Here is a 71,537-nt window from a genome sequence, read left to right as displayed (position 1 = left end):
AGGTAATAAGTATAGTTGACTTTACTTGATGGCAATATATAATTATATATCCACTTTAGTTAAGATTAACAAGGTCACCACCACTAATTGAAGGGTCGTATTCGCGTGTCCAGCCATGCACGTGACTACACATGGGAAGTTTAGTTTATAGGTCACATTAATTAATTATGAACGTAGTGTATTACACTACTTTATGCATGTTTTCACAAACTTTATTGCAAATTGAGGAGACAAACATCCCATATGCTAGTTCAATGAGATACATATACAATTGGACCATCAGCATGCATGTAGATTATTGATGTAGATAATATTGTTGCACTTGAGGTTGAGTTACATCTAACAACGTATAATTAATGGGCTACTATATTTGAGTTTTGCTATCATATGTTAAAGTAGTGGATATAATTGCAAACAACGTATGATAAAAATAATATCTTAATATGAAAAATATATATGTAATGTGATAATAATTAAATATATATATATATATATAATAATGAAAGCTAAATTATTGATAATAAGGCTTACCTAAAAAAATTAATTCGATACCAATGATAATAGACAAATTAAATTGAGTGAGCATGTGTCCCCACATCATATATATATATATAGAGGTCCCTATCCTTACATGTTATTGATTTTTAATTTTTTTTTAAATTTACTAATATATTATAATTTTATTCTTATAATTTCTTTTTTTAAATTTTTTTTATAACAATTTAATATAAGAAAAGTCTCTCTCCATTGAAAAGGTTATCATAAATAGTTAATTTTCGGAAGAAAAAAAATAATCTCTCCATATATTATATATATATATATACACGCGCGCACATATATATATATATATATATATATATATATATATTCCTATAAGTTATTAATTTTTAATCATTTTAAATTTACTAATGTAGTATAATTTTATTCTCATAATTTATTTTGTTAACTTTTTTTTATAAAAAATTAATATAAGAAAAGTCTCTCCTCATTGAAAAGGTTATCTTACATAGTTGGTTTTCCAAAAAAAAAGAAAAAAGAAAGTAAAGTACATATGCACGCTTAGTAAAATATTATGAAAATTCAAGATTCAAACTATATAGTGAGTGAAAGTCTGACTAGCTAAAGTACATTATTGATCCTTGACCAATTTTAATTACAGTCTCTATCTAGATAGTACATGTAATAAATTGAAAATTTCCATTATAACAACACCTTTTTCTTACATCTATTACTAATTAAATTATTTTTCTGGTAAAAAGTGAAAGAAATGTTTTAATTATTTCTTTCTTATGGATTCTCACGTGTATTCTTTCTTCAAAACAATTTTTATTTGAGGGTACTATTGAACATCAAGGGTGGATATCTTTCAAGAATTCAAACATTAATTTATCAAATTACGAAAAATTGGTTGATACATTTTATACAATAAAACAACTTTGACAAGCTTCCAATTTTTCTTGTATTTTTTTTTTATATAAATTATATGGCTTTTTTTATTTGTTTACAAGTATTATATTACTTTTTAAAGGATGTTTCAGCCTTTTAGTAAAAACATACGAACTTCTAAGATATGTGTTGAATAATCGTTTGTCCTAGCACCTATACTCGTGTAGCTAGGTTAAAAATTACAACCTTGCTTTGATATCAAATCAATGTAAAAAGTGAACACACATGTGTATATATATATTTGTATAAATTATCCAATAATAGCTTGCATAAGAAGCCTGCGAACATCTATGGTTTTAGCTTGCTAGCTAGGGACATGCATGTTAGGAAAGAGGTCAATTATTTGCATAGTACCAATTAAAGAATTATATCAAACTTCGAGGTTCATGGTGGCTATATATCTCTAGGTAGCTAGCAGTAACAACTATTGCTGAAATCTGTTCTTCAATTTGGTGTGAAAAATAATTTTGAGGGGTAAATTAAGAACATGCACATAAAAAAGAAAAAAGAAATAAATAAAAAACTATGTAGCAAATGAATAATGAAATGGTTACATGCATAGACAACATCATTTTGCATCATCATGGTTCTCACATGGCTACCCTTTTGGATTTTGAGTAACCAACCAACCCAATATCTCATGAACACTTTCCTTGTCCCCTTATCTGAGCCTTAATTCCTTTATATATATATATAGTTTTCAAGATCTTTGCGTGCCTATATATATAATCTCTTTTTTTCTCATAAAGAAAAAATAAGCTTCCCCTCCAAATATATCGATCATGACCAACTAACCAACCAACATCATGATCACCATTTAGACCCTATGTATGCATATCATGGCTCTATCTGTTTGAAAGAAACTCTATAGCCTCTAACATGATACCCCCATTGAGATGGCCTATGCTCACTCTCCAAGGGAACAACTCTCAGAAAACAACCTGCGTGTATTATTTCTCTTTCACTATACATTAATTGCAGCTCTTATATGTGTGTCTAACATGGTTAAAACTACGTGGATATATATATAGTATTATGAAGAGCTAGTTTTTTATGATTAGTTCAACAAACTGCCTTTTTTTGTTTCTCAAGTTGGCTTGACATGTCCCTTAACATGTCAGCCTCATTGGTATATAATAAAGAGAAGAAGAAAAGTAAAACATTTATCACATTTTTTTATTCATGAGTATTTTGTAATACTAAAAATGGATATTTTCTTCCTCCAATTGTGTTTAATTAAAAAAAATTAAATATATATAATAAATACAAGTTCATAAAAAATTACTTTTACATGTGTCTAAGAGAAATATATTAAATTAAAGAAGATGAATATCTATATATATTTTCTTTTTTGACAAACACTTTATCAATTGATCAGGATATTAATCTTTCATCAAAATAGTATTTTCTTTTATAAAAATGAGAGAATTACTAAATGATTTATATTTATCTTATTTTTATAAATTGATATGAGTGTGCAAGATCAAATATTTTTTTTAGAAGTATAAAAATTAGTTTAATAATTAACCAGTAATTTTTATATATAATTTTATATAGAAAACTTTTTAATAACATTATAAATCTGTTTGTACCAATTTCGATTTCTACAAATCAAAAGAATAATAATTTAATTTTTGAATCATTCCATATAACGTGATCAAGACTTATTTCTCTTACTATACAAATAATATCCTTATAGACCCAGCTAGCAGTCTAGTTAGGTATGATGAAAGTAAATAAAAATGACTAGTTTGTATTTGCTCCATTAAAGTGGCAGTAAACAAAGCCCGAGAAGCTTATCCCTCTTGTTCCCCACATACGACCACAGCAACTGTTCCTGTGTGCCACCACTGCCTATATATCTTTCGTGCAAATGTTATATATATTCATAGGTGTAGTGTAGGTTAATTCTTATTTGGGCTCAGTTGGCTATGCATCGATCATTCTCTGCCCACTTTAAGGTCGACACTTGAAGGGACCACTGCCGTTTTCAGCTCCCATTCTGATACCACTTAGCCATACAACTAATATTTATGTCTGAATTTATTACATGCAACTTTTCTTGTGAATTTTTCATAAAAATTTGCAAAAAACGTTATTCTTATTATATGTTTTTTGCGAATTTTCTTGAAAAAAATTTGTCGGAAAATTTCTTACAAAAAAAATTTGTAGGAAAGTTTCTTGCAAAAAAAAATTCGCAAGAAAGTTTCCTGTGAATTTTTTCACAATAAAATTTGCAGAAATATTTTTTACGAAAAATTTAAAGAAATTACTAATGCTCACAATGAATTCATCCGAAACAATTATTTTCACGTCTCCAACATGTGATATATAATCTTTTAAATTTTAAGATTGTAGATTATAAGTCTAACACTCAACTATACAAATCAACTTGTAAGGTATGTGTTGCCCCAATTTATATACTTTTTAATTGTTTTATTTTCAATCGATATGAGACTCAAAGTTTTTTTAAAATATTAAACTTATAAATTTAAATATTTTTTTTTTGATTTTTTTGGGGATTAAAATTGACAGAAAAATCTACAGGAAAAATTACTTGCAAAATTTTTCTACCATTTAGTAAACATTACTTGCGAATTTATTTTTGCAAGATAATCTACAAGAAACAAAATAAAATTTTTATAATATTTTCTGCAAATTTTTATCATGGAAAAAAATTTCTATGATCATTAAAATTGTTGCAAAATTTGCAAAAATTTCTTATAGATTATTTTTCATAAAAAAATTTGTAAGAAATATCTGTAAATTATTTTTTGCAAATAAATTCGTAAAAAAATTTATGAAATTATTATTACAAGAAAATTTGCAAAAAATTTCTGCGAATATTTTTTTGCAATAAAATTCGCAGGAAAACAACATTCTTCTAGTAATGGTTGCAAAGGCTACGTGATATATATTCAAATTGAAACACAGCATAACATGCATTTTTTGTTGGAATATAATTAAGGTTTCATATATTAGAATAAGAGACAATAAGATGAATTTAAGTTTACAAACACATAAATATCTCATTTGACGTAGAACGTATCTTTTAAGTAGTAATAACCGGTCTAAACTAATATGATGAAGTTGATAGGTAAATAATTAATTTTATGTTCTCCAGTTGTGAGTTAATGAACATGATTGAGCTTTAAACTAATATGATGGAGTTGATAAATAAAAAATTCTATATTCCTCTATTGTGAGTTAATAAACTTGATTGAACTTTATAATTCTCATCATTCAATATACTTGTAAATTAACTTTACATGCAAAGGGGATTAAACACAATCAAATATCTTATTACCTACATATCTGTTATATATATATATATAATCAAATATGATGAGTATTTTCATAAAAAAAGATATATGAATAAAAGAGAAAATGAGGTAGAAACGGGTGAGAAGAAAGAGAAAATGTGTACATATGATAGTTATGATGAGCATTTTCATAGACATATACATATAAGTTCATAGTAGTTAGAATAATATATTTAACCATGATATTCATTGAAGTTGAAGTTGTTTAATATAATATGTTTTTATTTTTATATATACTAAAGGGAAAAAAAATACTAAGTGCTTTTACATATTTATCATAAAAATAAAAATAAAATAATAAAAGTTAAAAGAAAAAACATCTTCTATCAATAATCCGTGAAAAAATTTGATGTGTAAAGAAGTTTTCTTTGTTGTTAAGTAGTTAAAGTACATTTCTTTTAGTGGTAATGGCATTATGTCCTTATGGTTCTTTAAAGAGTATAATTGTCCAAAAAAAAATTTTAATAAATGAGACTTCCCTTTAATTATATATTATTGTAGATAATTTAAGGAATTCTTCTGTCTTAATAATACAACCGTAAAAGTTTATGATCAAGTCTGGCAATTTATCCATTTCATAGTAAACTCAAATATTTTTATTTTCAAAGTAACAACTTTTTCTCCCCATTTTATATCCTAAAAATTGGGAAACACGTATTAGAATTTCTAAAAGCAAGTTCCCAATTCTTTTCAAATACCCTTATATGTATATACAACATTTCTTATATGCAATAGTTTCGTGGTAGAAAAAGTATGTTAAGCAATGGACGATATTACATATTCCCAATGAATTAAAATTTGAAAATGGAAAAGACACATTAGGTCCACTACTAAACAACCCCAAATTAATAAAACATACAACAAGGAGACCAGATCCAATTCAATCGACAAGTGTTTTTTCTTCTTCTTTCTTTCATAATTTTACCCCCGCGATTCCATGTGTACTCTATTTAATTATTATGCATTAATCTCATCCACTCTGCAACCAGGTTTTCTAATTAATTCTTCTTTTATAAATTATGTACTAAAGTAGCAAAGATGACACTAATAAAATGTTTCACCTTAATTAAAATTAAAACGTAAAATCTCAACTGATTAACGTCGTATGAGTGAGTATCCATTATCTAAATATGTTCTTGGCTACAAAATTTTCGGAATCTAATACTAAAAGTGACCCAGGTTGATAAAATAAATAAATAAATAAATAACAACAGTTATAGAAGAAAAAAAACTTATGACTTTATACATATTATTTCAATTTTCTACTATTAGGTGGATCCTATTTTAAGCTTCTTAATTTTAGGAATTAAAGACAACGCTATATATATATTTTAGAAGAGTAAAATGTTAATTTAGTATTATACTAATTCGTAGTTAATAAGATATTGATTTCAAGGGCATTTGCCTGTATTTGTAGTTCGATTACAGGAGAAAAGGGAATGCAAGTCCCTGAACTCTACCCTTTTTATTTGTTCTTTTTTGTTCACATCTCACAAGGTCACTTAACACATAACAATTTTTTTTTATGCAACGTAATACAATAGTTAGATATAAAGTGAGAATACGAAAAGTGAAATTGCAAACAGATACAAGAGTAATAACTAATAAGAGAAATATAAAATTTAACCGTGTTTAAGTTAATTTTCCCATCATTTACACTCAACTAAATACGGACTAGGGAAGAGATTTTAAAGAACTTTGTAATTCATTATTTATTTAGGGCCATCCACATTCATTTATAATCCTAATTCCTAAGGCCCGGAGACAGAACTAAATCCAAGATGAAAAAAGTGTTCAGTGATTTGGGCTAAGGGCCCAAAATTTCTGTCAATTGCCTTGTATCTGTTGTCGGTATCGGCCTGGTAAGTTAATGGCTTAGATGCCCTTTCATGGGCCTGGATTCATATAACGCGCAGTCCAGCAGAGAAAGTCAAGGAAAAAGTTTCTTGGCCGGTGATAAACACACCTCCATTTTTATATAAATACACCCCCTTTTTTTTTAAATATATGAAATCCCTAGACTACCCTTATTTGTACCTCTCTTCTTCTTCCGCGCACCTCTCTTTTTTTTCCTCCTTCGCACGCGCACCTCTCTTCTTCTTTCTCCTCCGCGCACCTCCCTTCTTGTTTCTCCTTCGCGCACCTTCCTTCTTCTCTTCTTCGTCACGTTCTTCTCCAAACCATTAGAACTTGTTTTCAGCTTCTAAACTTCCACACTTCGAATACAAATCCATCAAAGCACTTTCAATGCATAAATCCGACTGCATTCCCAATTTCCATAGCAAGCCATGAATTTTACTACCTTCCAATAACGCTTGTAAACCAGAACAAGCCATGAGTGCACTCAAATATGTCAAAGAATTAGGACTCACCCACCCGCAACGCATTTGATGGAACAATCTCAAACCATCCTCATAAAACTCATTTTGCGCGAGGCCAGAAATCACTGTCGTCCAAGTCACAACATTCCTCTCAAGCATCTCATAAAAAACCTGCCTACCTTGACTAAAACACCCACATTTAAAATACGATGTCACAAGAGCGTTGCCCACTGTAATTTCCCTCTCAAAGCCACCAACAAACACCAAACCATGAATCATTTTGGTCACATCAGAGAATTCCAGTCCATCACAAGCTGACAACATTGTAGTCAGTGTTGCTTTGTCAAATCGACAACACACTGCCTTTGACCCACCCATTTGCTTAAAGAACCTAAAACCCGCGTCAAAATCCCTTCTCCTTAAAAACCCAGAAATCATCGTGTTCCATGACACGATATCTTTAACAGGCATATGATCAAAAAATAATGAGAAGAAAGTTCTAATGAGAGATAAAAAAATATAATAATTGTACTAAAAACAAGTTCTAATGGTTTGGAGAAGAAAGTGACGAAGAAGAGAAGAAGGGAGGTGCGCGGAGGAGAAAAAAGAAGAGAGGCGTGCGGAGGAGAAAGAAGAAGAGAGGTGCGCGTGCGGAAGAGAAACAAGAAGAGAGGTGTGCGTGCGAAGGAGGAAAAAAAAGAGAGGTGCGCGGAAGAGGAAGAAGAAGAGAGGTGCTCGGAGGAAAAAAAAAAAGAAGAGAGGTGCAAATAAGGATAGTTTAGGGATTTCATATATTTAAAAAAAAAAGGAGGTGTGTTTATCACCAGCCAAGTTTCTTTGGGTTAATTGTGCCTTTTTCCATCATCTTTTAAAATTTTGTCATGTATCTTTCAAATTTACACACATTTTATTATCAACTTTAAAAATTCTTATATTTGTGATTCTGGTAGTTGATCATTTTATGTCGTCAATTTTTCATCAACATGAATATTTATTATTGATATAATACATTATGATATGTTATCATCAATAATCAACGAAATATGTAAAAAAAAAAAAAGAATTGAAATAACTTTCTCCACACAAAATTCTTTCCTATATATAAGAGCGATCAAAACTTTTTATATTATCTCCAATTTACCTAGAAATGAATTTTCTTGAATTAATAATAACATAAAATATGCATCATGAAAATATTTTGTATCATAGCATTCCCGTTATACTAAAGATTTTTCTGTATTAAGTAAACACTATTTAATTTATCAAATAACGTTGCATGTTCTGATCAGCATGAGAACCTGTTGAAATCTTTAATTAGCCATTTATTTTTTGTTAAGCTTTTTCAGTAGATGAAAATTGCAAACATTGGTTTTTCTATCTGCCATGTGTATAGGGTCCAATAAATTTGTCCAAGACTTTTTTACCATTCCAAGGGTTACAACTAGATGCTTTTTACTCTTAAAAAGAACCACGTATACAGGATATACACTTTATATGTTAAGCTTATTGGCAATTCATGTTATTGCTATTAACTAACACACATAATTAACCAGTATTACACATATAAATAAAACAAGGGACCAAAAAAAAAAGATAGACAGACCTATAGAAAGGAAAAGAATATGCTAATGAAAACTGGTATGCAAATTTGGCCCATTATGAAAAGGAGAAATATCATAGATGTATTTTCAAAAAGGAAATGGACTACATAATAATGTTTAGGGATAACATTAATGGTATCTGAAAGAATATTGTATAGGAGTAGCCTAGATCACACCTAAACAAAGATGGTCCTAATCAATTGCCATTGCTAATAAGGTTTTTTTTTATATTTTAAATTATATATATATATATATGATATGCATGTAGTTAGGGCATTTTCATCCATATTGAAATAGAAAAGATAATTAATGCTTAATTTCTCAGTTCTGACATATCTAGAACTTAGATTAATTCTCTGATTGACATGTACCAGCAACCAACAATTACTCTGTTGCTTCTCAGAAAAGGGTCTGGGCAATAATTAAAATGGTTGGTAGGCCATAATCTTCCCCCACGATTCACATTTAAATATTTTGAGAGAAAAAATAAAGTTGAAATATTTTTGCTCAAATTATAAAAAATATGTATGCATATGATTTGTACATCATCAAAAGCAAGGAATGAGGAGAAAATCCTATTCACGAGGATGTCCATTTAAGAATTTATAAAAACGTCATAATTTGTACGGTGAAACTAATTAAACCAATGTTTTTCTTTTTCTTTTTCATATCTGGCATTAAGCTTATTTAAATAAGAGAAAATTTTAATGCGACTACGTCTTGTTTTGTTTTGTTTTAAATTCAAAACATCTCTCAGCCAAAAATAAATTAATTTTTATATACTAAAATTTATTTAAGAAATTAATATCTCTTTTTATAATATTTTTTTTTTTTTTGTAAACACAAGTTTGGATATCGAACCTGTCCAAATATAAAATATGCATAATGATTATTATTTTTTATTTAATTTTCCATTATTTTTTCTTTATATAACGAGGCAAATGAATGAAATGATAAATTAAAAAATAATAATAAAACAAAATACTGTTGAATCTTAATTGGATTATAAATCTAACTTAATTTTACAAATGGACTTATAAGATTGAAAAATATTTAGTTGGTTATGATATTTGAGTTTTTTTTAATATATCATCTCTTCTTAATTAATTTTATAAAATCGGATTATAAAGTTAAAATTATTATTTATTTAAATTTTTTCAATATTTCTCTTCATGTCAAGTAATATTAAGTTTGATGTATAAATAAATAATAGATAAATCTTATATAATTTTGGATAAATACAAATTTTTCCAACATTGAATGTCTTGAATTTAACTTGGAATGAAAAAAACCTAGTCGACACAGACATAGGATACCTCTGTAAAAATAATTAACTAAATTTTTTAATAAAAACTAATTATAAATAAAATTAATAAATATATATTTTTTATTAATAACATGATTATTAAAAAATGTTAAAAATTAAATCCTTATGTGAATGAGTGTGACACTTTGTAAATATTCCTCAACTTGGCTCGGATAGATTCCCTTTTTAATGGCCCAAAATCGCTCCCGCTTTCTCAGTCTGTCCATGTCCAGCCGAAATTAAAAACCTTTCAGTCTGTATGCATTTTACATTTCAAAGACATCTCACCATCATAAAATAACTTATGTACAAGTTCAAGGAAAATTCTTCCTCTTTTTTTTTTTTTTTTTTGTAGAATAGTAAAATATGGTTTATATTGAATGAAAAATCAGGCAATGTTACTCATATTACAAGTTTTTTTTTAATATACTTTAACTTAATGAATTTATTGAAATGGATTCAAATAATGATTCCTTTAATATTAAACCATTATCAAACAAAGAGATTAATTAAAATTATTCTAACTTAACTAATTATCTCAAGATTGAGTTTTAAGTATGCAGCCAAGCAAATGCTTGATTACAAGAGTTTGAGACTCTTATATAATGATGATATATGATTCAATCAAGATTATTTTAATAGAAAATATTTGTGATTTTGTACAAAATACAAAGGAATATTTTCTTTACCGAGATCCATTTCTGTATTCTAAAACATAACATCATAGTAACTTATATGTAATTTTTCAATTAATATTGGTTTATTTGAAAATTTAGAGAGAAGAATTAATATGAAGTTGTAAATTAATAAATATTACTACGATAAATGAAAGGTCGCAAGTGATTTTCTTGACTTATTTAGCGAGTACTACGTACTCTTACAATGTCAACATCAATGTTCATCATCTTCAAGCAAATTTTGTTTTATCCTCTTCTCTCATGAAAGTACAAGTGCAGCACAGTTTTTACACTAATAATTTTAGAATTACTTGCATGCATATTTAAAGACATGGGGATAATCAATATCTTTCACCTTTAAAGTATCGAAAAACAAATTTGTATATATAACATTTGTTGATGTCTAGTAGCAAGTCTTTCTCAACTAACTTTTATTTTATGCGTTAGTTGATTCCTAAAATTGTTATGATTGTGGTTTTATCTTGCACTCTCTTGTATTTTATATATATATATATATATATATATATTATTTATTTCTCTTGTATGTAATATAAATACAAAATTGATGAATGTGCAAGATTAATAACAAGGGTGAAGGTTACAAAGAGTGTTAAAATAATATAAAAGTTATTGTGTGACTTATAACTTATTACTTGAAGACTGATGCTATTTTTTTCATATATGTAAGTCTTAAGACTAAATCATGTAAAATTTGGTTTTTTTTTTTCTTTTTCTTATCTTTATATCTGCATTCTATGAACATATTCTTGTATCTGTGTGCATATGTGTGGAGCAATATTTGTTTGTTTTTATATGTTTTAATCTTTTTGATTAGATGTTAGAAACATTAGGACCAACAACTTTGTTTAATTTGAGCAATGATAGTCCAAATGAATGCATGGATGTATCATATCCCACGTGTATATAGCCGACCTAGGTAGTTTCCTGGGCTAGCTAACTGGCACACTCATATATAATTTTCATTTTCTTATAAGCCATGCATGGTTGCACAATTAATAAAAGGATGGTTAAAACAAATATTTGATGTATATAGATGCTAGCTACGGATCGATTAATCTTTTAATACCCAAAAAGAGATAAAGTTAAAATAAAAAAATAAAAACAAAACACAACATGGCTATGGTAACTAGTGGAGTAGAAATTAAAATCGATTGAAAGCTTCTTTTTCATTGGCTCTGTTACATGCATGAATGTAAAAGATTGAAGTTGAGGAATAGGGATGGTGATCAAAATAAAAATAGTAACACCCGAGTGTGTGAGAGAGTATATATGTTAGGACCCTCAATTCAAGTAACTTTCTTTGGAGGACACGTGGCTCCATAAAAATAATGGGTGGAAGACAGGTGGATTTTGAGACTTTCACTGTTTACTTTTTCTTTTTTCTTCTTCACTTTTCTCAAGTACAAAATTTTCACTTTTATGTGCTTTTCCTTCTCAACTTTTTTTTTTTTTTTATTTATAAGAAAAGCACTATTAGTCAATACTTTTTTTTAATCTTCAAAGATTGTTTACTAATCAAATCGTATAATTAACGTTTCTTTATATATATATATATATATATATATATATATATACACGATTTCTTATATTAATTTCAGATTTTTTTCCTTTCATTCTATATTTAGTTCTTTTAATTAAACTTATGAAATGTACTGATAATTCAATTTCTGAGAGATTAGATATAATTAAGTATTATGGTAAGTGATCTGCATTTTAAGTATGACAAAAATTTAAATTCAAAAACCGTAGACATGCTAAAAAAAGATGGAAATTAAGTTAAAAGATTTAAATTTATATAAATTCAAAACATTAATCAAAGATAGAAATACTAAATAAGCAAAAAAAAAAGTTTACTTATTATAAGTTACTGAAAAATAATCCCTCAAAATATTATAATTTTGAGGAGAATTTAAAGGAATAATTTTGACTCCTCCAATTTTATCTAATATTTTGAATAAAAAAAACATTTTATAAAAATCTATCATCTATCCTTCTTTTTTCTCCAACTAAAAAGTTATTATTTATTATAATTATTTATTATAAAAATAATATTTTAAATAAATTATCAATAAATAAATAAGATAATTTTATACTACAAAATAAATTATTTATTATAAATTTAAAATATTATTTATATATTAAAAATATTTATTTAATATTTATACAATTTTAAATATAATTTATATATCCAAATATAATATTTATTTATATTTAATTTATTATAAATTTTAATTATATAATATATATATATATATATATTAAAATATTAGTTATAAATTACAACTCAAATTCTAAGTACATGTTTGAATTCGCGCCAATAATTCACGTTTTAACAATTTGACACAAAAATAAGATATGATAGCTTCTTATTTTTATGTTTTTTTACACGTGTTGAGTCCAGTAAACGTGATTCCAAACACACGCTAAGCTGTTTCAAATTTTCAGGATTTTAAAAAATAATATTAAAATAATTAACAAAATACTAAAGTAATAGAAAGCAACTTTGAAGAAGTAAAACAGAGTTTTTGTTCCTTTCTTTTCCGGAATCTGATTCTATAAAAAGTAGATGTAGGTTACCCTTTTCTCTGATATCTTTACCACAGTACAGTCCTATTCTTAACTGTAGCATTTTCTTACTTTATATAATTATATCATTTATATGTTATTTCAAATATATTAATTTCTTGAACTTTCTTTGTTCTCTCCCTGCATGTTCTATGGGCTCGTTTTTTGTCATGTAACACAGATTTTCACGAGGGCTTGGCAGAGTCTTTCTTCGGTTTCATTTCTTTTGTTTTGTCTCCTTTCACATTCTTGCTAGCAAGGCCAATAAAACAACATAGTAAGTATATGGCTCATTCACATTGACACTCTTTCCTTTTCATCTTATCTCATTATTTTGGAGGGTCTCAAACAATGTATACTTTAACCACCACATTTGTAGGTTGCATTTGCACTATTTCTTGCAGTGAGTGAGGCAATGGGGAGAGCCACCAGGTGGGTGAAGAGCTTGTTTGGCATTAAAAGAGAGAAAGAGCACAAACAAAACTCAAAGTGTGTTGAGTCCAAAAGCATGGAATGTGCTAATAATTCAAGAGTTTTGTGTCACAATCCAGGTACTATACCCCCCAACATTTCCCAAGCAGAGGCTGCATGGTTGCAATCTTACTGCTCTGAAAAGGAACAGAACAAGCACGCCATTGCAGTTGCCGCCGCCACGGCAGCTGCTGCAGATGCTGCTGTGGCCGCTGCACATGCTGCGGTGGCCGTTGTTAGGCTCACCAGTCAAGGAAGGGGTGGCACCATGTTTGGTGTTGGACCTGAGATGTGGGCTGCCATCAAGATTCAGACTGTGTTTAGAGGATACCTGGTGAGTTTGTAATTTTTCTTTTTTATGTCCCAAAAATTTATATGCTTTTAGCTTCAATTGTAAGGGTTTTATTCATTTGATTTGGAATGTTGTTCTATTGCTTTTGGTTTTTGGTGCAATGTGGAGTGTGTAATTTTAAAATTGACATGAGTTTTGAATAGGCAAGGAAGGCACTGAGGGCATTAAAGGGATTGGTGAAGTTGCAGGCACTTGTCAGAGGGTATTTAGTGAGGAAGCAAGCAACAGCAACCCTGCATAGTATGCAGGCTCTTGTTAGAGCTCAAGCTACAATTCGGTCCCACAAATCTCGCAGGCTCATGAGCACAGAGAATGAAGCATATAGATCTCAGAGCCGAGCAAGAAAATCCATGGTATTGGCACAAATAACGGATTGTTGCAACATTTCTAAGCTAATTGCTATTTTTCTTTTTATCTATAGGAGTTATAATGATAACAACAGGATTCAAACTTTCAGAACATATGCATATTATTCTAATTCTTTACTACTAGGCCGGCCGTGATGGTTCCTAACCTAATTGTTATGATTATTCTAAGCTAATTGCTATTTTGAAATCATTGCAGGAAAGGTTTGATGATACTAGGAGTGAGTATGCAGTTCCCATACACAGTAGAAGGGTATCATCATCTTTTGATGCCACAAACAACAATAGTGTTGATGGGAGCCCCAAAATAGTGGAAGTGGACACTGGCAGGCCTAAGTCAAGGTCTAGAAGGACAATATCAGATTTTGGTGATGAACCATCATTTCAGGGCCTTTCCTCTCCCTTCCCAATTTCATACAGAACGACCCCAACACGTTTGTCCACACCATACCAAAGGAATTTTCAGGACTCTGAATGGGGGTTAACAGGAGAAGAGTGTAGGTTCTCCACAGCACAAAGCACTCCACGCTTCAGACATTCTTGTAGTTGTGCACCTATGACACCAAAGAGTGTGTGCACTGATAACTTGTTCCCCGGGCAATATTTTGGGAATTTTCCAAACTACATGGCTAGTACCAAGTCTTTTAAGGCCAAATTGAGGTCTCATAGTGCTCCAAAGCAAAGACCAGAACCAGGTCCAAGGAAGAGGCTCTCACTCAATGAAATGATGGAGTCTAGGAGTAGCTTGAGTGGGGTTAGAATGGAGAGGTCTTGCTCACAGGTTCAAGAAGTCATTAATTTCAAGAATGCTGTGATGAGTAAGCTTCATAAATCCTCAGAATCTGTTAGGGAAACAGATAGAAACTACTTCCACCAGAGGAGGTGGTAACTGACTAGTGAACTTAGGACAGATTCATAAAGATATCTACCTCTCTTTGCTTTTTACACTGTTAATAAACTCTATTTCTTCCCCCCAAGATTGGCAATTTGCAGATACATCGTTTGGTCTTTCTCATGGAATTTTCTTATATAGTTACTATAATCAAAATATCAAATGCAAGAGTAGCAATTTGCCGGTAGTTTAAACTCCTTGCATGTGTTGTTTTTCTTTTTATTACAGTAGAGTTTGTTTTTGTTGGTGATAATGAAACCTCAACAACTCAAATGTTGTAGACTTGTAGCTGAAGAAACCATTTCTAAACAAGATTCACGGTAAATAAAAAAATATTGGAGGAGAAACTAGACATAATAATTTTCCTATCAAAGAAAAAGAGGAGATGAAAGAGCTTTTCCTAAAGATGTCACAACATGGATCGATTATACTTTTGTTGTATAATATGTTAAAAAAAGTGTATTTTTTTTTCCTGTTCTTATGAGATGTTTGAGCTATGAACTAATGCTTTTCTTTTGGGACTAAAGTGAAGCCTGATTATATGCAGGGTCTAATGCTATTCTCACTCTCCTCTTTTATAATCCATTTGTTTTTTCTCCATGATAAAAGAAGTGTTGTGAAAAAAAGAAGAAAAAAAAAGAGCGAGCCATAATATAATTATTCGTATGTGAAATGTGTAAACAAAAAATGTACTAACATACCTCTAAAAGTGAAGCAACATCATGCTATGTAAGACTTTTTGAATTACCAAGTAAATTTTGCTGTCAGATCATTGAGTGCATGAATGACTTAAAGCAAAGCTACATTGATTGTGTATAGAGTTCGGCATTTTCAACAATTAGAAACTAATGATAGGGATTTCGATTACCCAAAACAAAATTTTAAAAAATTGATTGGGGATTTAATTTAATGTGAAGGAATATTTAATGTCAAAGGACACTGTTGACTTCTGGCTCATGCATGGTCCGCAAACAGATACGTTTACTGCTATGTACAGTTTTTAATTGTTTTGAATTTTGAATGGGGTGGTAGAAAAAGAGATGTGTTTTTTTAATTGCTTGTTATTGTTGTTGATTTGGCCTTTGTTGGTTTCAAAACTTGTGTTGCTGTTTTTATGTTTTATCTCTTTTAGCCTCTTCATCAGTAACTTTCTCTACACATGGTCAAAGGGTCTAATTAATTTGATTAGGCTGCAATGTTAAATATTGATTAACTGTGGGTTGTAGCAAAAATAAAAATAAAAACATGTATTCGTAAAGAACATGTAGGACATTTCATGTGTCTTTTGTTCATAAAGGGAGTTTACAAACTGTCAAAGAGGTAAACTTTTATTTATATACTTTTGAATCCCTTGTTTTCTTTATATGAAAGAGATTTGAAACTTGTTTGAGAAAGTTTGTCTTTTAGAAAATAATTAGTCTTTTAAAAAAGTTTAAGGGAGTTAATTAAAAATGATTATGTTTTTAAAATACGTGAAACTTAGTTTGCACTTTGTATTTATTGACCTTCCCAACACTTTTTAAGTAATTATTAATTTATCATTATAATAACAAACGGATACCTTTTCCTCAAACCATTGAGAACATATGTAATGGTGCAATGGTGTGAAATTGTTTAATTTTTATTTTATAAAATTTATGTAGACCGTGTTATGATGTATCATTTTCTTTTATTTTTTGTTCAATAGTACATATCTAATAAATGTATCAAATGGACCCTTCAAATTGTCCTACAATTTTTTATTTATTATATTACATCACTTCTTTTTGGCCTTTTCATATTGTGTGGGCTCGTTTTTCTTTAAATACCAGCTCCTTAAATAAGCAAGTAATTTTATTTTATATTTGGCATGTAGATGGTTGCATATTAAGAAAAGTAACTGGTGAAGTATATAATAGACTGTAGTGACTATAGTATGACTGACTTAAGCATGTTTGCTTGTTTTTTTTGTCCATTGAACAAAGCTACAATAAAAAGAGATACAAACAAGCACAACCAGGCCCAAATAGTATGGTTTGGTGATGGAGAGACTACGGTCTTATAATGAACCTACGCGAAATGGGCCAAACGTGTAAAAATTTAAAGCCCAAATTTACAGAGATGAATAAATTCCAAAGGAGGTTAACAAATCATGCCGTGGAAGATCTTGATGTACAAAGTGGAACCTTGTATTTTTTATTTTTTTTTAAGGGTGAGAACTACCCCATCCTTTCCATTTTATTTTAAATTTTAATATTTATTATCTATTTTAATTTGATTATCATTTTACTATAATAATATAATGTTAAATATGTTTTTTCTATTATATCCTTGAATCTTTTAAATTTTTACGGATAATGAAAAAACACGTTAATAATAGTTAAGGATATGATAAAAAAAAAAAACATATTTAATAAATTGAAACGACAATAGAATGAAACAAATGAAATAGTTTTAAGACAGTTGCAATTATAAATTATAATTCATGGAACATATATTGAGGACTCATAAGGGCATTATTATCAAATTATGAAGCCGCGATATACTATATAATTTACAAATCAAAATGCTTTCTTTCACCATAGAAGTTGAAACTGAAAAATCCATATAAAAAAGAATGTGTGTATGAATGAGTTAAACTAGAATTTGATCCATTCAGTTCCATCAATAAAGGCAAGGGAAAGAAAAGGTTTGGCTTCTTCGTCAGTGAGTTCTCTCGACCATGATACTCTCCCTGCAAAGCTTGCTCCAGGTCCTGTGCATTTGTACTGTCCATAGAATACTGTCCTGTGGTGGACCCAATACAATACAAAAAACAAATATTAACATGACCACAAATTTAACTATAAAGTATAAATCCACCCACATGCGCATGCCAATATGTTTATAGCTGTATTCCAATTACCAAATAACCAAATACAATATATTATATTATATGTGTCAAGCTATGAGATTAGGTGGCTATACCTTATCTATAGTGGCAAATGCAGACATCAAGTTTAGTGGTTAGAATCTCTCCCGTTTGGTATTTAGTATTATCACTTTCCCTCAAAAGTTCTAAGAATTTCTTATTCTTTAGAAAGTTCCTACTTTGTTTTCTTCATAGTAAATTACATTAACATAAAGACTATCATAAGAGTAGAGTCGTTCATTTTTTTTTTTTATGGAGACTGGTTGGTTATTATTTTGTCATATAAGCATAAAGCTGAGGTGAATGGGGGCAAAGGGTGTTTGTGATTTAAGTGGGAAGTGTAGATAAAAAGCAAGATGACAAAGAAACCATCACACCCATACAATGGACAGTAAGTGGCACCGCCCCATTTTCCTTTGCATTGGTGTGTAGAAGTAGATAAGAGTTGTATTTAATTTTAGCATGTTTAGATACATGTTAGAAAAAAAAAATTGAGAATTTTTTAATTAAAAATAAATATTTTTAAGTAAAAAAATTCTCAAAATTTCCTCTAAACTTATATTTAAATAAATTTTTTAAACTATACTATATCAAAATAGATAAGATTATATAATAGTATTTGTTGTTATATCTTATTGTGTGTATAGATTATAAAAGATATTTATATATATAATCTTACAATGATAAAATATTATCTACTTTATATATACATTTTTATGATTTTATTTTGGGTTATTATTCAAAATATTTACACGAATTAGTACATAGGAGTTTTTTAATTTACTCTATGGGGGGGGGGGGGGGGGTTGTCAAACATCATTTCTGGTAGTTTTTTTTTTTTTTTTTTAGAGTAACGCATTGCCCTTTCCATTATTGAGATGACACTAAGTGCATCATCGTGTTGAAAGGTAAAATACTCTTAACAAGGTGCCAAGAGTTCATGGCAGATAAATTCATGAATTATGGGTAAAAGCTTAACCAAAGACATATTGGAATAGGGGTGAAGTATTAAATAATTGAAATTGAACTTGTCTATGTGGTAGAGAGGGAAATGAAGATACATACATTTCACGGTTAGGATCACCCCAGTTATACCAGCCTTTGGGAATGATGATGTTGTCCATATATGTGTAAGCAAAGACCACGCGAGAAAAGGGTCCCCAAGCCCTTCCAAGGTATAGTGCCCCTGATCCCGTGACCTTACAGTTCACAAATGAGAACCCTGTATCCTCCAACATACTACTCCTTCCTTGTGCTGTTACGGCCCCTGTATTCTCTGCTATGGCATGCACGTGACATCCCTATACATTACAATAGCGTCACAAACCTCTTTACCAAATCATTATTTTACCATGCTAATTACAAACCAACTTAATGTTACAAGAATAGAAGAAAGTGTTTGCACATTTTATGAACATGACAATTTGTAAATGAGTAAACAGATCACTTAATGCTGTTACATAATGAATGTAATACAAAGTTGGTTAGGTTATGCTGATGTGGCTTGACTTGAAACTGATATTTCAAGGTCTTAGTTTTTCTTTTTATCATTGCAAAGATTACAAAAATGACAACAATGTTTGAACCTAAGATCTGGTGTACATTATCTCAATTCTTACTTCAAAGTCAATTCGAGTGGTTCATCAAGGTTTTAGTTTAAAACAATGATTTCATGATTAGAGGTCTTAATTATTATGAACAAAGAGTCTAATTCTAACCTCAAACAGCGAGAGAGAGTTGCCAAATATGAAATCAACAGAGCCTTCAATGTAACAATCCTTATAGTAGTGTCTGCCCACATGATCATAAAGTGTGTCTTGAGCTCCTAAGAATTTGCATCCAACAAATGCTGCTGTATCTGCTGAAATCCTTAATGCCACTGCTTGCTTTCCAACTGCTCCTGGTGCAGGAACAGGAGTTGTGTTCTGCATTCACAATATGTATTATGCACTATGCTTGTAAAACAAACACACACATGAAGTTAAATTGAGATAGAAATAGTGGGAGGGATTTGTTTTCTTACTTGGAATGTGATGTTCTTGGCAATGAAATAAGGTGAATTAACAGCAAAAGTTGCTGAACCATAGGTTCCTAGTGGCCTTCCATTTGGGCCAGGTGTTTGAGCAGTGTCACCCCATTTAATAATGGTTTTAGCTGCACCAGCTCCTTCTATTGTTATGTAGGATTTCAAAGGAGGAATGTTAACTTTCTCCCTGGACATGTACACAAATGGAATGGGAATATCAGATGCATTCAAATGCAATTTACAATTCACTACAAGGATAAACATACTAGAAAAATTGAATAATGTAACATGAAGATGGGGGTAAGAGGACAGAACCAAAAGGCTATTACTTGCAAAATTTACTTCAGACAAAGACCAATTCTCTGAGAATTTGAATGGTAGAATCAGAAGGAAAAGGACATTAGAAGAAACAAAAGTTGCCAACATTATCGTTTTTCAACACAACTGACAATTTTGAATGCAGACAAACAGCAAAATCCACGTCTTACTTGAACAAACCATAAACTTGGCAGAACTCAAGTTAAGTACAAGAAAAAAAGGACTAGTACTCACGTGTAGACCCCTGCATGGACTTTTATGACCACTCTCACGAGATTGATGAATGGAAGAGAATCAATGGCTTCTTGAATTGAGGTGAAATCTCCAATACTAGGATTCTTATCAACGTGCAAAGTGTAAGAAGCCACAAGCTTATTCTTAGCTGCCTTAAAAACTGAGTGTTTGAGGGTACCAACAAAATTCACCCATTTCATGAATTGCTGTTCAGAATACTGCACTCTAGTCATGTTGGTTGATAAACCATTCCCTGAAGAACGTCTTGGTCTAAGTCCCTTGGTATGACAATGCACAATACTAGGATTTTGAAGAAGAACAAGAACTGCTAACATGCTGAACATGTAATGCAAGTTTGACATTGTAAGAGATACAACAAAGAGACAGAAAGGGAAAAAAAAAGTGTGAAATAAGATAATGCTTGTCGATATGACAAAGAGATAGAGAAAAGGAAATGATGTTAGTAAAAGTAATATAACACTAATGGGGATTGGTATTTGGAATTTGAAGTGCATTAGAAATTGGCTTGTGCTATGACTTATATACTAGTTATGGACTTATGGTGATTAGTTTACGTGTAAAGTGGAGCTAAATAAGTTTAAGCAATACTAAATTCAGTTTTTTATTAAGCAAAATCTTGGATTGGAGTCATATAGTTAAAAAGGAAAACATCATTAAAGTGGTTGGTTATATATATATTTTTTTTATAGAGAATAATTATTAATAAAATCGATAAATACTTGTATCAATATCATGATTAAAAAAAAAAAAAAAAGTTGTGCTGAATCAGAGACACAATGATGGAGAAGGAGAGGTCACGGGGGTGCTTCTACTGAGAGAGAGAGGAACAATCTCAACCACAGGACAGGTTGCACTTTTTGCGTAGAAAAACATTGTCACATAGAAATATTTGGTCATAACTCATTGGTCATCTTCCATTTGTTGGTGTTGTTTGTTTGTTGTTGCCCGTGAGGCTCTTTCTGTTTGTGCACGATCGTGGAATTATTCTTATTGAGATAATATAATGTTTTGAGTTGTACTTAAGTGCATTATGCAACATTTCATGTGAAGAATATAGAATTTGAGGCCAAGGATGGTGCTTATGCATGGTGAATATAGATAATACCTACTCTAGAATCATGGCCGTCCAATATTTGGACCTTCATTAATGTAATAAGATTCTTCTTGTTGTTTAGCTGGTTACTGTTATTTGACCACTTGGTAATGGTTCTGATTTATCAATTCTAAATTCCATGTAGTTGGTGAATCAGAGGAACTCTGTGGGCACCCAAAATGGACTAGGCACTTTGGCCAAAGTCATAACTAGTGATATGAAAGAACCTGCACTGAGACAAAACTACAATTTCCTTCGATCTTCCCCTTGTTCCCCTTTGTTCTTTTGTTATGTGGATTGTGGAGATAATTATTTTCTTTTGGTACATTCTGTGCACTTTTATAAGTTCATCATTCAGTGCTTCCTTTTTTTCTCTTTAAATATATCTTCCCAACGATAATTTATTGTGCTTATAATTTATTTTATGCTAATATTCATAAACACAACAACAAGGTTTCAACTTACGTCCCTGCATATATTAATTTCAATTCTCTATCGGTAGCTAGATTGACCTTTAAGAGACATTTAGTACAACAAAAGAATTTATTCTCTGATGTTGGAAATATAAGTTTTTCGAATTTAGTTTGAAAATATTTTTAAGAAATATTGTTTCTCGATAATATTTTTTTTATATATTTTATATAATTATTCTCATGAAAAGATGTGAAACTAATTTTTTAAAATAAAAATAAAAATAGTTTTAATATAATAAAAATATATTATCTTTACTATTCATAATCTATGGTATACATAAATTTAATTTATGTTATGTTAATATTAATAATACATAATAATTTAATTTTCTTAAAAATTTTATGATTATTATTATTATTATTATTATTATTATTATTATTATTATCATATAATAATTATTTGATTGTTGAAGGATAGTTTCGTGTCAAATCATGATTGTCTCTTGGTTAATGTTATATGACAAAGCATGTCATCTATTAATTGAACGTAAATTTAATTGATTTTTTTATAAAAAAATAATTTAAAATTATTTTTTAGAAATAATTATTTAATTTTATTAATTTCATGAAATAATTTTTAAGATATAAGTAATAGTTTGATAATTTGATACTTTTAATTTATGAGTTATTATGTGAAGTCTGTCTGGCTTTGTGTGTTTTTTTTAAAGTATTTTTTTAATGTAAAAGATTATTTTATTATAATATAATAATTATTATTTAATATTAAAACAAGAACTTTTTCTTTCTAACATTAGAAATTATTGGAACTAAAAAAAAATATAAAAATATAATAGTATTCTTTTTATTTTTTACTAAAGTATTTTTATAAATGACTTATATGAGAACATATAAAATATATACTATTATGAATTTACACAAAATATCTATATGATATTTTTTTATCAATCTTATAATTTATCTCTATGTTAATATATTGATAGTACATCGGATATTAATATATTCTAATATTCTGAAGGAAAAGAAAAAGAAGAAAAAAAAGAAAATATTTGATCAATATTAATATAAATTATATGATTAATGCATATCCTAAGAATCACAAATATAAATTATATAATAAATCTATGTCTCAAACAATACTAATATAAACTATATAATCAATACATTTTCATATTAAATACATAATTAATGAATTTAAATATGTTTTTAATTTTTATAAAATGAATGATTTTTAATTTTGATTCCTAAAAAAAACTTTGTTTTTCAACCTTTAAAAATTAAAGTAATTATTTTTAGACTTTGTAAAATAAGTATATTTTAATTTTAATTCCTATAAAATAATTTTTATAATTTAAAATTATTAGTTTTGCTCTATAACAACTCATACTTGAGATGGTCACTTAGTTCTCAATTAAAAGTTAAGTGAGTATTATATAATAATAGTAGGGGTAAAAAATAATAAACTAAAAAAACTTATCAAGACAAAAATAAAACTCACTAGTTTTTTTAAGAATCAAAGCAATAATTAAGCCTAATTAATATTTATTATTAGTATTTATTTTTAGTCCAATTGTGATTGAATCCATCGTTATCTAATTTTAGTATAATTGATTAAAAAGAATATGTTTAATCCAATCCAATAACCCAATTCAATCTAGTAAAATATAATTAAATCGGATTGAATTTATGACTCGATTTCGATCTATTTACACCTTCCATAAAATACATGGAACATAGAAATAATTAAGACTAGTAAAATTATGATTGATTCCGTCTCAATCCATCCATCAAATGATTGAAAAAAATATCCTCAATTTCACTCCAATAGTATTCTTTTTTTAAATTTGACAAATGAAAATACAGCGTTTGCATAAAAAAAGTTAATGGTATTGATTGACGTGACCCAATAGCTATCTTTTTCATTTTGTTTTATTTGGTCTAACTATTCTTCTTCTAGGCTACAATGGAACCCCACCCTTTCTATACAAAAAAAGGAGGTTTGGGCTTATACCAATTTGAAGTTATGTTGTTGGGCTTATACACACACCACAGACCACATTACACTTTCTGATTATTTCATGGCACTTGTGATTCACCAATTTTAGTCATACAAAATTGCCTATGAGGCCAAGCATATTCGGGACATCAATATTGTACAACAAGAATGAAAAAGAAAAGAGTCAGAATATTGAATTTTGGGCACTGAAAAGAAAACAAATTGAAAGAGTTGGATGAGAATTTAAATATTGCAAGTTGCATAGTCATACTCACAATGACATTTGATGGCAAAACATATACATAGGACAAAGACATCCTACTTAATTAGTTTGAAGAATCAGAGTGGGTCTTCCATTTGATTTGTTTCCATTCGAGATTATTTTAAATTCCATACATGTCATTTTTATCTTTTGGGGGAAAGCAGACACACTTTTTTCTATTTTCTAATATTGTTTCAATCTATTAAGAAATTTCTCTCTCTTTCTCCTTGAAAAATTTTGGAATCACTTGTGGGCGCCTTCTCCACAAGAAATATTGCACTTCCTGATATCACAAATTAAAGGTCCATCACATATGCATCCCATTCAGGAGAATAGCCAAAGAACGTCTAAACTAACACAAACGATCCACAGTAATAGTAAAGTAACAAATAATAAGAACATCTCTCATGTTGGAATCTTGTTTAACTCACTTTTAAAGCACGCCAACTTCTTCATCTGATACAACAAAACTTAGATAGAGTTTTAGATTTAAATTAAAAATTTATCTTTATAATACGCGTTGGTAACCAATTACAACATCACAACCCCTCTCTCTCACAAGAGAAGCTAAGTGTTGAAGATTAAGAGCCTCAAAGAGGAGAAGAAAAAAATTAAAAGGCATGAAATTCCAGAGACTAAGTATGAAAACAAGCAGCACTGCTACTACAGCCTTGATACTCATAGGTCATAGCCAGCTCTTACTTGTTTCTTCTGATGACACCAACCCGAAAATCCACGTACCACTCTCTCTTCATATCCAATTCCCTCTCAGACAACGCCTCCATATCCCACCACCTTAGAACTCTCACACGCAGACCCCACGTGGCAGGTTCTCAAGCCAACGCCGAAGCCGCATCATACGTTGTCTCAGTCTTCACCTCCTCCAACATACCATCCCACGTAGCATCGTACGAGGTTGCTCTCACATACCCTTTCTCACGTTCCTTGGTTCTAACCAACCCGCCACCACAACCTCCCACAACCTTCACTCTCCACCAAGAAACCTACGAGGGTGATCCTTATGCTGACGTTGCAGACGAGGTTGTCCCCACGTTCCACGCGTATGCCAACTCAGCCACTGTGGCTGCTCCTGTGTGTTATGTCAACTATGGAAGAGTGGAGGACTATTTCACACTGAAGGAAAATGGGGTCAATGTTTCAGGTGATGTCTTTTTTTTTTTTTTTTTTTATGTTTGTATTTTGTATTTCATATATTGATAGTTTCAGGAGGAGCTTCTTCTTGTTATATTTTTATTCATGAGCTACCTTTGTATAGATGGAGCAAAACCGTAATACAAAAATTTAAATATTAATTACTAACATTATCATATTAAATTCAAGTTAATAATGAGTCTTTTTGGATGCAGTTTAGAAGTATTTTTAAGAGTTTCGCTACTAAAGAATTGTTTTTCAATTGTGAAACTCTAAAAAAATTCTGTATTTAAATATGCTCAATATACCAACTTGAGTTGTGTTAGTGGCAAGGGACTATTGTTGTTTAACCAAGTAACTGAGGTTCGAATCCTAACTCTTACTTATGCAAAAAAACTCAAGCCGAGAGAAATGTCCTCCAATTCGGTGTTTATCAAACTCTTCAAAAAAAATTAATTCCCATGTTCTTAAGGTCATACACCTTAACACCCTCAATATCCTAAACCTACTATGATGATAAGAAGAACTTACTCTAACCAATATCCTAAAAATTTGAAACATAACAAACTTCCCAGAAACTAAATTATTTTTTTTCGAACTAAAGATATTTAAGTATATTCTCAACATCAGGCACCATTGTGTTGGCAAGGCATGGCAAGATATATAGAGGGGACATTGTGAAGAATGCATATGATGCAGGTGCTGTTGGGGTGGTGATATATTCAGATAGGAAGGACTATGGTGGTGGTGGGGAGGGAGGGTGGTTTCCTGAAGAGAAGTGGCTGCCACCAAGTGGGGTCCAGGTGGGTTCAGTGTATCGAGGGTTAGGGGACCCCACAACTCCTGGTTGGGCAAGTGGTGATGAGTGTGAGAGGTTGAACAAGGATGAGGTGGAGAAGGGAGGTGAAGTTCCTCTCATACCTTCATTGCCTGTGTCAGCTGCTGATGGGGAGAAGATAATGAGGTCAGTTGGTGGACCAGTTGCTGAGGATGATTGGCAGGGAAGCAAGGATGCTCCTGTTTACAGGCTTGGACCAGGACCAGGAATTCTCAATCTTAGTTACATGGTATCTATCTACCTTTGTCTTTACTATTTTACCGCATGTTTAAGTTAATTTGTCAGTTGTAAGTTATGAGTAAAGTCTTGTTTGGATAAATTTCTCAGTAAGTAGTTATAGGAAAATAAAATAAGAAGAGAAACTGAATGAAGTTTCTTCCATAAATTAAAATTAGTTTATATGTAAGTTAAAATCATTTTTTGGAGAAGTTAGTTGAGAAAGTTTCTGCAAATTAGCATATGTATAAGTTAATTAATTCATCAGAGAAACTTATTTCATTTGTTTCCTATTGAGAAATTTATGACTTATCCCGTGAACTTTGTCATTCTTTTCTTTCTAAAATTTTATTTTGTTATCGATTATGGGCTTGTGAAAATGTCATATGCAAAAGACCCTTATTGGTCACTCAAACAAGAAGAAGCCTTTAGTGGATTGGTTAAGTAATGAGTTGATTTTTGTATACTGGTTTTCAGGGGCAGGATGTAATAGCCACAATTCAAAATGTTATTGGGGTGATTGAAGGGGCAGAAGAGCCGGACCGGTATGCAAGACTTCCTCCTTTTATGGACAAGGAATGAGATGTGATGCAGCCATGATTGAGAACTTTGAATATTCACAATCTTGTTTGCTTGAAATTTTTGGTTTAGTCATTATTGCAATTGCTTGTAGATTTGTCATTCTAGGGAACCATAGGGATGCGTGGACATTTGGAGCTGTTGATCCCAATAGTGGCACTGCAGCACTACTTGAGGTAACAATGGTTTTGTTTGTGGTTATTGTATTGTCTGTTTATGTCAAACCATTGAGAAAAAATGGAGCTAATGGCACAAGTGACATGGCTCCTGAAATTAGATCGCCCAAAGGCTAGGGAAGCTTCAGAAAAGAGGGTGGAGACCTAGAAGAACAATTCTATTATGCAATTGGGAAGCTGAGGAATATGGCCTTGTAATTCTCTTTATCTCTTTTGCTTGGATAAATTTTTCCAGAAACACTCCTAAGAAAGAAAAATAGGAAGGAAAATGAAATAAGTTTCTTCATAAGCTAAAATTAGCTTTATGTATAAGTTAATTTGTAGAGGTTCTCTCTTATTAACTTCTCAAAAATCTTATTTTCAACTTATGCATAAACTAGTTTTAACTTATGGAGAAGTTATTTCAATTTTCCTCCCTATTTATCTCTTTGGAAAAACTTATCCAAACAGGCTCTGTCTCTTTTTCTTATGGAGAAGTTATTTCAATTTTCCTCGCATGAAAGTTTGATATAAATATGATCATTCCCTCCAGATTGGATCAACAGAGTGGGTAGAAGAAAACAGAGAAATTCTTTCTTCAAGGGCAGTTGCTTACTTGAATGCTGACTGTGCAGTAGGGGGACCAGGGTTCAATGTCCGTGCTACTCCACAGCTTGATGAATTGATCAAGAGAGCAACTCAGCAGGTATCACCAAAGTTGAACTAAAAGTAATAGAATAAGGCTTTTTTGTAAATAATCAGGGAAATAAGATACATGGTGGTGGCACCAACCACTTCTGTTAGTGTTGATTCTTTTGTAGGTCAAAGACCCTGATAACTCATCACAAAGCATTTATGAATCTTGGACTAGTTCTAGTAGTTCTCTGGTGAGCATGTTGCAGTCGTTTATATCTCAATGTTATGAATCTAACTAAATATCTCAGGGATATGGATTAGGAAATACCAAAATCAGCATTGCAGAGTGTATAAATTCAATTTACTTTGCTGTTAATTTCAACAATTAGCCAGTGATCAACGGGAATTAAACTTTAGAGAAGTTGTACTATCTGAATATCTCATTTTCTAGCTATTCTAATGAACTATTTCCCTATACTGAAAGTTTGGAAGGTTAGGAGGTGGAGGATCAGATTATGCATCTTTTTTGCAGCATGTGGGAATCCCGGCTGCTGACATAGCCTTTGGAGGAGGTAAACGACATAGTTTTGTTCATTAAGATGTGTTGATGTATAATTATTCTCACGTATGCAAATGCATGTCATTGTTCTGGTCAAACAAGTAACCAAATGAAAAAAAAAAGTCACAGTACTTTCAGTGAAATTCAAATTCCTTCTATTTCTGAACAACAATCTCAAACTAGGACAAGACAGACTTGGAGAAACGTTGTCATTTGGAAAATTTGTTGATTGATGAGAATTAAATTGACCTGGTAGGAAAAAAATATCTCTCGAGCTGGTCTCAAAAGTTAGCAAATAAGAATATATCTATTCCTAGATATTAGTAGAGTAAGTGCATGTTTGGTTTCACATCCATGATTCAACTTTAGACATGAATCACATCAAAATTGATGCAAAAGCAACTAATCGTTGCTTCTACTGATCCAAATCTAAGCAAAATTGATGTGAATTCAAACATGCTTTTAGGACATATTTGGATGTGCGTTTGGGATCCATATCTAAACTAGAATCACATCAATTTTGATAGAAAGCAACTAATAGTTGCTTCCTCAGATCCACATCTAATGGCATCATATGTCTTACCAAACACACACTAAGATCATTGACACCCCTTCCCCCCTCCTTTTTGTCAGATATTGCAGGATACCCGGTATACCACTCACTCTATGATGACTTCGTCTGGATGGAAAAATTCGGTGATCCTATGTTTCAAAGGCATGTTGCAGGTTGAGCACATAAGTTTCTTTCATAGGTTAAGTTTCTATAAGGTTGACTCTAGTGACATCAAAGTGAATTAAGGATCTACTTTTATATCTTCAATCTAAAAATAATCAAGAGTTTGGTACATAATTACATATAAATTAATTTTCTTACCATAGATATGTAAGATAAACAAGCAAATTTCAACATGGTAAATTTTCCACAATAAGAAGACACAAAACACAGAGTTAGAGGGGAAATTTTGTTACCATGCTTCTTTAAGTAAGCCTTATTTAAATCTCACTATTTACCGGTTTGAAGTATGAATCTTATTAACTATTTGGATACAAGCTTAAAAGTGTTTTCAAGAGTTTCTCCACTGGAAACTGGAAATAACTCTTTAATTTCGATAAAGAAGTTCTCAAAAACACTTTTAATTTAAATTTAACAAATTCTTAATTCACTCATCCCAATAATTGCTTATTTGTGGAAAAACAGCGGCTAGTGTTTGGGGTCAGCACTTTGGTTAGCAGATGAAGAAATCTTACCTTTTGATTATCTTTCCTATGCTAAGGAGCTCCAGGTGTGCCTACATTAGATGGTGATTTAATGTAATTTTATGCAATGACTATGCTTAATAAATTTGAGAGCATGAAATATACTTTACAACACCAAATATTTAAATCACAGCTTAGCGTGAAGAACCTGGAGGATGAGATTTCAAATAAAGACATAAATTTGTCACCTATATTCAAGTCTATCAAAGAGCTTGAGAAAGCAGCGATCAAAATAAATAACCAGAGAAGGGTATGTGTCGAGTATTTTTTAAATATCCAAAAGCATATATGTTGGTTCTTGTGCAAAACAATGAAATGTGATTGTTCAGGAAATAGAAGCAAGTAAAAGTTGGATAACACGTAAGAAGGACCACTTGAAAGTGAGAGAGTTGAATGATAGATTGATGATGGCTGAGCGTGCGTTCACCGACAGAGATGGCCTCTTTGGAATGTCTTGGCATAAGCATTTGGTAAGTTAAATTGAGAGATAATATGTTTTACCCCAGCAGTGCATAATAATTCCACACATTCATTCACAAATCATCACTATGTATGATAAAATAAGTTTACTGACTTTTATAATAATTAATATATCAATACCTGTTTTTGGTTGATTAATAATGTTAAAGTTTTTAAACAGGTAGTGCATAATATTAAACTTAATACTTATTTTGATAATAAACCAAGGTAATATAAGCCACAACAAAGAGAGATGAAATTGAGGGAATAGAAATAATGGAGAAAATTTGGAAATATCTCCCCCTTCTCACCTCATCTCACTTTTAGTGTTGATCTAATTAACTAGTAGAATTTTTTTTTTTTGTTTAAAGTTATTCAAACATTAAATTATTAAGTCTTCCCTTTTAATTCCATTTGTTAGATCTATGGACCATCAAAACATAATGACTATGGCTCTCAATCGTTCCCTGGAATCGATGATGCTGTTAAAATGGCCGAAAATCTTCATTCTGCAGAATCATGGCATCGTGTACAACACGAAGTTTGGAGAGTCTCAAGAGTCATCAAACATGCATCACTAGTTCTTGTTGGTCAACCAACATGAATATGAATTTAGTTGTACATTATCTATTCATCGTAAATTACATCCCCACGAGAATAAATATGTATATATGTGTGATGATTCATAAATCTGTCGCAACTCAAAAGAAGTGATTTAGGATTTCCCCGCCTCTCATCTGTCAAATGCAGTTTACAATTTGAATGATATGTTGCAAAAGTACAAGATAATTTTTCAAGCACAGTACGAAGGCTGTCATAGTTATGTAATATGCACATTAAAATTCATGTAAAAGTAATTAATTGTTATTTCTACTTATCCACATCTAACCAAAATTGATGTGACCCCACACATATTTACCTTTCTTAATACTTATCAACCTTGTCATCAAACATTCCTAGCATCACTTTTACATTGAACCTGAACGTCTCTTGTTCATTATTGGCGGAAACTGAACATTGATCTCGCACCCAAAAAGTGACCAGCACGGAATCCCCATCCGTGATCCGAAAATAATTCATTTTTTATTCCTAGTTCTCAACGTATACGTTTGAAGGCTAATTGATTTAAGTACAAACATATGTTGATTTTTTGTTGTAACTATAAAAATCTGATGACATAAAAACACACCAAAACTAGGCCGTACGTAAGGGGGGAAAAAAAAACAGAAGGGGAGACAAAGAACGAAGGGCAACATTCTTTGCTCCGTTTGTTTATACTTTCTTTTGAAAAATATTTTTTTTAAAATAGACAATTACTTTAAGAAGAAAAAAAAACACTTTCATAATCATTTTTTTAGCTTTAATAAACCGGCCCCATGTCTCAAAACTTTAAACCACTTTTGCTTGTCACTTGGCTTGGGAGGCTTGCATACTCAAACCAGATTTTGGTAGGTGTGCGAAGAGAAATAAAATTGAACCCATCTAAAACCTAATCAGTTTATTTTGAGAAAAAATTAAAACAAATCATTTTGTAAAATCAGATTGCTTAACAAATCCACTTTTATAAAGGTTGAATTCAATTTGATTTAAAAAAAAATCTCGAATATAAGTATAAAATAATCAAACTGCACCAAATCAATCTATTTTAAAAATATCCAATCCACATAAAAAAAACATTTTATAAAAAAAAGTTCCATTAATTTGATTCGTTTTTATAAAATAGATTAGTATTTATTTATTTTGAAATATCCAAACCATGAAACGAGTAATCGCAACTAATTGGACCCACAAGACTCGAACATCATAAGGGAAATTCCTCATACATTGATGTGTTTAAAAGACCACCACCAAGTCACCTTCAAATAAAAGTCCTAGTCCAAGGTCTTATCTAAAAATAATATCAAAAACCCAAAATATTTGTTCCTGGAAAATGGTAGTACGTTAAATTATCAATATCACACTGAAAACAAACGGATTCAATTGTTAGACGGATTCTGCTTAGTAGAGACGTAATGCCTGTTCATGATCAGGTTTACAAAATTTGGAAAATATACAGAGTTGGGGGAGGAGGGACTTTCATGACTAGGTGGGTTACTTCCTATAATTTAATTTATGTACAATTTTAACTACTATGATTTGAAACTACTTATGTACACCAATAACCAAGATCGACTTTAGAAATTTACTTCCAAACCTTGATGGCCCCATCTCTGCCACTTGAAAGCAAGAGTCTTTGGTTTAACTTAATAGAAGCCAAAGAAACAACAGAGTCACGGTGGCAACCAGCAGAATCAGTGGCAGCAGCTGCAAGAAGTGCCTTCGTCGTCGGCTTGATTGTAAGAGGACGTCTTTTCGTTTCCTGTTTGTAAAAGATAAAATTTTAGCTGCCTACATTTCCAAACAAGTTGGAAAGTTTACAGAGGCAAGCAATATCAAACAGCATTTGGAAGGTATCATGAATTTAAGCCGTAAAACATTCACAGGGATAACAAAGATTTAGCCATTACAAAACACAGAATTTGTTGAAAAATGTAAAGGTTCCTGTCCCCCATGCTTTAATCGGTCATCCTATCAAACGTTGATTCCTTCTTGGGACCCATTCCCTTCTTCCCCTCCTAAACATTGTTTTCAAAAAAAAAAAAAAAATACCAGAGAAGATGAAGGATTGTTTAGCTGAATCAACCAAAAGTAAACTACCCAGGCTATCTCAAGGATAGTTGAAGTGCCTACATTGATATTTTATTCGGCCATACAAACCAAAAATCCAGTTTTGGCACCTATGCTGATTGAGAACCTCGCCCCTCAAAACAAAATATCCATGTACACAAGAAATAAGAAGCCTGAACATACAATATACTGAAACATAAATTACCTGTACAACTTGAACCCCAAAACTAGATTTTGTTTCATAAAAATCATCATTTCCTACTCCTTTCAAGTTTGGTCCACATATACAGTAACTTCTGTCAGGACTGCAAACAAAGAACACAGATTAATTCAATTAGATCATCATGCAAGAAAAACATGTAAACAAGATAGAAAGTTTAACACAAAACCTGTAATGATCCCAACGACGTATCTTTAAATCAGTGCCTCCAGTCAATAAATCACCCCCAGGCAAGGGAAGTAATGAACGAATACCAGGAAGACGAGGAGGAGGTTCATTTAACTCATCAACTCCATACTTACGATTAACATTTCGTCTTAGATCTGATTGAGAAGTTGGCTTACTTGAAGGTCTGGCCAAGGCCCAAGGCAGATCAGACATTTCGGCATCACTTTCATAATTGGCCATCCTTAGAACCTGAGAGAATATTTGTTAATTGTACAAGACAATAATCAGAGATTCAGAATATTATAAATATGAAATATTACTTATGATTCAACATGGTTATAGCAATCTGGGTGCAGGTTTCATGCAATAAGCCTTATGGAACCATCTCATCATAAATTAAGTTACACAATAGTGAAAAAAACAAAAGATGATAAATTTTGAAATCCATATCATCTCTGGATAAATAGAAATTTGAACTTAGCTGGACTATTTGTCGGTATTGCATTTTGTTCTAGCACGTATTGCTTTTTAGTTTTTATTATCTACAAACAATTAAAAAACAGTATCCTCATACCTGGTGGCAGCTACCATTCTCTGCATTCCAAAGAGAAACTTCATTGCAGCCAGCAGCCACATAAACAAGGGGTCTAGCAGCTGAAGACACAGAAGCATTTGAAGGAGGAAGAAAGAGACACATTTTTTCTATAGGGCAAGCAAGAGAAGACTTCCAAGAATTCACAGGTATAAGAAATCTCAGATCCCAAAGTGTAATAACTCCCCGGGATGACCCCGATACAAACCAATTACCACAAGGCCCTGATGCCAGAGAAGAAGCATAGCCCTCCTCAGGAGTAGCTTTGAGTGTCCAGGTATTGGAATCTGACCTAGTATCCCACAGATGAATGCCACAGTTCTGGGTGCTATACATAATGGTATAATTATCCACAGGGCAATTCAAAAGGTTGAGTATCGCACCTTCCTTGATATCCTTCTTTGTGATATCAGCAATACCCGAATATTTCTCAACAACGTTTCCTAGACCTCTAGAGATATGATCAACAGAAAACATATGAATAAATCCATCGGATGCTCCAATTATAACTTGTGTAGAACCTGGAAGCATTGTTGCACACAACACACGGCTTCCCTCAAGGTGATAAGTTAGCTTTGATCTGAATGAAATGTCTTTTTCCAGCTTTCTGGAATCCCAAATCTTGACTGTAGAATCATCAGATGCACTCACAAAGAAGCAATGATCAGCAGAAATAGCTATGTTATTGACAGCTGAACGGTGCTCCTGGAGATGTGCAACCAGCACTCCACGGGGCCTCCAACCAGAATCAGGAATGGATGCTCGAGTAAAAGATGGAAATCCTGATAGATCAGTTTGGGCAGTTGCATCTTCCAGTGCGACTGAAGTACCTTTAATATTAGCAGATAATCCCACATCTTGAAATGTGCTACTAACATAGGCTGTCTCATTTTCCCTGGCATCTGGTTCATGTACCACTCGATGAAACTGTTTAGAACCATTGCTGATACTAAAAGAACCTGAAAAAAGCTTTGGTGCTGGAACTGAACTAGCCAAATTAAAGGACTTACTATGTGGATTAACCCAAGGCATTGCAGATGAACTAACACCGAGAGAATTCATTGGTAATGGAGGATCCGATGCTGCAGGTGTGATTCCCATTCCTCGCCTGTCCACACTGAAGGAATACAAAGGTATGCCTTCTGATGGCTTTTCATATGTCAGACTGTTCATGCCACTAAAATTTGGTGACATAAATCCTGAAAACTGTAACTTCTCCAAGCTTTGGTTATCACGATGTCCCACAGTATTGCTATCATTAGGCATAAACACTCCCATATCTCTCAATTTTGCCTCCGCTTTGTCACAATCAGTTAGCCCTGGTTGTTGGAAGCCAGTGCCAACAGTTTGTTGAATCCCAGGACCTTGTTGCTTGTCAGTCCAACTCTTTAATGAGTCCAACTCATCAATTCCTTTTTTCAGTAAATCCATTTCCCATAATTTAGATTGTGAAGAACTATACCATATTTTTCTCTGTCTTTCTAACATGTCTGAACTCCTGGAATTCTCCAAGACTTCATAGAAAACCTGTCTTGCAACAGGAGGTTTTAAACATGATAGAAGAGCCTTCTCTGAAGCAAGAGACACAGGTTGCCTGCGGAGGAAAGGCCGTATAACAGGAGCAAGGAAAACATAAGAATCTACTGCACCCAAGCTCTCACTGCTAGCAGCAATAAAAGAGACAACTGATCTCCGTACCCATTCACTAGGATAACACAATAAAGGAAAAGCACGCTCTATCATTTGAAGCAATATCCTCTTTCGGAAGAACCCACTTTTGCATAGAAAAGTCAAACATTCTACAGCTTTAACAATGACAGCTTCTGTCACGTCACTTAAAGCTTGCTCAATGTAAGGTAATAAATATTCTTCTACACTTCTTTGGCCCACAAAAAAACAGACATAAACTATCTTTTCATAGAATACAGTCCTTAATTGCTCATCCCGATCATTTAAGAAAGCAGGAAGTATAGGTAAGAGAGAGTCATTACTCTGTCTCACACCAAAGAAGCAACACAGTTTACCAATATCCTGAAGAAGTGCTCTCCTTATATTTGGGGTTTGCTTTGGACCCATAACAAGTTCTTGAACAACCTCTGCAATGGATTTCCTCAACTTCAGAAGTTGGACATCACCATTTATCTTCTTCATTCTTCCAGAGGACTGAGTGGATGATGTCAATGGCTTTTGTGATGAACTCAATTCATCAAGGACACCTGCCTCACTCAAGCTTATTGAGCGTAGTAAGAATCCATAAGCAGTCAATGCCAACTTGGCTATATTGCTAGCGTAGCATATCCTCACACTTTCCTCTGGATCATCAGGAAGCATAGAAAGCATTGGAAGAATATACTCGGGAAATATCTTAGCATCACTGGGAGGAAAATCCCGCACTAAAGGAAGAATGTCACACAAAGTCTCCAAAGCAGCACAACGCACAATTGCTGCTGGATCTGAAAGCATTGCAATCACATATGGGATAACAAGCTGCAAACGATCTTCATCATCAATATATAGGGCAGAAGCCTTCAACAAGAGTACAGCTGCCCTCCTCAGGTGAGGCAACTTGACATTGCGTATGCAGGAGCAGAGCAAAGAAGTTATCAAAACCATGCCTTCACATCTCATACTATCCTTTGGTAAGGGTAGAAAAGGCATTCCAAATGTATCTGATTGACTATCATACTCAGACATCAATGAATTTAAATCATTCATAGTAATACTTTTCAGAAAGGGATGGTCATTTCCACGAAATGCATTGGAGATAGTTTGAAGCAGTTTACCAGTCTGCAAATTTTTTAGATTTTCAGGAAAGGTAGAATTATGTGCATTTCCTGTTACATGAGATGGATTATTATTTTTTTTAGCATCCCTCAGTAGGCTATTAATATCACCAAGAAGTTCATAGTGATCATGGACTAAGCCCTTGCCTATGTCCTCTCTCTTCACCAGTGAATCCTTCATGAAACTTACACTTTCTTTAGCAACCATCTCTTCTAAAAGTGCCCCAGAATTAACACCTGCGTCATCAGATGACTTATTGTTCATTGTTTGTTTAAGTATCTCCGGGAAAGCACTTTGGCATAGTAAAACCTACATAAATTGGTCAAAGCAGTAAAGTAAAATAAGTGTTTCACAAAGCATTAAATCATTAGTGAACTAAAATATTTCAGAAAAGCCATATATACCCTCATATCAGAATGAAGAGGACTCCAGCATCGGTAAAATTCATGTAGAAATGGTGAAAAATAGGTCGGAAATACAACTGCGGCATATTCCTTTAGATATCTTTCAGCAGAAAATCGAGACTCTGGTTCTAACTGAATCATGTGCAATATCATCTTACGAACCCCAAGATCCGGTATCTGCATCCATAGAGAATACGATATTTAACATATTAAAGACCTCGCTAACATCAGCATTAAAGACCTCGCTAACATCAGCAGGGATATCCCTACTGATGGGACTGCAGGAGGAGCAAACAAGACTAATGTGCATGCAAAAAAATTAATACTTTTTCAAGATGTTGACTTGGATCATATTGCCCTCTGCGATAAGCAAGAAGTTGAGAAAGTTCAAATAGTGGCTGCCCCTCAAGGAAAAGTTCAGCAATTACACACCTGAAGATATAAAATGATATTTTCAACTTAGTAAATAAACAAAAGCATAACAAGAAAAACAGTATTTAAGAATGTGATATAACTACAACACCACAGTAGTTATTGCTTCAACAAAATAGATCTAGAGAGCTCAGGTTGTTCAACATAAATTTATATAAAAATCAAATCAATAGCTACGGGCGTGGAAAAAATATAAACCGAACCAATCCAGATAATAAAAAATCGACCCATTTTGAGAATAACACGAACTGCATTGAATCGTTTAAAATTAAAAAATCCAAATTCATTTTTAGAAAGAATTATAAATAAAAAAAAAAAAAGCCAATTCACTCTATAGAAAAACAGTTTGGTTAGCCAAACCATTTTTATAAAATGGATTGGTTCAATTCGGATTTTTTTCTTAGATTCCAATCCACGAACAACCCTATCAATAGCAGACTAAAAAAACATCACCACTACCTCACCATAATTACAGCAGCATAATACCCTGGAGATCAAATTTTTCCTCCATTGCTAAATCAGCTAATTAAATAACATGAAGATAAATTTCTATTTGCAGCCTGAAATATGGATGGTTGAAAAACTAAAACATCTTCAAGATTAAGATTCTTGCAGCAGAGAATGCTCACCCTACAGCAAAGATATCCATATAGGGTTTTAAGGGGGTATCTTGTGCCACCTGCATCTCCCCTCCATGTTCATAAAATCTCTGAAATGCCATTGCCCCCAAAAAAGTGAAAGAAATAAAATATAGAGAAGCAGAGATTTAGTAACATAATCCAGTTAGGTGAGAACTAGTGATCAATAAGAAAACAAATAATTAGTAGCACACGACAAGGATTAATATTTTTCCTTACTAATTCCATTTTTTTTAATCAAACTAAAAAGATCATGACAAATTTTGTGCAATAAGAGTCAAAAAGATAATAATTTTGCAACAAAGGTAAAAACTGTTAAATCTACAAACAAACAAACAAAGTATATAAAATGGACCTCTAAGATCGCGACAGATTTTCATTCATATTAGTTTCAGACTTTCAATTCTCAAGCACATATTTGTCTTATTTATAAGACTGGCAAAAATTTCATAGCATAAGAGTCTTAGACTCTTAGCAATGAAGCCACCAAGGCCACTTGATGAATTCATAATTGAATTCAGCCTCTAAAATGAGGGTTACCTGGTAAGCATTCCACTTGCATCTTTATACTAACACTTGGATTAATTAAAAAAGAAATAAAAGAAAATACACAGCAACATCATATATAGCAGTTTCACAGCACATGGAGAACTAACTTGTAACTCAGCTGTAGCAAGAAAAAAAATGCATCTTGATTGAACCAGCAATTGAAATAACAAATACAACAAAAAATAGATCAAATAGACATAAGGAAAAAAAATAAAAAATAAAAACAAACAAACAAACCTCGGGTGCAAGATAACAGAGTCTCCGTCCACCAGTGTCAAAGAAAAAAGAGAAATCAGACGGGTCATCATATGGAATATAAGTGGGTTTGAAGGATGCAAAGTCAGCAAGGTAAAGCCAATTGGAGGATGTAATCAGCACATTCTCACACTTGATATCACCTTAAAATGCAAATTTTTATGAATAACATCAATGCATTGACAATAAAGTCGAGATAAGAGAAGATACCATCATCAGAGCTAATAGATTCTTCTCCCTTTGAAGGATGGGGTTCGGTTAAATCAAGACTTACCGTGACACACTCCATTCTCGTGGCACTGTTTTACAGCTACAAGCAACTGCGTAATACCCCAAACCAAAAGTAAAACAACAAAGCCTTATCCCACTCCCCAAACCAAAAATCAAAAACCATCAATGGCTAACTAAAATCATAAAGAAGGGAATAAACGAAGAAGAAGACCTGAAAAGCCAACCATTTCTTCTCAACAAAACTAAGAAACGGGCGTGTGCTTAACCTATCATGCAGATTATGGAAGAAATACTGCCTCAGAAGATATGCCGCTTTATCCGTTTCTTGCCAAAACTGCAACATGAGATTCACACAAACTCAGTTGAATAAACGTCCGCAAAATTGATTTTGAAGTGATGTATGTCTTTATTCTAAATGCATCTTTAAAGTGAATTTCAGTATTATTTTTTTTTTTTGGAGGGGTTTACAAAAAGGAAATCTTTAGACTGATTGTTTGAGATTAATTCCTTTCAAGGCGTCGAAGTGAGTTTTGTTTCTCTCGAAGTGTTTTTTCCATATACATTACCAGAATCAAACTCCTGACAACATGATTGAGGAACTCGGTTAAATACCCATTAGGTTAAACCTTGTTGATTCAGTATAATTTTTTGATCCAATGCAAAACTAACTAAAGTTACTTCTAAGTCAAAATCATTAAGAAGTCAGAATCAATTCTTCAACCCGGAACTAAACATTTACATGAAACCACATTAGCTAGTATTTCAACTTGATTCTAAACAACCTAACACGCACTAAATTGGACATTCTGAAAAAGAAAGAATAGAAAACTAGTCAATTCTAAAATAGAATTCATTAAAAGAAGAAGAAGGTGACCTGAAAGGGCCAAACGTGAGGGTGATCGATTGTGGTAAAGATTTGTTTAATCTGAGAGAGACGGCGCTCGTAATCGGAGAGATCGAGGAAATCGCCACGCTTGAAATAGACCTTGACGAGGACCAAACCCTCGTCGTGTTTGCACTGAATCGACTTGAAGAAGCGACCGCGACCTAACACCTCCTTCAGAACAAGATTGTACGTCGACGGCAAGTCGTGGAGATAGTACTCCGACGCCGAAACCTGCGTCGTGCGCGCGATTTTGTTCCCCATGGCGCTTTCGCTCCTATCTTAATCTTCCCATTGCGTTTAGGTTTTGTGCGATCAGCCAAATAAATACGTTTCGGATTGGAAGTGTTCTTTATTTCTTTCTTTCTTCAGATGAGTGAAGTGGAAGCCGACAAAATTCACATTCACATCAAGCAATCCAAAACCTCATCTTGCATCAATCGTTAATATGTTTGCAATTAATGTCAAATATAAAAAATAAAAATAATAAAATAAAGAAAAACAAGAAAAGGAAACTCCTGATTATTTCCTTTTTTACGTAACCACATCGGGTTGTTACTATTAACCGTCCCTGTTTCTGTTTTTCAGGAATTATCTTTTATTTATTTTATTGTAATAAAAATAATTCAACATTTTTATTTAATTCATTATTATATTGTGTACCAAAAAATAAGTTTATTACAATATTTACTGTACATAAATGAAATATATGATTTTGGTGTAAACATTTTTTCTTATGTTACCTATGTAATTACCCCCAATTCAGTTTAGAGATGGCAAAAATACCCGCACCCGCGAGTATTTGCAGGTAAAATCCGCTACAGATAATAAATGTATAGGTTAATTGGGTACTCGCGGATAATAAAGACGGATAATTTTTTATCCGTTTATAAATGGGGCGGGGACAGTTATGATGATATTCATACTCGCAGGTACCCGTTTAATAATATTTCTTAAATATCCTAATTATCCTTGTACCACATAACCCTAAAACCAGTGTTTTAAAACCCGGACCGACCCGACCGGTCGGACCGGTTGGACCGGGAACCGGTGGTCCAGCCGGTTCGAATCTGAAGTTGGATCGGTTATGCAGTCGACCCGTTTCAAACCGGATTGAACCGGTCAATTTTCCGGTTCAACCGGTGAACCGGTGGGTCAAACCGGTTCAACCACTTTTTTTTTTATTTTTTTTTAAATTTTTTTAAGGGACCATAAATCACAAAAATAATAATGAAAATTGAATCTCTTAATGAAAAAGCAAGGAGTCTTATTAAATATAACAATGACTACTTGTTCTAATATATTTGTTTGCAATATATACAACTTAAATAACTTTTATAGTATATTATTAATTTTAAATTATATATTTAATAATGCAATATCTATGTAAATATTACATATATTATTTTGTGATATTAATTGCAAGCATATTATATATGTACATATTATTTATATTTTTAATTTGTATTAATATGCCGTTTAACATGTAATTTTTTTATGTATTTTTTTACAAAATAAAAATAAAAATAATTTTAAATAAGATAGAAAAATTGAAATTTAAAATAAGATATGAATTTATTAAAATTTATAAGTATAAAATATATTTAATATAAATATTTTTTAATAAAAATCGAGTCATGCGGTTCAACTAGTGACCTACCGGTTCAACCTTTGACCCACTGACCCAGTACCTTAACCGGTTCGATGACCGGTCCGGTTTTTAAAACTATGCCTAAAACTACACTTTCTCATCTTATTTTCCTACAAAAGAGAGGTTGATGAAGTTACCAACATGTGTTAAGCATGTTATAGAATTATGTTAGATGTAATTTGATTAATTTTTTAGCTTTAATTAGACCAATAAGATTTATGTATTTTAAGTTGTTTAATTTTGTTTGGAATTATGAGATTAAATTATTGTAGCTTTGTGATGAGATTTTAACTTACTTGTGAGATTGATGTATTTTAAGTTATTGATTATCTTGCATTTTTATTATTATTTCAACAAAATTAATATTAAATACAAGTTCAAAATTAACACTGAATTTTTTTTTTTAATATTTCAATGATATTAAATATAAACTTAAAATTATTTATAATATAATTTTTTTAATTTCTTAAAAATATTATAAATATCCATGGATATCCGTGGTTATTTAATAAATTCATGGATACTCGCTTAATGGATACCCGTGCGAATATGAGATGGATATGAGATCAATTTTCATCCAGCAGGACGGGGACGAGTTTACTACTACCCACCCCATGGAACCCATTGCCATCCCTAATTCGATTATACTCTCCGATAAAAAAAATAAAATAAAAAACATTTGCTATGATTTTTAATCTATGTTTTTATTTTATTTTATTTTGAACAAAATATGTAAGGACACATATAATGTGCTTGATATGCATTGAATTAAAAAAATAGAATTGGACAACTATTCAGTTTATAGGACAATTTTTTAAGAAAAAATTTATACTCACCTTTTCTGAGATGTACTTAAATGACGTGTATTTTCTTTCTAGTTTTTTTAAAAATCACTCCTATCCTTTTAAATAAATAGTTAGTTAAGTAAGAAAAAAAAGGAAAAAATAGTATTCATATTTTGTTAATCATATAAAAATTTATTTTTTATTTCTGAATTAAGTATAGTATTATGTTTTTCTTATGAATATTTTTATTATTCTTTAATTAAAATAATAATTTCTTAATTTAATCTTTAAAATTGTTTATTGAAATTGCTAAATTTTTAAATGATATTTGGGATATAATTTAAGAATTAAAATTAAATAAAAGATCAAGTTTTATTCAACTGTTAACACTTATATTAATAAATGAAAAATAAAACAATAGTAATTTAAGAATATAATATAAGGATAACATTGGGGAAAAATAACACCAAAAGTACTTACTAGTATAAATTATAATAACTATTGAACAATAGAATTTATAGCTATTATTTTTTGTTTTACATGAGTGTTTTTGGTTATGTTCTCTCCAATCATGAGAGTGTTTGTTTTTTTTTTTTTATTTCTTTCAGTCAATTCTTCTCATTTTAAAATTTAAGTTAAAATTTAATATTTTTAAAATAAATTATAAATAATTCATATATTAAAATTTAATTTATTATAATTTTTAATTAACTCTATATGTAACGATCCGGCTGGACATTACACACTGTACAACAAAAAGCACCACACAGAGAGAACAAGTATATATATATATACACAAGGTCCAATCTGAGCTAAACATCAGAGTAAACAAATTACATCCAAAATAGCCAACTAGTGGCCAAAAACAACAAAACAGCAAACTTCCATCTGCCAGCTGCAGACATGCCTCAAGACCAGCCTATCCCTATTATGCTCCCATACATAGTATGATCATCGCAGTCCAAACCACATGGAAACAACAAAGGGTAAACTAGTGAAAAAAAAATAACATATATATAAATATATGATTAAACAACTACAACTATCAGCACATCATCAGCATACAGCTCATCAACTATAGAGCATAAACAGCACTAAACACACAATGCATCGTCAGGCATATCAGCTCGGAGATCTCCTACAACAGCTCAGCCTTATGGCTACAACAGCTCAGCCTTACGACCTACAACAGTTTATATTAGCATACAGCACAGCACAACTTACAGCAATATCAACTTACAGCACTGCTAAACAGCTTACAGCACAACATTATCATCTTACAGCACATCTAAACAACTTACATCACAACAATATATATTAACTACAGCTTTAATCAGCAATAACATCTAACAACACGACATATTCATCAATTACAGCTCATACTCAGCATAGACAACATATAAGGAAACAACACATACGCGCCCGGCGCACTCACGATCGCGCCCGGCGTGGCACAACCAGAGAGTACCAGGGAATCAGCGCGCCTGGCGCAATTCCTATTGCGCCCGACATGAGGGAAGGCAGAGACTTCACAAGGCCTCATAAGCTCGGCGTGCTAATTCCGCGCTCAGCCCAAGAAAGTAGAGACCTCCCTAAGGTCTAACGCCCGACGTAATATAAATTTCGCCTGGCGCCACCTCTGGCAGAGACTCCCAAGGAGTCTCTACGCCCGGCGAGACAAGGTCACGCCCGGCGCCACACCAGAACCCCAAAACTTGAGTCATCCACTGATATCGCGCCCAGCGTTGTCCCACCACGCCCGGCGTGGGACATCCAGAGACTCACATCCTCAAGCTCGCCCAGCGCATTGACCATTGCACCCGGCGTGCTTGCCCAAATGGAGTCTCTGATGGTCACGCGCCCGGCGCGAAAAACTGCGCCCGGCGTGATACCTAACATCAACCCTCAAAATTTCAAAAATCTCTTCAAAACCTGCAAAATAACCAGGAAAATCCACATGCAATCGGCCCAAAACATCACATTTTCATCAAAGAGTTCAAAAACACCATCTTTTTACACATGCACCCACAAATCAAAGAAAACCCAAATTTTTCCCAAAACCCCAAAAAACCCGAAAACGAATTTTCTTCACTTCTCAACCAAGAATCAGCCATCAACAAGCACCTAATGAGTTTCTAGGACTCACTTACTACCAAAGAACAACAAAATCTAGCTTCCCTTACCTTGGGACAAAGATTCCGAGCTCCAGGAAGAAGAATGGCTCAACGAAGGGGGAGAAACGGACGGAGAAAATGAGAGACTTCAGCTAGCTTCCACTTCACCACTACACAACACCTTGAGAGAGCAAGGAATAGAAGAACAATCAGAAGAAAGGAGAGAATTTGAGAGAATGCAAGTGAGGGAGAAAAGAGAGGCTCCGCGGGGAGGGGAAAGGAGTGGGTCTCACACTATATATTCCATTAAAAAAATTAACTCTATATATTAAATATGAATATTTTAAGAACTATTCTTTGACAAAAATGTTTTCAAAATTTTAATTTTTTTTATATAATTTAATTTTTTATTTATTATGTTTATTTATGAATTAAAACCTTATATATTTAAAATAAATTATCTATAATTAAAAATAATTTTGTCTTGTAATATAAATTATTTATATTAAATTAAAACAAAATTTATATATATATTTTTAAAATATATATATATATATATATTTACATAAATTCTAAATACAATTTCATACATGTCAAAAAATATATATTTGATATATTCAAATGTAATATTTATTTCTATGCATAGTTTATTATAAAATATAGTTATATATAATAAATATTTATTCTATGAAATACACATGTTAAAATATTAGTTATAATTTAATTTATATATTTAAATATATTTATTTTTATAAAATTTATTTATAGAAAATAAATATTTTCCTAAAAATTGGACAAGTTAAAATATCAATTTAGATTAAGTTATATGGAAAAATAAAATTCAAATTGTATATGGTTTAATTTGATTCATAAAATTTAAAACTTTATAATCCTAAAACTTAATAGTCATGTTACTCCTTCTTTCTTATTTATTATGTTCTTACTTAATTAAATTATTTAACAAAAAGATTCATATAAAATTGAATTTTCTTTTCCACATTAATTTTATGTATACATCGATTAATAATTAAGTTATAGATGAATATAAAATATTGGAGTGATTGTAACAACAAAAGAAACATATTGGAGTGAACTTTTGACATAAAATTATGTTAAAATCTCAATTACTTAAAAAATTTCTATTATATTTTTATATTTTATTGTTGAAATATTTTCAACATGTATTTTTTTATATGTTTTATTTGCGTTAAAAATGAAATAAGGAAAAAAGAAATATAAATAAAAGATAAGTATAATTAACAATATATGGTGTTTAGATAGATTGAAATAAAAAAATGTGAATTTTTTTCCTACTTATTTTAATGAGTGTAAATGAAAATAAAAATAAATAAATAAATAATATAAAAATATTTTCCATGAATTAAAAAATATTTTTTTACTCCAATGTTGTCCTTAACAAAATATTTTATTATTATTTTTCATACTTTGAAAAACTACTTAATTTTTAAGCAACACCTTATGAACATTTTTCTTTCAAAATTGTGGTTAAAGAGGAAGAAGATAGGATATGGTGAAACCCATGAACTTTTACAAGTTTTTCTTACTAAATCTCCTCCGAACAAAAACAAAAAAGATATTCAAAATTCACTCTTAAGTTTTTCTTTTCTAAATCTCTCGCTCAAAAAATTGCCGAAACACAACTAATATTTTATTCCTGTACTTACTGAAAATACTAAAACCCTAAAGTTAGAGAGTGATGATTAGTCTAAATAAAATATATTTGTATATATTAATTTTTACGTACATAATCAGAGGTGATAAAAACATATGTATATCGATAAGTTACTATGTAAAAATCAAATATCACTTGGCAAATGGCAATGACATTAAAAATGGTCTATCATTCCTTCAACAAAAGAAAATTGACTGCTATTTAGAGTAAGAAACCTATCTTGTAAAATTAGATTTTAAGAAAATTATTTTTTACCTAAATATAAATTATAAATATAAAAAAATATATACCTATGTAAATATTTATAAATGTAATGTTCAAAAGCATATTTATATAAATTAAAATATTATAAAACATTCATGAACATAAAATTATTTATATATAAACGAGTTTAAAATCTATGTAAATTAATATAATTGGTCCACGTGGACAGTGCTAGGGTTAGGGATATTTGGAACTTGCAAGTTAGAAAAACCCTCTCCCTTGGTTGCGTCGTTATCGCGCGCTCCCATTTCAGCAAACTCTTTCTTCTCTGCTTCGGGTTCGTCTTCTCTCAACGCGCCTCTCTTTTTCTCTTTTCATTTCCTTACGCGATTCACTAACACGACGTAGTTTTGTTTCCAGTGTTGTTGTTGTGCAAACAGATTCTCTGAACGTTTCGATTCAACAGCCGCAACCACAGTCCAATTCCATGGCGTATATTGTGAGTTCACCGAGCTTCCATTTCCAAATAAAAAATTAATTAATGATCATTTCATTGGTTTTAATTTGCAATTCTCGATTTCCATTTACTTGTGGTTGTGGTGTTGTGCGTGCTGATTTTAGTTTATGTGTTTGAGATGAAATATATCTATCTATCTATCTATATATAGGAATTGGATTGTCCAGCGAGTGTTAAAAAACAGTTAGCGAAGGTGTTTGAGGTGTCTCTGAGGACAACGGTGCCTGATGAACCCGATGTAGTTCCGCTAGTTAATCCTTGCGTTGCCAAGGCTGGTGTCAAAATTTCTGATTATCAATGGTTAGTTATGTGTGAATTGTGAAATGAATTTAGGGTTTTAATTTAGTTGCACCGTTCATCCGTGCACATTTGCAAAGTAATGACACCCCCGGGTCCTTGTTGGAGCTAACCGGTAAGCATTTTCATGCATGGTGCAGTAATAATGCAATGGGTCTATTTGCTAAGATAAAAGGAAAGAAGACAGGCTTCAAGGGTCCCCAAGCGGTTGGACAGGTATAGCAAGACAGAATTAATTCCCTTGCTTTTTTGCATTTCCCCTTGCTAATTTTTGATTTTGATGTTTTGCTGGAAAAAGGATCATATGTTTGTTTTTCGTTTGTGTAGGCCATAGTCAACAATCTCCCACAGTCTGAAATGATAGAATCATGCTCTGTAGCTGGTCCTGGGTTTGTCAATATTGTCTTGTCGAAGAAGTGGATGGCACAGGTGATTGCGTTTTCTATCTTCTAATTTTAAGCTAGAAATGGTATGTAGATATTATTTGAGTCTGTTTTTATTTTTGGGGGTCGGGATGGGGTGTATCTGAATTCTGAACCATTGTGTTAATTGATTGGAAGGATGCTATAAGACTTTATTTTTATTTTTTTTGGGATTTTTAAGTTTATTCAAAACCTCTATTACTATTTAAAAGAAAAAAACTCCTCCTGCAGAGGTTAGAGAGATTGCTGATTGATGGCATTGATAAGTGGGCACCTCGACTTCCAGTGAAGGTAGTTATGGTAGATTTTTCCTCACCTAACATAGCAAAGGAAATGCATGTTGGTCACCTGAGATCTACCATTATCGGGGATACAATAGCTCGCATGCTTGAATTTTCATGTGTGGAAACTCTTATCCGCAGAAATCATCTTGGTGACTGGGGGACTCAGGTAGGATTATCTTCTAAACTGATGCTATTTTTGCCGTGAATTTGAAAATTCTGTGTGTTTAAACTGAGATTAAGTTGTTTATGTGGCTTGATCTTTGGCATACACCGTCACAACTAGGTTCCTTCTTATACTTTGTGGCATTGAGTAATACATTTAAAACTTTAATTTAACAAGATTATGTTTCTTAGCATTAGTAGGCTTGACAATAATTATGTTTGGGACAATGACCGATGTAAGTTGCTTTTCAAACTTTATAATTGGATGATGTTATAACATGTACTGTACTATTTTTTTTTAAAGTAACATTTAGCAGTTAATGTCCTAAAGCTCTGCTCTCTCTCTCTCTCTCCCTCCCTAACTAACTAAAGAAAATATTTTACATATTGAACTATTTTAATTAGTCACTAAATTGAAAAGTGTGCATTATTTTTTATAGGGATGTATGTGACTTATTTGCTTGAATCATAAAACTTTCTACCAGGAAAGTTATCATTTTGATAATGGTACCATGTTCAAAGTTCATGCGTTTGTTTACAGTTTGGGATGCTGATAGCACACCTCTTTGACACATATCCAAACCCAGATGATGTCAATGAAACAGCTATCGGGGATCTTCAGGTGAGAACATTTATGAAATCAAACTTTATTTCATGTATTCTTATTTAGATGCTTAATCATACATTGTTTCAGATCTGGCATTGTTTTTGTATTTTAGTTCATTTTTTACACACACATTCTAAATATAGTATTAGTTTCTAATTTTTAAATGAAAGTAAAAAGTAAAAACTATAAAATGCAGTTTCCAAGTTATCTTGAAAATAAATTGTTATATAAGCCAACTAGGACATACAAGGTTTTATTTTCACACATGCAACAGCTTGAAAGAAAAAGTAAATGTTGCCTGGAAAATAAGTAATTAGTTTTATCTGCATGTATTGCTGCAAATGGTTATTCTTTGCTCTGTCTGTAAATAAACTCTGGACATAACAGATCTGCTTTTTGAAATCAGTTGTATACCTCTATAGCCGATCACTTTTTTATATTAAAAGTAGAAAGAAGCTAATTAGAAAAGGAGTGAAGTCTAAAATACTTGTTTGGGTTATATTTGATAATTAATATTGTTCTTTGTCAATTCTTATAAATGGAAAACTGTAATGGAAATGTCTATCGGTCTTGTGGGTTAATTTTCTCATTAATTGTCCCTTAGTTTTTAACTTTTGTCTTTGTCAAGTATATTTGTATTTTGAAGCTTTTTGTTTAACTGGATAATTGAATTATTGTTTGAGTATGATTCTGAAATTCTTGTGAGTTGGTGCATTTTAGGCCTTCTATAAGGCCTCAAAAGTGAGGTTTGATAACGAACCTGAATTTAAGCTGAGGGCACAGCAGTCAGTGGTCCGCCTCCAGGTAAATTATATTTTAAAAGATTTCCTTTTTTGTCTCCCCTGTTCACAAGATCTTAATGACCTAGTTTTAAATTTTATGATTTATTTGTATGTATTAATTTTGGCTTCAGAGTGGAGAAGAAAAGTATCGTAAGGCATGGGAACGAATTTGTGATGTTAGTAAGGCTGAATTTGAAAAGGTCTATCAACGCCTTGGAGTTCGATTGGAGGCAATGGTAAGGCTTCTAGTTCCCCATTTTTACTGACTGAGTTTAATTGTGGTGTCTATTCCTTTGTACCTTCTGGTGAATACTTTCTAAGCTTCTTTTTTCTTTAAATGGCTGGGTTTTTTATTTTTTATTTTTAATTTTATTGTGTCATAGAACACTCCAGCTCTACTAACTGTATTCATGCTTAGAATGTTTTGAGTGATATTTCTGACTTTTGTCCAGATCTCCCATATTTTGTCCATCAATTTTTTTGTCTGTTTTCTTTTATTTTTCTTGTCAGACGTTTGATTGGGTTCTCAAAGTAGCCAAAGAAACCTGAATAACTTCTCTCCCTCAGAAGTTGCTTCATAATTTAATTTTTCTGTTGCAATTTTATTCTCAACTAAGATTGAAATGAGGATATTTTATGAAACGCAACTTCTCTACATGCTTCATTCATTTGCATGATTAACATTTGCAGCAGAAATTATCAATATTGCAGTTTAAAAGACATTTTGTTTAAGCCGATCATGTGATGTTCATAAAGTAACAGTAAATAGATTGAATAAATGGATTTTTGTAGTAATATGCTTTTACTTCAGTAATTGTGACATTTTTAATGTGTACTGAATGATATTATATTTGATTACAGGGGGAGAGCTACTTTAATGATTTAATCCCTGTGGTTTTGGAGAAATTGGATAAACTAGGTCTGATTGAAGAAGATGATGGTGCTCGTGTGATATTTGTTGAGGGTGTAAATATACCCATTATTGCTGTAAAAAGAGATGGTGGCTACAACTATTCATCATCTGATCTAGCATCACTTTGGTTAGTTTACATTTTAAGTTTTTCAACACACGTACTGTTAGATTTGCTCTCTCACTTGAGTAGTCAAAATTGGTCATAAATTATGCCAAATTTCTTTATCTTTTGAATATCTGTATACTCTGCTGCTTTTTGGGTTATATCAACTGTGGAGAATGAGTATGGAACAGGAAATATATTGGCTGCAGAAATAAGCTGTAATGATTATCTGAGCTACTTGAACCATGTAGGTATCGTCTAAATGAGGAAAAAGTTGAGTGGAATATTTACGTTACAGATGTTGGGCAGTGGCAACACTTTGATATGCTTTTTAAGGTATATCTCAGTTCATGATTTTTGTGGTTTCTCTTGGTTACCACATTTTTTTGTTGTTGTTACCAGAGCTTTTTCTACTTACTTTTTCCAGTTTTGAGTTGTCCTTTGTTATTAACACTCCTTTGTTTTTCTGATCACATTATTTGCTAATTACTTTCTGTCCCAATGGTTTTGTTTGTTGTTCATTTTTTTTTAATTCATTTAATAAGAGAAAAGTTATGACCATGACATACTCCTGGTGCTACTGTGCATTATTCCAATGCCATTTCAATTTGTTTGGTGTTCAATTTCTAAGAGCATGTTTGGTAGGATGGTAAGAAATAGAGGAGAGAATTAATGAATGGAAATAGGTGAGAAATTGGAGTGTTTAGTTTAAGAGAAATAAAAGAAAATAAAAAAATGTTTTTAAATGTAAAACAGCACAGATAATGAATTATGCCCCATTGACAATTGATTATCAGTGTTGTGAAAGACAATTAACGTGGCAATTCTCATATGTATCAGTGAGGAAATAAAAAGGTGTGGATCTCATATCTTTAAATTTCCTCGCTCACCATCCACACAACTAAACAATCTGTTTTTTATTTTTATTTTTTATTTTTATAATAAATATTTCAGACCCATTTTGTCTCCCTCTCTCCAATTTCTCCACTAATTCAGTTATACCAAACAAATTGTAAATTACATATTCCTGAAGCTGCATGCATTTTTCCAATATGTTAAAAAATGTAAGACATTCCCTTCAATTTTTCTTTCAGGCCTATAGGCGTGCAGGATGGCTTCCAAAGGATGAAAATGAGTTCCCCAAATGTACTCATATTGGTTTTGGTCTTGTTCTTGGGGAAGATGGAAAACGATTTCGGACTCGCAGCAGTGAAACTGTTCGATTGGTCGATTTGCTTGATGAGGCTAAAAACCGCTCTAAAGCTGCCCTTCTTGAACGGGGTAAATTAGTTGTTGCCTGGTGCAATTTTTATTTCTTCCTTATCTACATGCTAGCATCAATGAAAAGAAGTTACTGCTTGATTAAATATGAATGTGTGTGTTCTTTCTAATCTCATTTTGTGAGATTCTAGACACTCTGAAGATTAATCTTCCAAATCCTATGTACTTTTAGATGCGGTTAAAGATTGGTCTGAGGAAGAGATTGAAAAAACAGCAGATGCAATTGGCTACGGTGCTGTTAAGTAAGCTCCTTTAACTGAATCCCTTTCCCTCTTTGTTATATGCTAAATCGACATTATTTCCTAGCTTGCTGTTTTGTTGGTTGCTTCATTATTATCTTGTGTTAAGTTGTACTTTGATGTAACAGCTAACAATTTACTGCTGACTGAATTTTTTAGAATTGTTTTGTGTAGGGTGCCTTATTCTGAAATGATATCTAAAACCTGTTAATGCATAATAATTTTCATTTTGTGGTTTTTGATTGTATGTGCTACATACTAAATCAAATAAATTAGAATAAAAAGCACGAGTTTGCAGGGTTGTTATGATTTTGTGATCCTGTGATTTTTACAGTTAAATGCTAATGCAGGTGTTATATTTTGTTTGCCAGCTATGAGGTTTGGTTTTAGTTAACTTATTGTTATACATTTTGCTTTTCTTTAACTTGACAAATATTGCTTTTTTAGTTTACTTTTTCCTGTGATGGGAATACAAAATGAATTGTAGGCTTTCAGACCCTTATGTTATTTTCTTTAATTCGTGTTTGCAGGTATGCTGACTTGAAGATCAACAGATTAACTAATTACACATTCAATTTCGATCAGATGCTTAATGATAAGGTTCATTTGCTGTATGCTTGTTTACTTCACTACTTAAGCTTTTAGATTGTTGACAATTACTTACGTTGCTGTGCTACTTTTATGTCCCTCTTAACAAGCATCAGATAAAGTATAGGGTAACTTTCAAGATTAATGTTGGTAACCATGGGGATAGGAAATGAAAGTCTTATAATTTGATAAAAAAATAAAATATAGGTACATTGATAACCGACTGTCAATATGTGAGAACTGAAAAGTCACATCCTTAGATATTCTCTTCATTGGTTATCAGTTTTAGATGTCCTTGTAAAGTGTATCCTTCATCTTAAGAAGTAGGAATATTTTTTAACTCCAACTGGTAGCTTCTTATTAGCAATTTTTGTCTGAAATGCTAAGAAGAAATGTCTCACCTTCCTAAACTTGTCATGAAACAGGGGAATACGGCTGTTTATTTGCAGTATGCACATGCTAGGATCTGTTCCATTATGAGGAAATCTGGTAAAGATATAGAAGAATTAAAGCGAGTAAGTTGTTTTTTTATTGGGATGATGATTTACTGTTTTATTAAATGTCATTAAAAAAACTTTGATTCAATTATTTTTCTATTCCATGCTTAATTTGAAAATAGAAAATAGGATCTGTCTTTGTTTGCACTTTGCCATGGTTGATTTGGTGCTAGTCAATTCTGCTCATCTATGTCGTGATATGACGTGTTTCACTGTGCTTCATATATAGTCAGTCAACTAAATATTGAAGTATCAACTTCTGCACATTTCTTAATACCTATATCATGTTCAACAACTTTGTGCAACAGAATGGGAGTATAGTGTTGGAACATGAAGATGAGCGGGCATTGGGGCTTCATTTGATACAATTTCCTGAGGTAGGACACGTGAATTCCATATGTTCTTGAGCTTTAGACCCTTGCATGCTAGTAATCTTTTGAATTTTGTTGCTAGCACTACATTTTCTTTAAACAAAAGACTTTAGATATCATGGCTAATGCGATCTGACTTTCCTGTATATTATTTTATAATCCAAAAGATAACTTACGTTCATATGTTGGCTGTGTTGTTTTATTTTTTCAGGTTTTTGAGGAGTCATTGTCCAATTTATTGCCCAATGTGCTGTGTGAATACCTCTATAATTTGACAGAAATATTTACTAAGAAGTTCTATACCAATTGCCAGGTATGCTTCTGAAGTCATAAACTTATGCTATATAAGTTTCTACCATTCAATGCACTTCTGATTCCTATTCTGTAGAATCGAAATGGCATGCTATGCATAAAACTGCCAGCCAAGTAGGTAGATCTGTTGCATTTACCACCAAAGATGTTAAAGATAGGGTGTTACATATAGATATTATTTTGTGTAATACCTGACGGTGGGTTATCAACTGAAATTTCTGTCTTCGCTCAAAATTCTCTCCAAAGGCTAAATTTTTTTGTCATGTTTATTTTTAATGATTCAATTAGATCTCATTATTTTTAAATAATTTAATTTGATCATTCAATTATTTTTTTTTAAAAATGAATGTTGTCCTTTTGTCTAAATTGTCATTAATGACGTTAATGAAATCAAATGAAAGGATAACATTAAATATTTTTAAAAAATTAGAGGTCAAATTAAACGTTTAAAAAACAGGAATTAAATTGAATAATAACTTATTTAGACAAATTTGAATTTTTTATAACTAGTTATTTTCTCATATTAGGTAACTCTTTTATTTTATGATTTTTTTATTTCAATTAGTCAATTTGTTGTCCTTGATGATAAATAAAATACTTGTTTCAACATTACATGGGTAAAAATTATAGTCAATTATTATTCAATTTGGATCCTTTATTTTTAGAATTTAATTTGGTTTCACTATTTTTAAATGATTTAATTTAATCCTCTAACTTGTAAAAAAATGTTTAATGTTGTCTGATTTTAATAAGGCATGTCAATTTGGATGGAAGATTAACATTGAACATTTTTTAAAAATTAGAATGATTAAATTGAATTATTTAAAAATAGTAAAAATAAATTAAATCTATAAATAGAGGGGCAAAAATATAATTTAATATTTTCTCAAATATTACTTCCGGGTGGGTGTCATATACAGTAGAATCTTAGGTAAGGCTGGATGAAAGAATAATGTTTATATCGAAGGCATGCAATTCAACTTCTTACCCTTGGCAGGTTGTGGGGTCACCTGAGGAAACTAGCAGACTCTTGTTATGTGAAGCAACGTTAACAGTGATGCGACAGTGCTTTTATATCCTTGGAATTGATCCAGTATACAGGATATAACCCATCTGAAGAGGTGGTTCAATTGAAATTTTTGCAACAGATGTTTTTGTCTGCAAGGTGCAGGAAACTTCATGTTCTCGCTAATTATCGGTTCCCTTGTGTGTTTTGTCTATCGTATGAAGGGAAAGTAGGAAGGTTATAGTAATTTTATTGAGAAAGGTTCTTTAAAGTTTAATTTGATGTTATTATTATAAGAGCTGTTTCCTTTAAATTGTAGGCTTTATATTAGTGATTTGTCTTACGTTAGTGTTCATTTTCTATATTATTTATTTCGTTGTCTTTTGGTTTTAGTTTTGAAACTGTATAACGTATGTATATATATGTATATATTTTAAATTTAAATTATATTCGGCTGAATTTTTTTGAACTCTAAAATAAGTTGCGTAGACGTTAATTAAGGTCTGAAATGTATTCTTTAAAATTATTTTTTTTCATCTTATTATGTATTAGGCCAACTTATTTGTTAAATATATGTATATTTAGATAGCCGAGGTATGTCTTATTAGTTTTTACAAGTATTTTTGTTTGAGAAATGCATAGGAACAATTTTTATTTTATATACCTAAAGTTTATGATAAATAATTTTAATGTATAAATCATATTATAATTAATTTTACAATACTTACATTTTTATCCTATTAATTATATTTTTGACTTATGATTAATAATTTGTAACTTATATTGAGACATAAGATTATTTTTAATTATTGATAATTTATTTTAAAAAATTTAGGCTAAAACCCTATTTTGGTCCCTTATATTAATTGGTTTCAATTTAGTCCCAAATTAATTAATTGGTTTCAATGTGGGACTTCCGTCCAAATTATTTAAACGGAGTTAATTTTTGGCCACGTGGATGCCACGTAGATGCATACGTGGATGACAATTTTTGGCTAAAAACCTATTTTGGTCCTTTATAATAATTATTTGTTTCAATTTAGTCCCAATTTTATTTTTGGTTTCAATTTGGTCCCAAATTAATTAATTGGTTTCAATTTGGTCCCAAATATATTAATTGGTTTCAATTTGGGACTTCCGTCCAAATTATTTAAACGGAGTTAACTTTATTTAAACAGAGTTAACTTTTGACCACGTGGATGCAGTTTTGATCTCTCAAGTATTACAATTGTGCAGTTTTGATCCTCAAGATTTTAATTGGGTAATTTTAATCCTTAAAGAATTATAATTGCGCGATTTTGGTCTTTCAATTTTTAATTGAACAATTTTAGTCTCTCAAATATCATAATAGTACGATTTTAGTTTCTCCCATTAAAAATTAATAATTTTAATATATATATATATATATATATATAATATTTTAAAATTAAATAATTATTTATCTATTCAAATTAATGTATATTATAATTTTTGATATTATATCAATAATATTATTAATATATTTATAGATAAACTAATAATTTGATAAATATAACTTGTTATATATTAATATACTTTTACAAAAATATAAGTATATTAATTAGAAATATATATCTGATCTTATATATTTATATTTTTATAAAAATATATTAATATATATTATAAAAATATATATCATAAATTAATATCAATAATATCATAAATTAATATCATAATATTTTATAATATATATTAATATACTTTTACAAAAATATAAATATATAAGATCAGATATATATTTCTAATTAATATACTTATATTTTTGTAAAAGTATATTAATATATAACAAGTTATATTTATCAAATTATTAGTTTATCTATAAATATATTAATAATATTATTGATATAATATCAAAAATTATAGTATACGTTAATTTGAATAGATAAATAATTGTTTAATTTTAAAATATTATATATATATATATATTAAAATTATTAATTTTTAATGGGAGAAACTAAAATCGTACTATTATGATATTCGAGAGACTAAAATTGTTCAATTAAAAATTGAAGGACCAAAATCGCGCAATTGCAATTCTTTAAGGACTAAAATTACCCGATTAAAATCTTGGGGATCAAAACTGCACAATTGTAATACTTGAGGGATCAAAACTGCATCCACGTGGCCAAAAGTTAACTCCGTTTAAATAATTTGGACGGAAGTCCCAAATTGAAACCAATTAATATATTTGGGACCAAATTAAAACCAATTAATTAATTTAGGACCAAATTGAAACCAAAAATAAAATTGGGACTAAATTGAAATAAACAATTATTATAAGGGACCAAAATAGGTTTTTAGCCAAAAATTATCTTCCACGTGGCATCCACGTATGCATCTACGTGGCATCCACGTGGCCAAAAATTAACTCCGTTTAAATAATTTGGACGGAAGTCTCACATTGAAACCAATTAATTAATTTGGGACTAAATTGAAACCAATTAATTAATTTGGGACCAAATTGAAACCAAAAATAAAAGTGGGACTAAATTGAAACAAACAATTAATATAAGGGACTAAAATAGGGTTTTAGCCAAAAAATTTATTAAACACTACTAATTTAGAAAGAAATAATAGATTAAAAGTTAAGAAAATATTAAAAATGTTATTGATAAGAAAAAAAAGATAAGATTGTTCTTGTGAAAGAAATGTTCTAAACGCCGTTTAGGTCAAGATGATTATTCTAATGTAAAGAAGATTATTCTAATATTTGATGTTTATCTTAAAGTAATCATCTTGTAATGTTGTGAAAAGCTAAATTTGGCATTTTTTTTATGGAGAAGTGTTTTAGTTTGTTATGCCCCATATATTAGTTTTGACGTAAACAAATGGGTTTGCATATATTTAGATGATTATTATTGCTTTTAAATTTATTTTTTAAGTTCATTTCAATCTTGTATAATAAACTAATAACAAATAAAAAAAAAACTAATAGCTCTTGTATAAAAAACATTTTTTTTAACTCATCTCTACAAAATTTAAATTTCTTTTAGAACAAGATAATATTAAATTTCAATAATTTAAATTGATAGGTAATTATGTAAAAAAGTATACTTTGATTTGAGTTTATATAATAAAATATTATATAATTTTTAAATTTTAAAATAATAAATTTGATAAATTTAAAATTTTAATTTAATAATTAAATTATTAAAATTTAATAAAAAATATAATTTATTGAATGAAAGAAATTTTCTAAATTTTACTCTTAGAATAAGAAAATTCTGTCTCTTATTATTAATTTATAATTAAGTTTTGAAAATCTTGATATAAAAAAAAGTTTTGAAAGTTATATTTTGTTTTTAAAAAGTTTTAGATTTTTAAAATTCTTTTAGTATAATAAAATTAATTTTAGAAGATATTATTTATATATCAATTCATAAATTTTAAAATTTAGAATTTAAAGTCTAAAAGTCAAACTTAGAGTGTTAAATTCTAAACTTAAAGGTCGAACTACCCCAACTCAATTTTCATTTATCAAACATAATCTTTAATTAAATTTAACTTATTTAATTTATGAAATAAGTATAACAATTTTTTTCCATGTATTTACTTAAACAGTCCTTCCATGTCATTTTATCAGTTATCACACATTTTACTGTTTACACCATGGCTCAATAATAAATGACATAATAAATTCGTAAATTTTTATAATAATAATCGACTTAAAAGTCACTTAAATTGTGATTATATATATATATATATATATATATATATATATATATATATATATATATTATTTTTCTTTTCTTACTTTATGTTTAAGATTGAGAAACATAGTTGCAGAAGATACACAACTTTTCGATAGGAATAAAAAAGTCTCAAGAGAGTGAAACAAAGAGAGACTCCATCGGCTAAGATCAATTCTCGTCAATAAGGGAAGCTCGTAGAAACATGAAATCGCAAATGCGAGTGCCACTATCACTGCATTTCCAAGACGCTATGTACAACAACACAACACAAGTACTACTTCGCTACTACGAAAGGCGATAGATCCATACAAATGAACCACAGAATACGCACTCCGTTTCTCCTCCCTCCGATTCGTTCCGCTTTATTGAACTCGAAAAACGCGTTCCGTAATTTACTATGTACAGAGCAGGCGAGCGGAGCGCCGCCGCGATCAGACGGCGGCGATCTCCGCCGGATCCTCGAAGTTAGGGTCCCTGGCGTCCACAGCACCGTGCTCCATCTCGACGCTGTCGTAGCCGTGGCCGATCCACGTGAACTTCCCTCCGTGGCCTCCCTTCTTCGGCGATCCGCTGATTCCCGTGGCCGACTTCCGGTCCTTCCGCGTCTCCGGCGACGCCTTTCCGCTCGCCTTGTGGCTCTTTCCGGCGTCCTTCATGCTTCCTCCGAGAAAAGTGTTTGTGACTCGTAAACCTGGCGCTTGGGGGGTTTGTATATAAAGGAGGTGAGGGCAATTCCGGCATTTCACTCTAACAATTTTTAACTATTTTTTGTGCCTGCAATATTAATTGCATTGAATCTAATAATCTATGGGTGCGTGCGTGTTGGATTGCGATTGGGAAGTTGCAATCGGATAAGAACGGTGGGGGCAGCTTCTGTGCGGTAAGGTGCAGCTAAGATTATGGTGGCAAACTGCGATTCGTATAGTTAGTTAGCCCATTGGGCCGGCCCATAACACTAGCGCTGCTGTCATGATGAGATGATTTGAAACAACACACTTTGCGTCGAATGTGTTTGGCCCAGTCGAGAAAACGAGCGCATAGGTATTATCATTTAAGAAACGCTTAAATATAATTTTACTTTCTTAAATTTGATAAATTTATTTGTTACTAAAATGTATTTTTAGTTTTCTATTTTTTTTAATCCTCTTTACTTTAAAATAAAGATATTTAATTATTCTATTTTTAAAATTGAGAAATTTTGGTCTTGTTATGAATTTAATATTTATTGAGAGTTAAATTGTGATGTTTTAATAATCCGTCACCATTTAAATATTTAATGACATAAGAGATGTAAATTAAAAAATATTATTCAAAAAATCTTTGTTTATATTTATTATAACAACTTATTAATATTTATTTTATTCATGAATTTTATTTACATGTTTTTTTTATCTTTAAATGTAATATTATTAAATGTCACCTCACTAAAGTACAAAAATATGAGTCAAATTGAAGGAAGAACCATAATTATATATTTTTAAAATTAGAAAAAATAAATATTTCTATTTTAAAACATAAGAACTAAAATTGTGAATTGACAAAATAGAGAGACAAAAATTATAATTTAGTCTTTAATTTTAATATCTTAAATTTCAAATTAATTCTTTTAACACCTATAATTATTTTAAAAGAATGTCTTACTTCCTTGGAACTAACAAATTAAATCATTTATGTAATATCATTTGTATTTAATATAAATTTTTTCCACTAACAAAAACATAAATAAATGAATCTTGTTTCACAAATTTATTAACAATATTTAAATAGAAACAAATAATTTTTAAAAAAAACATAAACTAAATATAATTAATTTAAATTTAATAAAGTATAAATAAATTTTCGAGATAGTATGTTTAAACCTTACAAAATAGAGTGATTAGAGTTGTAAGGAGAAGAATCCAACACATCATGTAAATTAACTTAAATCAACTAAATAAAGGTTGGTTTGATAATCAATCACATAAAAATGGTCTGTTCAGTGGTGTGGCCCACCGGCTATCTTCAGCGGGGACGAGCACACAGCACACACTAAAATGCTAAAACTATAACAATGGTAACGGTGGCGTTTGGGAAGAGTGGAACTTCAAAAAAGAAGAAGAAAAACAATGTTAGGGTTAGGTTGCTTAAACCTCAATCGATTCTCCCACTTTCCTTCCTCTCCCTCTCTTCCACCCTCCGGTTCCGGTCAGCTAAACCTTCCTCTCTCTCTCTCTCTCTCCAATGTTACCAGCACTGTTTCAACGCTTTAACTCAATTCACTAACACGACGTCGTTTGATTGTAGACAGATTTACTCAAAGTCGCGTCTCGGAGATTCGCTTTATCAGTGGCCAAGACGCAACAATCTCCGGTCACTAAGACACAATCCACGTCCACCGCTCTAATTGTGAGTTCATTAATATTTCATTTCATTTTTTGTTTGTTTGTGATTATATATTAAAATGGTGTTGTGCTGTTGTGTCTGGAATTGATATAGGAAATAGATAACCCGGCCAGTGTGAAGAGACAATTGGCGCAGCTATTTGATTTGTCTCTGAGGGCAACCGTGCCTGATGAGTCGGATGTTGTGCCGTTAGTTGATGCTTGCGCCGTGAAAGGCGGCGTAAAATTTGGTGATTATCAATGGTTTGTTATCTACTTGTTGCATATATGTGAACTGTGAAGTGAATTTGTGGTTTTAATTGGGTTGTGCATTGGCGGAAACTGATACTTTATTTTGTTTATGTGCAAACTGAAACAAAGAATATTCACTTGTTGTAGTAATAATGCAATGGGTATATGGTCTAAGATGAAAGGAATGCAGACAGGATTTAGGGGTCCCCCGGCAATTGGGCAGGTATGATCAGAGATAATTAAATTAAGGATAAAACTTACATGCAGAACTATAGGTATTGTTGGTACTATTCTACGATCAGAATTGGAGTTTCATCTCAGTAACATGATAAATGATTCGCTAAATGTCAACGCGTATTACCAAAATAAAACTCTAACTTTGGTTGGAGAGCAATACTAATTGTACCTATGCTACTGTATCCAAGTTTTGTTCTTAAATTAACTCAGTCTTTTGGCATTTCCCCCTGAGCTATGTTGTTTTTGGCACCTCTTTTACTTATTATTGACTGGGAATTAGATTTTGGTTCGTCGGTGTTAAATGATCATCTGTATGATGTTTTTTGTATGTGTAGGCCATTGTTAACAATCTCCCTCCATCTGAAATGATTGATTCGTGCTCTGTAGCTGGTCCTGGATTTGTCAATGTTGTATTATCAAAGAAGTGGATAGCACAGGTGATAGCATTTTTATCTTTTAATTTAAAATTAGAAATAGTGTGAACCTAGTGTCTAAGTCCTTTTATTTATTTATTTATAGGTGGGGCTGGGGCTGGGGGTGGGAGTGGGATCTGAGTCATAGTGTCCATTGATTGGAAGGGATTATATATGAGAAAGTTAAGGTTTTCAATTTGTTTGGATGATTGAGCTTATTAAGACATATGTTAGTACTTAAGAGCAAGAGAATTCCTACTGCAGAGCTTACATAGGATGCTAATTGATGGTATTGATTCATGGGCACCTCGACTTCCGGTCAAGAGGGCTTTGATTGATTTTTCCTCACCTAATATAGCGAAGGAAATGCATGTTGGCCACCTGAGATCTACCATTATTGGGGATACAGTAGCTCGTATGCTCGAATTTTCACACGTGGAATGTGTAATCCGTAGAAATCATGTTGGTGACTGGGGAACACAGGTATAATTTACTTCTAACATTGCGCTATTTTATGTTGAGTTTGAAAATAGTGTATGTTTAATCTGATGATAAATGATCATGCCATTTCTTGTGACTACATCTTTTAGCTATACACTGTTAAAGCTAGGTTTCTTCATATAAGGCACAACTGTGGGTAATTTGTTTGCAACAACCATTTAACTAGACAACCTTATGCACATTAGCATTATTGGGTGACTGGAGATTTATGTTTGAGAAAATGGCTGATATAAGTTGCTTTTCTAATTGTCTTCATGACCAAGAACGTTTGCCTCTTAATGTGACTTCTATGTTATTCTTCTTTGTTGTGTAAACTTAAAAAATTTGATGTCCTAAGATGCTGCTCCCCTCCTTCCCAATAAGGAAAATACTTTAGATATTACATTATTTCAATTACTCATTAAATTGGTGATGAAAATTTATTTCTTATGACATATTTGCTTGAATGACAAACATTCCATTATGAGCGTTCTCATTTCAATATTGGTAATATAAAGCTCAAAGTTCATGCATTTGTTTTGTAGTTTGGGATGCTGATTGCATACCTCTTTGAAAAATTCCCTAACCCAGATGATGTTAGTGTAGCAGACATTGGAGATCTTCAGGTGAGAAAAAATATTAAAATCAATTTCAATTCCAATTATTCTTATTTAGGTGTTTAATCATATATTTTGTCGTTATTTCTTCATTCAGATATGACAGACATTGTTTTTAATTCATTTGCTGTATGTTCATTTAATTTGTAATTAAATTGATTTCATTGTGGAAGTGAAAACCAAGCATTCAAAGTTGTCTATAAATTAATTTCCTATAAATGCCATTAAACCTAGCTAGGAAATATAAATTGCTATTTTCCTTTGACAAATGGCCAAAAGTTGTAGCAATTGATTTTCTCCGCACATAGTGCTGCAAATAGTTGTTTTATGCTTTGTTTGTAAATAAACTCTGGACACAACAGATTTTCTGTCAGTTCAATTATACTGTTGTTACTTTTTTTTTAAAAAATTTTTTTAGAAAGATGAAATAAATGGGAAGCTAGAGATGTGGATGCAACCTACAAGCTTCAGAAGCACAGCCTTTTTTTAAGTAGAAGTGAAAAGTGTATGTCAAATGTAAGTTTAGTAGGAGACACACTTAAAGGTCACAGTATATCACATGCCACGCAATTTTAGTATCTTGGCTCGTCAACAAAATGACTAGAACATAGAAGATGTGAACCATAGGATTCAAGTGGGGTGGGTGGAAGGGAGAAGTGTTTAGGGTGTTGCTTGTGATTAAAAGTACCACTCAAGCGTTTGCAAAAAAATTTACCACTTAGTTAAAAGACACAATGTTGTAATAAGTAGCCCTCGAGAAAATAAGCTCAATATTGCACGAATGAGAATGTTATGAACTTAAGATGGATTAGTGGTTTCACAATTCAAGATAGAATTAGGAATGTATGCATTAAAGAGAAAGTTGGGGTAACATGTATTGTGGAAAAGATTGTAGAATCTCACCTAGGTAGTTTAATTTGAGCATGTGTGGAGAAGAACTATATAAGCTCTTGTAAGGGACATAGATCAAATGGAGGGATGTTCAATAGTTAGAGGTAGAAGTGACCAAAAAAAAGTATTTATTAAGAAGGATTTAGATTTAAGGAGTGGGAAAAAATACTTTTCTTTTTTCTTTTGTTGTTCAGTAGAAAGAAATTAGGGAGTGAAGCTAGAAATAATTATTTGGGTTATGTTTAGTTATGAAATTGCTCTGTCAATTTGTATAAATGATCCATCAACCTTGAAATGGCAAATTTTACAGGTTGAGGGATAATGATGTCATTAATTGTCACTTAGTTTCTCATTATGGTGATGATGATTGATAAAGCATTTGTTTTTTACTGAAAAATTTATTTATTAATCTCATTTCACTTGGTGCATTCTTAGGCATTCTATAAGGCCTCAAAACTGAGGTTTGATAGTGATCCTGAATTTAAGCTGAGGGCACAACAGGCAGTGGTCCGGCTCCAGGTAAAATATATGTTAAGATATTTTTTTCTTCTTTTTGTCCTGCTATTTGTGAGATCTTGGGGAACTAGGTTAAATTTTTTTTTTAAATTTTGATTTCAGAGTGGAGAAACCATGTATCGCAAGGCATGGAAACAAATTTGTGATGTTAGTAGGGCTGAATTTGATAAAGTCTATCAACGCCTTGGAGTTCAATTGGAGGAAAAGGTAAGGGTTATAGTTTCCTTTTTTCCTGGCTCTTTGGAGTTGAAGTGTTGAACCATGGTGTCTATTCTTTTGTATCTTCCAGGAGGAATCGCTAAGGGTTCCTTTCAATGCATTGTTAGACCACTAAGAATTCTATAAAAAAAAATGCATGCTTAATATTTACCAACTCTTGCAGTTCTTGTGCTTTTTATTTGATTTACATTGTAGCTTAGAATTTGTCTTTAAACCATATCTGCCATAATCTATTTGTCTAGTAATTTTTTGTTTTGTTTTGTTCCATTATGACCAAAAGTTGGATTGGTTTGCTCAAATAGCCTTAGGAACCTTCATATTTTCTCTTTAGCAACTTTGATTTTTGGTTGGAATTATATTCTCAACTAAGATTATTATAAGGATTTTTGTATGAAACCTCTGTATGCTGGATGATTTCCATGCTTTAGAACTTTCGGTGATAATTATTAATATTGCAGATGAAAGGGCTTGTTTTCTAGTTGACTTTCTTATATATAATTATGTGCATACAGTTTATGTTTTCAACTAAGATTATTATAAGGATTTTTTGTATGAAACATGACTCCTCTGTATGCTGGATGATTGCCAGGCTTTAGCACTTTCGGTGATAATTATTAATATCACTGATGAAAGGGCTTGTTTTCTAGTTGACTTTCTTTTATATTATTATGTGCATACAGTTTATCAATAAATTGATTGAGCATATTTAATTTATGTTACAGTAATTACAGATGTTTTTACTTAAATCAGCAACTGTGACTTTTTTTTTTAATTTTTTTTTTAAAGTGTGCTGAATGCTGATGTATTTGGTCTCAGGGAGAGAGCTTCTATAATCCATATATTCCTGGGGTTTTGGAGAAACTGGATAATTTAGGACTGGTTGAAGAGAGTGATGGTGCACGTGTGGTTTTTGTTGAGGGTGTAAACATACCACTTATTGTTGTAAAAAGAGATGGTGGCTACAACTATTTTACAACTGATCTAGCATCACTTTGGTTAGTTTTACTCTCAGTTTTTACAGATAAACTTTGAAAAACACTGTTTTTGTTGCTGGCTCACTTGAGTGCCAAATTTGTTATCAATTAGTAAGTCAAATTTATTTATATCGGATGTTTATATACTCTGCCTTAAATGTAAAATTTGGGATACCTTTTTTTTTGTTATTTGTCTGCATTTTATTTGAGCATGGAATACAAAAAATGAGGAAAACAGACTGTTCTGTTTATCTGAACTACTTGAACCATGTAGGTATCGTCTAAATGAAGAAAAACTTGAGTGGATTGTATATGTTACAGATATTGGGCAGCAGCAACACTTTGATATGCTATTTAAGGTATATCTCACATGATGATTTTTATGGTATCTTATGGTTACTGCATTATATTGTTCTCATAACCCTTTTTCTACCGGTTTTTGCCAGTAGCAATGTGTCCTTGTACAGTTGCACCTTGCGTATTGACTTGTCTGTGTTGTGCTGATAATTATGTCCAAAAAGGCAAAAATGCTTTTTTTTTTAATCAGTCATTTCATATTATTTTTTCAATTTTTAAAAGAGAAAGTCATGGACTATGCTATATAACTTGTGCTGCTGCCAATATTCCAATGAATTAAAATGTTTAAGTTCCCCTTTTAATTTTCCTTTTCAGGCCTATAGGCGTGCAGGTTGGTTACCAAAGGATGAGAATGCATATCCAAAATGTACTCATATAGGTTTTGGTCTTGTTCTTGGGGAAGATGGAAAACGATTTCGGAGTCGCAGCAGTGAGGTTGTTCGATTGGTTGATTTACTTGATGAAGCTAAAAGGCGCTGTAAAACTGCCATTCTTGAACGTGGTAAAACACCTATGCTCATTTTACCTCTTCCTTATCTCCATGCAAGCATCCATGGAAGAAATTTCTGCTTGATTAAGATTTATTAATGCAGGTGCCTATTTTAAATTTCTTTTATGAGATTCTAAGCACTAGACAGTTAATTTTCTGGACCCTATGTTCATTTAGATACAGCTAAAGATTGGTCTGAGGAGGAGATTGAGAACACAACCGAGGCTATTGGCTACGGGGCTGTTAAGTAAGCTCCTTTAATTCAATATTTTCCCCCTACTTTTAAGCAAAACCAACATTCTGTCCTAAGTTGTAGTTTGCTTCTTTGTGGGCATATTCTTTTTTGTTAATGTAGATAGGTGATTTGGCTAACAAATTCATTCTTACAATTTTTTAAATATTGTATTCTTTTTTGCAGCATAGTTTTACTTTGACTTGATATACTTTCACTTACAGTTTGCTTAAGCCGTTATGCCTGTTTTGGTAACACTAATTGAGTTGTAGGCCTTTATTGTAGCTCGTTATATTCATGTCTATTTGTGTTTGCAGGTATGCTGACTTGAAGATCAACAGATTAACAAATTACACATTCAACTTTGATCAGATGCTAAATGATAAGGTGCATTCACTGTGTGCAAATTTTGATTGTACGATAGTGAGGTTCCACTGTTCCAGTAAAGAAGCTGGTACAGACCATTATCTGTGGGCCCTGTCCTGCCTTTTGCTTTTCCCCTTTACAAATATCCTCTGAAGTATTGGATATCTTCCAAGAGTAGTCTTTGGTTTATAACCATGGATGGAAATATCACTGTTTTTGATTTTGACAAAATACAAGAACATAGTATTTAATAAACCATTGATACTACACTTATAACTGTTTGCTCCTTACTGACAATTGCTGCAAAATAGCTAAAGAAGATATGCCTGTGGATCTCACGTTGGCAATTATTGATCTCATTCCCAACAAAACTAACTGATCTGAAGGTATTTATGTCTCACCTTCCTAAGCTTGTTGTGAAACAGGGGAATACTGCTGTTTATTTGCAGTATGCACATGCTAGAATCTGTTCCATTATCCGCAAATCTGGTAAAGACATAGAAGAAATAAAGAGAGTAAGTTTACTTTCATTTTTTTTCCCTAGGATGACGACTTACTGGTTTATTAAATGTTTGTTCTTAAAAATAATAATATTGCATTTAACCATTTTTGTATCATATGCTTAATTTTACCATATAAGATACAAGAGTTTATGTCTATCTTTACAATCTACGATGGTTGGCTTGAATCTTGATGCGAGTAAATTCAGAACTAATCCTTTATAAATGTGATACGACTCAGTGATACATGTGTTTATAGGTCGTCAGTCAGTCAACTAAATGTTGACTAGTGCACATTTCTTATTGTCTATTTCATTTTTATCAACTTTTTGACAGAATGGGAAAGTAGTGTTGGATCATGAAGACGAACGTGCATTGGGGCTTCATTTGTTACAATTTCCCGAGGTAGGATATGCAACTGGTATATGTTCTTGAGCTTTAGACATTGTCACCGGGGCTCCATTGTGACTAGATTATGTGTACTGTTTTATTTTTCAGGTTTTTGAGGAGGCATGCACCAATTTGTTGCCCAATTTGTTGTGTGAATACCTTTACAATTTGGCAGAAATCTTTTCAAAAAAGTTTTACTCTAATTGTCAGGTATACCTCTAAAGCCATTAACTTGTGCAATATATTTACATTTCTATGCTTTTCCCATTCCCATTTCCTAGTAACGAGTTATACATAAAGCTGCCAAGAAGACTTGTTATATTTATCTTGACACGTTAAAAATAAGGTACTATTTATCCTACAGAATAGCGAGGTGCATAAGGTTCGGTGAAAGAATAATGTTTAGATTGAGGCAATCTAACTCAACTTCTTACCCTTGGCAGGTTGTCGGGTCGCCTGAGGAAACTAGTAGACTTTTGCTGTGCGAAGCAACGGCAGTTGTGATGAGAAAGTGCTTTTATCTCCTTGGAATTGTACCTGTTTACAAGCTATGACCATCCGGAGGAGTTGAAATGCAAATTTCTTCGTCAGAATTTTTTGGGATACACCATACACGAGTGTAGGAAACTTAGCAATGAAAATTGTTCAGGCAAATTCAACCACCTCTTCCATTTTGTTAACTGTATGAATTGTAAGAATGAAAGTAAATATGTTATAGCAATATTGTTGACAAGGTCCCTTTGGTAATTTATTTTGATAAGATAATGTTATATTTCATTAGACTTGGTAAAAAATCAAAGCTTCAGGAGTAACAAGAAAATAGACGTTATGGGTTCCATAGTACATTTGTACTGCAGAAAAATCCAACCATACTGGTCATTGTGCACTCTCAATCTCAAAAGTTACTGGACTTTATTTATTGTTTGGAATTATGTTTTAGGCACACGAGTGCTTTCTTTCTTACTTTTTCCCTTTATTATTTATTTCCTTGTCAAAAAAAGGAAGACATTCTACAATATACCTCCACCCTTGAAAAAAAGGAAGACATTCTTTCTTACCTTTTCTTTTTCCAGTAAATGAAGATATAATCTAGGATTTCATGTAATTATCCAAAAACTTCTGTAATCAAGTTGACTCTAGTACTTTAATGTGCCACTTTTATCCCTGGCAAAGGAAGACAACCTTGCAATTAAATTGTTATATGTTTGAGCAGATACTGGGAAAGAATTCTTCCAAGTGAATCCACTAATGGAGTTGGGAAATTTTGGTTTAGTTGGTTAAATACGAAGATAAAATAATCATTTTTAAATTTAATATTTTAAACTGAATCAATAATCAAAGATACACACTGTAAAATTATTCACAATAGTTGAGTTTGATTTGAATTCAAATTCACTAGTTATTGATTTTAACTAGAAAATATTACATCTTACTTGAGCCATGATGTAAACAAATTTTTTTACTCGGTTTTTTAGAATAAAATAAAATATAAGAAAATTGATTGTGAATAGTTAAAAATTGAAGAACAAAAAAAGTTAGGGGCTTAAAAGAATTTTTTTTTTCTCTTTTGATTTTTTGTTTAATTTTTATTCCTCCCTCAGGGCTTAGAAGGGTGTTATACACAATTAGCTGCCTTTTTGCAACATAAAATAATATACAAAGTTAGGCGAAAGACAAACGTGTGGAAGTAATCGTTTTAAATTCATGTATTCTTTAAAGATCAACTTATAATATCATGTTACATGATTTCTAAGCAATGGATGAAATAACAAAACATGTTCATATAACAAACTATTAGTCTCATTACTGATAATCTATTTATAAAATGCTTACATCATTTTCAAGAAACTGAAACAAGTAGTGACAACAACCAAGAAGCTCCTATTATAAAATTTTCATTTTATTAAACGCCTATAATGGATTTAACAATTACACTAGAACGAGTTATGTTAAAAAAAATGTGTATTTATTTTGATACTAAAATTTTCGGTTGGTGAAAAATACACACTAAGATGTGAAATGGTTTTTTTTTATAAAAAAAAACTCTCATCCTTACTTTGTGTATCTCCCTCCTAAGAGTAAAATTTCAGCACCAAAAAGAATTCACACAACCAAATAAACTCACATAGTAATATGTTGAAGATTGATTACCCTATTAAAAGTTAGGAAGGTCCATGACCCTCTTGATTAAGGTAGCTCCACCCTTGTGTAAATATAAATAAATAAATATATATATATATATATATATATATATATATATATATATATATATATATATATATATATATATATATATATATAAAGAGAGAGAGAGATATTGAAGAATAGATCAATCGACAAAATAACAGCAGCACAAATAGTCCATCTCCTTAAAATGAATCAAGCTGAGTCACAAGGTGAGTTGAGTATAAATTTCTGTTTGAAATCAAACAATTACGTGCAGAATATTTTTAAAAAGAGAGTGTTTTGAAGTTTTCCCTTCAAAATATATCCATCTGATGTGTGTACATATTACATAAAACCAAAAATTTGATCTCAAAAAGGATTTGGTGTCACAAGAATTAAGGTAATAACTTGGGATGAAAAGCCTTATTTATTGGCAATCACTGAGTCAGAGTGGTATGTAAGATCAAGGATCACACCACAGTGGAAAACAAAGCAATAATGAATCAAATATATGTAGCTAATTGATCACATGGCTTTGACTCAATAGGCTAAAGCTGCATGATTCAAAATTTTCTGGATTTTGTACATGAAATAAGCAACAACTCTAAAAGGCTTGATTTCATAAGTTCTTGTTAAGAGCAATAGAAGGCCTAGACCCTCCTAGGAAACTCCCTCTTTTGCTTAGTACAAATGCAAAAGACCCCCTTGAAGCTTTCTTTGATATTGTAGCCTTTGGACTGTACAATATTCTGTGATGACTATCCAAGCCTCCCCCAAAACTTTTGCATGATTTCATTCTCTTTTTATAAGGTGTCCCTTTCTTGGGAAGATCTTCTATGCTCTCCACCCTAGCTAAAGAAGTGAAAGATTGTGCCTTCCCTTGATAGAACATAGATAACCCTCTCCTGCAAAGGTCATATATAAACTACTTAACACAACAACTTATATATATATATATATATATATATATACACCAATTCTAAACAATGAAGATGATGATAATCTGTGCATATGTCTTTGTTTGTAAAGATTACGAATCTCCTTCATAAAAGACAATCTTGTTCAAGTTAGATATTTAAACGTAACAACATATTCAACATTCAAACACGAAATCACTGATGAAACCGAAACAAATCCATACCAGTTGATCTATTCGCTACGTCTATGTTTAGTAAAAGGAAATTGAACAAAATTGAGAAAGGCAAGAGGGATGAATGAATCGCTTACTTTATAGGGAGATGGTTCATGAGATCT

General features: G+C 31.4%; 7 protein-coding genes and 1 pseudogene across 10 annotated transcripts in view; 4 read left to right on the top strand and 4 right to left on the bottom strand.

Annotated features, from left to right (window-relative positions):
* Positions 1-6,952: 6,952 nt before the first annotated feature.
* On the bottom strand, positions 6,953-7,561 carry LOC145953929 (pentatricopeptide repeat-containing protein At3g05340 pseudogene; annotated as a pseudogene).
* A 5,820-nt stretch (positions 7,562-13,381) lies between these two features.
* LOC109803985 (protein IQ-domain 26) lies at positions 13,382-15,463 on the top strand. Its single transcript, XM_020365705.3, has 4 exons — positions 13,382-13,537; positions 13,640-14,065; positions 14,227-14,436; positions 14,648-15,463. Exons 2-4 carry the CDS (start codon positions 13,676-13,678, stop codon positions 15,335-15,337), a joined length of 1,290 nt encoding a protein of 429 aa, XP_020221294.1. The 5' UTR covers positions 13,382-13,537; positions 13,640-13,675; the 3' UTR covers positions 15,338-15,463.
* Positions 15,464-17,742: 2,279 nt separating this feature from the next.
* LOC109804454 (putative pectinesterase 53) lies at positions 17,743-21,449 on the bottom strand. Of its 2 annotated transcripts, none has more exons than XM_083072208.1 (5): positions 20,809-21,449; positions 20,254-20,443; positions 19,949-20,155; positions 19,296-19,531; positions 17,743-18,101 (listed from the first exon to the last, which is right to left on the bottom strand). In XM_083072208.1, the coding sequence occupies exons 1-5, from the start codon at positions 21,321-21,323 to the stop codon at positions 18,023-18,025; spliced, it is 1,227 nt and encodes a 408-aa protein (XP_082928334.1). In that variant the 5' UTR covers positions 21,324-21,449; the 3' UTR covers positions 17,743-18,022. The 2 variants fall into 2 exon arrangements, with proteins under 2 accessions (XP_082928334.1, XP_020221869.2); XM_020366280.3 differs by having other exon boundaries at positions 17,752-18,106; positions 20,809-21,411.
* A 3,390-nt stretch (positions 21,450-24,839) lies between these two features.
* Positions 24,840-31,339, top strand: LOC109804515 (putative glutamate carboxypeptidase LAMP1). The gene is given in 14 exon segments (XM_029272474.2): positions 24,840-25,773; positions 26,394-26,830; positions 27,295-27,362; positions 27,491-27,572; positions 27,674-27,766; positions 28,105-28,257; positions 28,373-28,438; positions 28,672-28,759; positions 29,380-29,472; positions 29,945-29,959; positions 29,962-30,029; positions 30,137-30,253; positions 30,333-30,473; positions 30,884-31,339. Coding segments are annotated over 14 exon segments (2,052 nt in total). The 5' UTR covers positions 24,840-25,325; the 3' UTR covers positions 31,067-31,339.
* A 1,039-nt stretch (positions 31,340-32,378) lies between these two features.
* LOC109803247 (serine/threonine-protein kinase VPS15) lies at positions 32,379-40,717 on the bottom strand. Its single transcript, XM_020364738.3, has 11 exons — positions 40,277-40,717; positions 39,614-39,736; positions 39,446-39,491; positions 39,154-39,314; positions 38,359-38,438; positions 37,624-37,729; positions 37,298-37,474; positions 34,092-37,202; positions 33,519-33,766; positions 33,335-33,434; positions 32,379-32,821 (listed from the first exon to the last, which is right to left on the bottom strand). The coding sequence occupies exons 1-11, from the start codon at positions 40,547-40,549 to the stop codon at positions 32,645-32,647; spliced, it is 4,602 nt and encodes a 1,533-aa protein (XP_020220327.1). The 5' UTR covers positions 40,550-40,717; the 3' UTR covers positions 32,379-32,644.
* Positions 40,718-46,945: 6,228 nt separating this feature from the next.
* On the top strand, positions 46,946-55,505 carry LOC109803588 (arginine--tRNA ligase, chloroplastic/mitochondrial). Its single transcript, XM_020365226.3, has 18 exons — positions 46,946-47,069; positions 47,153-47,231; positions 47,401-47,549; positions 47,687-47,762; positions 47,874-47,975; positions 48,200-48,418; positions 48,956-49,036; positions 49,742-49,825; positions 49,935-50,039; positions 50,665-50,843; positions 51,071-51,155; positions 51,914-52,100; positions 52,273-52,342; positions 52,870-52,939; positions 53,353-53,442; positions 53,733-53,801; positions 54,007-54,108; positions 55,105-55,505. Exons 2-18 carry the CDS (start codon positions 47,220-47,222, stop codon positions 55,213-55,215), a joined length of 1,791 nt encoding a protein of 596 aa, XP_020220815.1. The 5' UTR covers positions 46,946-47,069; positions 47,153-47,219; the 3' UTR covers positions 55,216-55,505.
* A 5,304-nt stretch (positions 55,506-60,809) lies between these two features.
* LOC109803587 (arginine--tRNA ligase, chloroplastic/mitochondrial) lies at positions 60,810-69,046 on the top strand. Of its 3 annotated transcripts, none has more exons than XM_020365221.3 (18): positions 60,810-61,007; positions 61,111-61,208; positions 61,299-61,447; positions 61,583-61,658; positions 62,008-62,109; positions 62,350-62,568; positions 63,111-63,191; positions 64,509-64,592; positions 64,692-64,796; positions 65,625-65,803; positions 66,057-66,141; positions 66,455-66,641; positions 66,807-66,876; positions 67,179-67,248; positions 67,653-67,742; positions 68,064-68,132; positions 68,226-68,327; positions 68,561-69,046. In XM_020365221.3, the coding sequence occupies exons 1-18, from the start codon at positions 60,929-60,931 to the stop codon at positions 68,669-68,671; spliced, it is 1,956 nt and encodes a 651-aa protein (XP_020220810.1). In that variant the 5' UTR covers positions 60,810-60,928; the 3' UTR covers positions 68,672-69,046. The 3 variants fall into 3 exon arrangements, with proteins under 3 accessions (XP_020220810.1, XP_020220814.1, XP_082928313.1); XM_020365225.3 differs by having other exon boundaries at positions 60,852-61,007; positions 61,107-61,208; positions 61,299-61,434; XM_083072187.1 differs by having other exon boundaries at positions 60,853-61,007; positions 61,107-61,208.
* A 1,645-nt stretch (positions 69,047-70,691) lies between these two features.
* The window catches only part of LOC109804002 (uncharacterized), a 1,240-nt gene continuing 394 nt past the window's right edge, over positions 70,692-71,537 (bottom strand). The window contains exons 1-2 of the mRNA XM_020365730.3: positions 71,511-71,537; positions 70,692-71,188 (exon numbers count right to left, since the gene is read on the bottom strand). The exon at positions 71,511-71,537 is cut by the window's right edge and continues 394 nt beyond it. Of these exons, the coding sequence (XP_020221319.1) occupies positions 70,903-71,188; positions 71,511-71,537 (313 nt within the window). The 3' untranslated portion in view covers positions 70,692-70,902. The remainder of the gene's footprint in view (positions 71,189-71,510) is intronic.

Source organism: Cajanus cajan, chromosome 1 (assembly GCF_000230855.2).
Source record: "Cajanus cajan strain Asha chromosome 1, NIPB_CcT2T_4, whole genome shotgun sequence".
NCBI classification, from domain to species: domain Eukaryota; kingdom Viridiplantae; phylum Streptophyta; class Magnoliopsida; order Fabales; family Fabaceae; genus Cajanus; species Cajanus cajan.
The sequence above is the reverse complement of the archived record's forward strand: the minus strand, read 5'-3'. Positions and strand labels throughout refer to the sequence as shown.

Excerpts from the sequence above, each read along its gene's own strand:
- LOC109803985 (XM_020365705.3), top strand. The coding sequence starts at position 13,676 with ATGGGGAGAGCCACCAGGTGGGTGAAGAGCTTGTTTGGCATTAAAAGA. Across the intron at positions 14,066-14,226 it reads CTGTGTTTAGAGGATACCTG|GCAAGGAAGGCACTGAGGGC; the intron begins GTGAGTTTGTAA and ends AGTTTTGAATAG. Across the intron at positions 14,437-14,647 it reads GCCGAGCAAGAAAATCCATG|GAAAGGTTTGATGATACTAG; the intron begins GTATTGGCACAA and ends AAATCATTGCAG.
- LOC109804454 (XM_020366280.3), bottom strand. The coding sequence starts at position 21,323 with ATGCACTTCAAATTCCAAATACCAATCCCCATTAGTGTTATATTACTT. Across the intron at positions 20,444-20,808 it reads GTCCATGCAGGGGTCTACAC|GGAGAAAGTTAACATTCCTC; the intron begins GTGAGTACTAGT and ends GTACATGTCCAG. Across the intron at positions 18,107-19,295 it reads GGTGATCCTAACCGTGAAAT|GACAGTATTCTATGGACAGT; the intron begins GTATGTATCTTC and ends GGTCCACCACAG.
- LOC109803247 (XM_020364738.3), bottom strand. The coding sequence starts at position 40,549 with ATGGGGAACAAAATCGCGCGCACGACGCAGGTTTCGGCGTCGGAGTAC. Across the intron at positions 38,439-39,153 it reads TCTGTTATCTTGCACCCGAG|AGATTTTATGAACATGGAGG; the intron begins GTTTGTTTGTTT and ends ATGGCATTTCAG. Across the intron at positions 32,822-33,334 it reads TTGGGGTTCAAGTTGTACAG|GAAACGAAAAGACGTCCTCT; the intron begins GTAATTTATGTT and ends TTTTACAAACAG.
- LOC109803588 (XM_020365226.3), top strand. Across the intron at positions 47,976-48,199 it reads CGAAGAAGTGGATGGCACAG|AGGTTAGAGAGATTGCTGAT; the intron begins GTGATTGCGTTT and ends CTCCTCCTGCAG. Across the intron at positions 50,844-51,070 it reads TCTGATCTAGCATCACTTTG|GTATCGTCTAAATGAGGAAA; the intron begins GTTAGTTTACAT and ends TGAACCATGTAG.
- LOC109803587 (XM_020365221.3), top strand. The coding sequence starts at position 60,929 with ATGTTAGGGTTAGGTTGCTTAAACCTCAATCGATTCTCCCACTTTCCT. Across the intron at positions 61,448-61,582 it reads AAATTTGGTGATTATCAATG|TAATAATGCAATGGGTATAT; the intron begins GTTTGTTATCTA and ends CACTTGTTGTAG. Across the intron at positions 61,659-62,007 it reads GTCCCCCGGCAATTGGGCAG|GCCATTGTTAACAATCTCCC; the intron begins GTATGATCAGAG and ends TTGTATGTGTAG.